The 72,089-nt window shown below is 41.7% G+C and overlaps 3 protein-coding genes across 4 annotated transcripts in view; 2 read left to right on the plus strand and 1 right to left on the minus strand.

Annotated features, from left to right (window-relative positions):
• The window catches only part of PRDX4 (peroxiredoxin 4), a 19,818-nt gene extending 11,867 nt beyond the window's left edge, over window positions 1-7,951 (plus strand). Inside the window, exons 5-8 of one of the 2 annotated variants that reach the window (XM_058535577.1) lie at window positions 2,633-2,763; window positions 3,797-3,831; window positions 7,554-7,600; window positions 7,839-7,951. In XM_058535577.1, coding sequence (XP_058391560.1) covers window positions 2,633-2,763; window positions 3,797-3,831; window positions 7,554-7,600; window positions 7,839-7,842 — 217 coding nt within the window. In that variant the 3' untranslated portion in view covers window positions 7,843-7,951. The remainder of the gene's footprint in view (window positions 1-2,632; window positions 2,764-3,796; window positions 3,832-7,553; window positions 7,601-7,838) is intronic. The other variant, XM_058535576.1, reaches the window with a different exon arrangement.
• An 8,956-nt stretch (window positions 7,952-16,907) lies between these two features.
• ACOT9 (acyl-CoA thioesterase 9) lies at window positions 16,908-40,587 on the minus strand. Its single transcript, XM_058535578.1, has 15 exons — window positions 40,405-40,587; window positions 35,398-35,495; window positions 33,682-33,727; window positions 31,672-31,842; window positions 31,376-31,413; window positions 27,669-27,752; window positions 26,969-27,072; window positions 22,540-22,613; window positions 19,462-19,529; window positions 18,828-18,939; window positions 18,575-18,665; window positions 18,339-18,424; window positions 17,832-17,919; window positions 17,530-17,680; window positions 16,908-17,174 (listed from the first exon to the last, which is right to left on the minus strand). Exons 1-15 carry the CDS (start codon window positions 40,422-40,424, stop codon window positions 17,086-17,088), a joined length of 1,320 nt encoding a protein of 439 aa, XP_058391561.1. The 5' UTR covers window positions 40,425-40,587; the 3' UTR covers window positions 16,908-17,085.
• A 29,141-nt stretch (window positions 40,588-69,728) lies between these two features.
• Window positions 69,729-72,089, plus strand: part of SAT1 (spermidine/spermine N1-acetyltransferase 1) — a 3,012-nt gene continuing 651 nt past the window's right edge. Inside the window, exons 1-5 of the mRNA XM_058535579.1 lie at window positions 69,729-69,982; window positions 70,252-70,303; window positions 70,394-70,477; window positions 71,866-71,967; window positions 72,058-72,089. The exon at window positions 72,058-72,089 is cut by the window's right edge and continues 9 nt beyond it. Of these exons, the coding sequence (XP_058391562.1) occupies window positions 69,917-69,982; window positions 70,252-70,303; window positions 70,394-70,477; window positions 71,866-71,967; window positions 72,058-72,089 (336 nt within the window). The 5' untranslated portion in view covers window positions 69,729-69,916. The remainder of the gene's footprint in view (window positions 69,983-70,251; window positions 70,304-70,393; window positions 70,478-71,865; window positions 71,968-72,057) is intronic.

Below are 72,089 nucleotides of genomic sequence, written 5' to 3' on the forward strand. Positions count from 1 at the left end.
TGTCTTAAGCAACAGTCCCCTCCCTACCTCTAGCCCTGCTTCTTGCAGGCAGCTACTCTCAACTCTTTAGCTACTGCTTTCACTATTTATCTCCATATTCCTAAATAAGATCTTATACTTTTCCTGTATTTATCAATTTTGACATTATTCATCATGGTAAATAAAACTTTATCTTTCTTTTTTTCTTTTAAAGAAGTCCTTTTATTTTTTTATTTTTATTTTTATTTATTTTTTTGGTGAGGAAGATCAGCCCTGCGCTAACATCCATTGCCAGTCTTCCTCTTTTTGCTGAGGAAGAGCAGCCCTGAGCTAACATCTGTGCCCATCTTCCTCTATTTTGTATATGGGATGCCGCCACAGCATGGCTTGATGAGTGGTGCATAGGTCGACGCCTGAGATCCGAACCTATGAACCCCAGGCCACTGAAGCAGAGCACACGAACTTAACCACTACGCCACCGGGCTGGCCCCAGACTATATCTTTCTTATGCCATCCCCAAATTTATTTTCCCAGTATAATATGTCACAATTTTGCATTAAGTCAATATTCAGTGTTTATATTATATAAATATTGTTCGCTGTTAAGCTCTTAAGTGTAGTGTGGTAAGAATTACATTCCCCTTCTGGTAAACTTTTTTATTTTCTTGTAGCTAATAAAGTACACTTTTTTCATTCCCTTCGTTTTCTGTATACCCATCACTAATTCTTCCTAAACTCCCCAGCTGAACTGTAACCCTTCTAAGTACTGCATTTTTCCTCTGTCAGTTGTTTTTTCTGGAAACCTCCATCCTCCTGTTTCAAATCAGGCTGACTGCTCTCTAGGTCTACTACATAGCCCTTGGTCCTAGCACCTTATGCACCAGCATCCTGGGACTTCCCTTCTCTGTTAGATGCCCAATTTTCTGGCTCCCGTGCCTGCCTTCTTTATTTAATCCTTTGTTTTGGTGAAGCACATCCTCATAGCTTTCTAATAAAAGGTCACTAGAAGGTAAAATGCTTGATGCCTTCCATGTCTGAAAATGTTTTATTCTGCTCTCATGCTTGATTAATAATTTGGCTGGGTGCAGAATTCTAGAGTGAAAGGCATTTTCCTGCAGACATTTGAAAGCATAGCCCTGCTACCTTTAGCTACTGGGATTGTTTTTGAGATGTCTGTTGCCATTTTAATTTCTGATTTTTTTGTAAGAATGACCTGTCTCTTCTCTGTGGAAGAGACTTATATACATGTTACACCAAGTCTGGCAAATGTCTTCGTCTCAAAGTTTACCAAAGAAGCAGTTACAAAATCAAAACAGAAAACAGAAGCTAGAATTTGCTACCAAAGAAAAGGCAGACTTCTTTTTGTGTGGTGTGTGTTGGTATGATGTATGTTATAAAGGCAAGCTCAAAATTTCAGAACAGATCTGTTCACCATTGACAAGAACCTTCAGCTGTAAAAGTAGCTACAGGAAAGAGTACCCAGATGAAGAGTAATTAACAGTTTTTCCCGAGTTTGGCCAAGGTGACCTTGTCCAAAGAGAGTGAGTCCTAGTTGATTTAGACTCAAGTTGCTCATTCAAAAACTGTATTCTAAGATAAGCAGAAACACTTTGGTAATGTTTAATGATTATGAAACAAGATTTCATGTAATAGATGTGAAATTCCATGTATTTCTATTAAAAATGTATCATCATTATTTATAATAATTTATAGTAATTTATTTATAAATTTATATGATTTATAATAACACAAGCAATTAGCCCCAGTACGTGGGATCTTTTTCTAATCCAAAATAAGTATTGGGTTGAAATCCATGTTGACTTAAATAAATAGACAGTAAAGTCCTTTGAAAATGTTTACCTGTAGTCTCCTTTGACTCTGGCAATGCCACCCCTATCTCAATAGCAGATCCTTTAGGTCAAACTACTTCATTATTCCTCAGGCCATAGAAGTGAATCACACAGAGAGATTTAGAGGAAAAGGTATTTCATTTACATTTGGTGACCTTTTTTTTTTTACCACCATTGAAAAAGGAAATACAAAGAATTCTAGGGCCGGCCCCGTGGCTTAGCGGTTAGGTGCACGTGCTCCGCTGCTGGCGGCCCGGGTTCGGATCCCTGGCGCGCACCGATGCACCGCTTCTCCGGCCACGCTGAGGCCGCGTCCCACATACAGCAACTAGAAGGATGTGCAGCAGTGACATACAACTATCTGCTGGAGCTTTGGGGGAAAAATAAATAAATAAATAAAATTATTTAAAAAAAAAGAATTCTAAACAGCCAGGGATAAGAAAGATGGGTCACTCCTTCACCCAGCAAAAAGGCATTGCTGTGTAGTTTCATCATTTTGTTTACAGTACAATAAAATCCCAAACCTAGTACGCATGAAGATTCAACTGTTTATACTACAGTGCATCTCATAGCCAAAATCAAATTTTTTAAAGCTACCATTTAACAGTGATAATCCCAAACTATACAGTAGATAAATGTGAATATCGGGGTGTGTGCGTGTGTGTACCAGTCAAGTAGGTAGGTAGTGTGTTGTTGGTTCTGTATAACCTCCTTCTGTATGGATGGTCCAGGGATTCACATTAACTAATATTTGTCTTAAGTGAGATGAAATGGCCTCACTTTTACCACTCTTGTATTTTACAGGGGTCTCTTCATTATTGATGACAAAGGAATCCTGAGACAGATTACTCTGAATGACCTTCCTGTGGGTAGATCGGTGGATGAGACACTACGTTTGGTTCAAGCATTCCAGTACACCGACAAACATGGAGAAGGTACACTTTCCTTCTAAACCTCAGAGCCTTTTGATTTTTTAGTTTGAGAGACAGCAGCATCATTAGTTTGGTTTAGTAATTAGTAATTTGGGTGGTGCCAAAGTCTTCTGATTGATTGTTTTCAAATTATTAGCAGAGCTTTTTAGCAGATCAAATTATTTTTAAAGTGCTTTTAACAAAATATTGCTAATATATTCTACTTACTGAATAAGATGCAAAAATATTCATTATTTGCATAGTCCTTTTGGATAAGCTCAAAGAGAAAAGTTTCTACTGCCGCAATTTTTCAAATTATGTTTCTGTAAACTTACAATGTGCCAATCTGGCAATATTTAGTAATGTAGATTTTATTTGCATGTTTACATATATTTGATTTAGCTTTTTTCCTCAGGGTAATTCAGTAATCCTCAAGGTTATTCAGTATCACACTAGTAATCTATCAGTTCATATTTTTACTTCAAGTTTTCGCAGTAGCTAAATGGAAAACGTCAGATTTTGCTAAAATACAACATACGTTATATAATCCTTTCAAAAGTGTAACTCAGTGCCAGGGTCAGGGTGCGTTCTAAATCAAGGGAAATCCTACTTTCTGAATAATTTTCAAGTCTCTTTTGATAAACAGCAAACTGTGGCATCAGTACAAAATACTGCAGGAAACAGCTGATAAGCTTACTGGAAGTTTACATATATTCAGAGGAATTTTTACTGTGCCCAGACCTTTCAGTTCACCGGATTCCCAAACTTTCCAACTGTATTAGAGGAACACTCGATTTGGTTTCTTATATTGCAAATGTAACTAAATATAATTGGCAAAAATGAAAATAGATTAGCTGCCTGCTGGTGAGCTCCGTGACTAAAATTCCTTGGTGCGAGCAGACAAACTAACAGAAGTCAAGTGTTCAGTGGCCTAGAAGTGTTCTCATTAACATAGGCTCTATTTTCAGTTTCATTTGGAAAAAGAAAAGACAAGAGTTGCTGAAGAGAACTGAACTCTGTTTTTAAACTGTCTTTTGCCAATTTTTTTTCCTTTCAGTCTGCCCTGCTGGTTGGAAACCTGGTAGTGAAACAGTAAGTCCAATTGATTTCTCTGTTAAGGGGCTAGCTGGGGCCAAAAAAACAATGCTAACCTTAGGATAGTCTTTCCTTGTAATGGAACTGTCTTGATTTTGTAAATGAAGTAAATATTGATAGGCAGAAATCATAAGCATACAGGCGTTTTTTGGACTGTAGGGAGAGTAATTGAAACTGGAGAAAGCCGAATATGGGCCTTAATGCTGTGTATTTTAAAGCCAAGTATCCAGAGAAATATACCGATAAAAAGGGGGAGGGGCACAGTGTAGACGTGGTAGAATAAATTCAGAGGTCTTGGAGATCACATATGGAATTTCTTCCTATATTGTGAGCGAAGAGAACAGTCAGAAGCAAAACCTTTATATGTATAGTAAAAAGCTTTTGAGAAAATCTGGCTTAATTAACATTGAAGCTAATGCTTCTCTCCTTGTCATTTGAAGGAAGAAAAGATTGAAACAGGTACATTCTTTCATTTAGGGAGGCTGTATAACTTTTAGACAATCCTTGAAGTAGTCTCTGGCCAAAATACAATTTGGAAACTTGCTTAAAGCTTTTTTCATGGGCCAGCCCCGTGGCTTAGCGGTTAAGTGCGCGCGCTCCACTACTGGCGGCCCGGGTTCGGATCCCGGGCGCACACCGACGCACCGCTTCTCTGGCCATGCTGAGGCCGCGTCCCACATACAGCAACTAGAAGGATGTGCAGCTATGACATACAGCTATCTACTGGGGCTTTGGGGGAAAAATAAATAAATAAAATTATTTTAAAAAAAACCTTTTTTCAATAACATTTTTATCTTCTAAAAATCAAGAGTTTTACACAAACTGTGGGTAGGAAATGAAAAACACTAGAGCATTGGAGGAAAATATCATTATCTTAGGATAAGAGAAAAATATAGACTCCTAAGACTTTCTCCCTTAGCAAACCAAAAAAAAAGTACCATTAGCCATAGACAATGAGAGGTAGAAATTCACTGTAACCTCACTCAGATTAGATAAAGTAACTTGATAGATTTGTAAAACAGCTTTGCCTCTGCAGGTCAAAGTTAATGTTAAAATACAAACTTACTCACCTCTACATAGATCTGATGGATCTCAGAGGGGATTTGAAGTTAGGCATTAAAAGTACTTTGAGCACTAGGTACTTTAAATTATAAATTAGTCATTAAGTTAGTTTACAGTTACTGATTGTGAGACTTAACAGATAGAAATATGAATCAGAAGCTGCAGGCATCACCTGAGAGAAGCCTTAAAAAGCATTTCTGGATAGGTCTTCAAGATAGGGGCACTTCCCCCCGGGAGCTGGAGTGGTACCAGCAGTGACGAACGAATAGCATCACCATCAGGCAAGGGCCCGTGCTAGGAGATCAGCAAGGGCTCCCAAGAAGGACAGATTAACACGACGGGTGTTATAGGATGGGGAGTAGACGTTTCAGACAACGTGTTGACTACCCACTTGATTAACTTTGGGGGGCCACAAACCCCTTTGAGAATCTGATGAAAACCATAGCTTCTCCCTCCATCAAAATGCACATGTGTTATCACATACTGTGTTTGGGCATTCTTTTTTTATTCCCAGCTTTCTTGAGTTTTAATTGACAAATAGAATTGTATATATTTAAGGAGTACAATGTAGTGATTTGATACATGTATACACTGTGAAATGATTACCACAATCAGATTAATTAACAAATCCATCACCTCACATGGTTACCTTTTTGTGTGTGGTGAGAAGGCTTAACATCTACTCTTTTGGCAAGTTTCAAGTATACAAAACAGTATTATTAACCACAGTCACCATGCTGTACATTAGATTCCCAGAACTGACTCATCTTAAAACTGAAGGCTTGTACCCTGTGACCAGCATCTCCCAATCTCCCCCACCCTCAGCCCCTGGCAGCCACCATTCTACTCCCTGTTTCTATGGGCGTTCTTTCAACAGACATTTTTTGAGCACGAGCTATATGGCAACTATTCAGACTGTTAGGATAGCCGGGTGGTATTTATCAGTGAACACCACAGCCAAGGTCCCTGCCCTCAGAGTTACATTCTAATTCTAGATTGTGATGAATGCTTTTAGAAACAGGTTGATGGGAGTTGATGGGATAGTGCCTGGGGTGAGCATAAAGTGGTCAGGAAAGACTTCTAAGATGACATTTGAGTTGGAACGTGAGTGAAGAGAGGGAGCCAGTCATGCATAGAGCAGTGCAGAAAGAACAGCAAAGACAGACGCCCTGAGGCAGGAACCAGCTGAGCGTGTTCAAGGAACAGAAAGGGCTTCCATGCGGTAGGATTAGAGTGGGCTACAAGGACTGGGAGAGGAATGCCAGTGTCCCGTGGTGTGGAGAGGTGGAGAACAGTGAACTGACTGAGCCGTGTGAAGTCATTGGTGACCACAGTGAGGGCAGCAGCTAGTGTGGAGTGGTTTGAGGATGGGGGCGAGGGCAGAATGAGGAGAAAGAGATGGAGTATGAACAACTAGTTCCAGAAATATTGCTGTGAAGGGGAGAAGGAAAGAAAGTAGCTGGAGAGGGGGGATGTAGGATCAAAAAAGGTTTTGTGCTGGTGTTTCTTTGAAGATAGGTGAATTTTTCTTCTCCGTCTCCCTCCATTCTCTCCTGTATATGCACAGGCCTCCCTGACCTCAGTTTCTCTCCTCTCCAATGCATGTTTTCTCCAGACGAGAACCTTTTGGAGGCTCTCCAGTACTCACAGGACAAAGGCCAGATACTTGGGCACAGCCTTCAAGCCTTTGCATTCTTTATTCCCACTGGGCTCTCCCAGGTCATCTTCCCTAGGATCCACGCACGCATGCTGTGCTCCCACCAAATCACAACTTATTTTTCCCCAAAATAATCCCTGCTTTTTCACACCTTTGTGCCTTTGCTCAGGTCTTTCTTTCTATAGCCTGGCATACCTGTCCCTTTCTCTAAATTCCACTCATCTTTCAAGATCAACTTAAATGCCACCTGCGCTCTGAGTTCTTCCCTGATGCCATCTCAGCCTCCATTGAGTCACACAGCCTATGTCACACAGAATCGTATTGTTCATTGCGTCGAAAACAGTTATGTACATGTACATCTTCCCCACGTGCTTGTCTGGCCTCACAGGCGGGGACTTGGGTAGTTCTCCTTGTATCCCCCACTGCCCAGCACACTATTGGCACATAGTAATTATTCCATAAGTACTTGCGAATTGAATTTAAATGCAGAGAGATTATAAGTTGGCAAAGACAGAATCTTTGAAGTGATGCCTGAAAAATTAGGGAACTTTTATGCTAAAGAAAAATTCTGAAGAAAACACCTATAGAACTATCGTAAGCTGATTACAGTAGGTTATTTTTTAATATAGGGATAGATGTACTTTACTCATAACTGTCAAGTAACATAGTTAGTGGGAGGACAAATTATATTGGAAATTTCAAAAAAAGTCTAGTAGGGTTCTAAGGCTGTGATACCCTAGGAGGGAGCGTTTTTCCTTTCAGAGTATTTGTTCATTCACTAAATAGTTATCGAAGGTAATGCTTTAGGGTGTATTTGAGTCTTTTTTTTTACTTTGCAGTTTGAGATTAAAAGGTTACATTCTGGACCTCCAAAAAATCCATTTGAACACACTGCCCCTTTTTCAGGTTGTTGTGGCATGCCAACATTTCATCAGCAGATGATTTTAAAAATACATTAACATCTGTAGCCATGCTCTCATAATGTGTTCGATTTAATTAGATCAAACCTGATGATGCCATGAAAGCCTGGTGGCCGAGAGAAGAGCTGTAAGTAAATTTTTGGGTGCTTGAGTACAGATGTTAATTTATTAACAAATGATTTGCCTTTTGGGATAGCAGAGATTAGTAGGTAGGACAAATCCAGTTTTTCTTATATATATATATGATATAATTTGGTACATAAAAAGAGTCTTTATCTTCTCTAGTCAAGAGATGGGCAACTAATGTCAGACTACTAATGATGTATGTCAGCTTTTAAAATGAATAATTTGTGTTTTTTTAACAGATAATCCCAGATCCAGCTGGAAAACTGAAGTATTTCGATAAACTGAACTGAGAAATACTTCCTCAAGTTACGATGGTTGAAAGTTCTCAATAAAGTTCACCGTTTTATTACCATATTGTGTTACAGTAGTAATTTCTTGGAGAATATAAAAATCCATGTCAAGGTCCAAAGATATATAGTGTTCAAGTTAGACACTGATGCCAAAAGATAGGCAGTTATTCTCTATCTTTCCGAAAAAAGAAATGTCCAGTTGAATCCAACTAGTAAAAACAGTGATAACTAACGTTTATGGAGTGCATGCCACGTGCCAGGCACTGTGTTAGGCAGGTGAGGCGTGTTCTTTCATTTAATCCTCACAGCAACTCTTTGAGTTCTTTATTTTACAGATGAGGAAACTGAAGCTCAAATAAATTACTTACCCAAAGTCACACAGCTAGCTAGCAAAGGTAGAATCAGACTTTGAACCCAAACAGGCTAATTCTAGTTTCTGGGCTCTTAACACTCCACTGTGGCTCACCTCTGTACCTTTGAGGATGGCAGGAGAATAGGTTGTGAGTCTAGTCACCTTCCATGGTATCTGGTACGGACAGCTGACCCCAGAGCTCACTGCTGTATACAACATAAAGCCCTTTGCCCCCCCGCCTTTTTCTCTAAATTCATGTTTTCAACTTGTACCAAATTTATAAGTAACAACTTATATGTTTACATTTAGTTTAACAAAAGTGGAATCCCTAAATATATGTAGCTAGCTCTTCACAGATAACCATATATAAAGCTCAAGTCCAGTGCTACTTCACCCCATTTACCACCCGAATATGGCAGTGACTTTATTGTAATTATCTATAGATGTGCCATGTAGTTAAGGGACCTGGTACTCAAGAGAATTTGCCTCAGCCTGTCTTCCATGCTAATCCCCTCTCATCACTCGCAAAAAGCCCCTAACCCTGGGGGAAGCCATTACTTGAACTGGGGGTATTAGTGGCCTGGCTGAAACTCTGAGTTCTGTCATAAATGGCAGATGATTAGCGACAGGCATTTGGACATGGGACTCCAACTGCAATTTATAACCCTTTGCTACAGCAAAGTAGGCTCTAAATGCTGGCTTACAGTTGAAATTTTAGAAGCCAACCAATTAGTAAAGTTGTAGACTGCTAGTACTTTGATGTTCAAATAGGCTTTGATAATCTTGTCAATCAATACTTCCAATACAATTAGAATCCTATTCTCAGGTTTCCTCTTTCCAATCTGAAAAGTACAGATTTTTCACTCATGGAATAAGCCTATATCTTCTTGATTAATAGTTTCCATTTTTTGAAGCTTTTCTAGCCTCATGTTCATTTTAGGTGTGTTACCAGGGAGGACAGCTATTTTTACATCCATTCAAAAAACCCAGTCAATGTTTCATTCAACATTCAGCAATTATTGATTCCCTACTCTAAACACTAGGCATATATCAGTAGCCAAAGACAAATTTCTGCCCTCAAGAAGCTTAGTATTTGATTACTGCAGCAGGTGCTGATAGTATAGTAATTTCTGGGTACCTACAAATAAGTGAAAATACATCCTGACTTACCACTTTCATATTAACCAGGTAATGTAAATAGCCTATGAATAAAATAGCATTAAATGCACTCGTTCTCAGTGCCTTTTATAAACTATCCCTTCAAACAGCTGACTTCTGCAAGTCCACAGGTCCAAAATTATATCCAAAGGTGATCTCATGGCCATTTACAGAAGACTGGAAAAAGTGTTCAGAAAGGATAGTCCCCGCCCTACTGGAGAGGATGGGCCCCAGGCCTGACCGGGATGTAGCTACAGGAGACCTAGTCCTGGAACATGCCTACCTACTGTAATCTACAGCTGTGCTTCTTGATCGGGGACAATTTGTCCTCAAGGGACATTGTAATGTCTGGAGATGTTTTGGTTGTCACAACTGTGGGACTGCTACTGGCATCTAGTGGGTAGAGGCCAGGGGTGCTGCTAAACCTCCTACATTGCACAGGACAGCCTCACAACAAAGAATTATCTGGCCCAAGATGTCAGTAGTGGTGAGGTTGAGAAACCCTTCTCTACAGACAGCTGCCAACAGATTGAGGGAAAGAGACCAGTATAGTTTAATAGCTGCCTGGACAGCAGGACAGATCATGACACGACAGTAGGAGCTTATCCAAAATAGGTCAAGATGTGACTTGAAATTTCTCTGCAATACACTAGACAACGTCTTTTCCATGGACTAATATATATGACATCTGTAATTCCCTGCTTCTCCCTCAAATTTCTGGTCTTCTTTTGAATATTTCCCAGTTAAGCCTTGCCAGTGTTCTGAGCGTTCCAGTGATTGAGGTGGACTGCTCTTTCAGGGATTTCTTAGTCGCCAGAATCTCATGCAAGGAATCATTCCCCACGCCCATCACTTCTCTGTCCAAGGGCATATCTAATCCTACATCCTAAACTTTCCATCTGTCAGTAGACTTCCAGGTTGTACATTTTGTTCTCAAACACATTAACCAGTATTTTATTATTTAATGACAGTTTTCGTACCCTAACACCTCCCCCTACTGACATCATGGAATGCATCCTTGTATTTTGTTACCCATGAAATTTCTGACAACACTATGTCACTGACATATCTTCAAATAGAGTTATTAATTTATGAATGTGATGAAATGTATATTTCAGGTAAATAGCTCCATAAAGGTCTCCATGTCAGGGGAGATTTTATATATATATATATATGCTTGTGGGTGAATATGTACATAGCCATACACATACATACACTTCTATAAACTCATTGAATTTTTTACCTAGCTTTTAAAAGGAAAGAAAATATGGTTACTATGTATTTAGTTTTAGGTAGCAAAGCAACTTTTACCACTTCCATTATTAACATACAATTTTGGCATAATGTTGTACACTTATGTAAAATCCTAAAAATATATTTTTAAAGATCCACCTTCCTGAGGCTTAAGCTTACAATTTTTTTAATTAAATTCAAAAGCCAAGTCAAACACCCAAATTCACCTAAATCGTGCCTTTGTTCATACAGAAAATATTTATTACCTACACGTGTGTAAGGTACTTTCCTAGGCAATGCGGATAAAAAGGGATGACACAATCCCTTCCCTCAAGAAGCCCAGAGTCTCCCACAGGAAAGCATGTAAAAAGAGCAATGCGGTGTAATAAATGCTAAAAACACTGACATCTGTGGTGGCTGCAAGGCAAGCATGAGCAACCAGAGGAAAGATGGGGATGAGGGAAGGTGCCACAGCGGAGGGGCGTGTAAGCCCATCTCCTGTTCCTCGGATGAAGGCCCTACCACCTATGAGTGTACTGTCCTTACATAAAAAGACAGTACTTGTGACTCAGCCTCAAGAGACGAAGCACTGACTGGTTTTCCTCTCTCATGATAATCTACTGGGAGATGGCACGGACTTTAGAGTTGATTGGCTAGGGTTGGGGTCCAGTGTGTGGCCAAGGTTAGAGGGAAGGTAATAATTGAACTGCAGGTGTGGTTTCTGTTAATTTCAAGCTCTGACACAGTCAGGACATCAGAACCAGGATCTGCAAGTTTTCTATTAAAGGGAGTATGCGGCACTGTAACCCAAAGGCCACGAGATGGCGCCCGGCACACCGAAATCCTACAGCGACTTGCCATGTCCTGAGGCCCACTTTCAGGCTACACTAAAAGAGCAACAACTATCTCTCAAATGGTTTTTTTTCTTTTCTGTTTTACAAATCTAATTTAGAGGAAAAAAGATGAAAAAAAACCTTAAAAATTCAGACCAATTCAAAACTAAGTACCACTCAAGTAGGCATGTTCATTTGTACTGAGTGTACTCCCTCCATCAATGACCATGACCCAGTTAGAAGTACATTTTTTACATGTGGCCTAGTACATGTGTAAATGGGTGTGTGCACCAGGCACACACATAACCAGTTTAACACAACCCACCCTTACTATGCATGATGCACTCTGATCTTATTTTTGCAATGTTGGTCACAACCCACTTAATTTCATGGCCCACTAATGGGTCATGACCCATAGTTTGAAAAATACATATATATATATATACACATACACACTTTTCTTACAAATATATACAAGATATAAATATATATATATATATAAATGAGGATACAGTAAATGCCTGGTATATCAGCACTTTGTCATGTGTAATTCTCCTCTTACTTCCATTATGGTTTCGTGCATTTGTTTTAGCCATACCGTTCCCTCTATTAAAGGTGCACAATTTCTGTGACACAGAATCCAAAATATCCCTTTCTTTAGTTACTATAATCTTTTCTCTACGGCATTAATTTCTCAATGTCTCTGGCTTACTGAATGGTTTTCAGAAGGGCCTGTTTTATTCTGAGGCTCCATTTTTTTCTTAGCATTCACATCTTAAATAAGACTTGATTTTTAAGTGGATATGCAATATATTCATTAAAAATATTTCACTAACCGAAGAGCTGAATCAAGCGAAGGAGTACAGGCCTAAATCAGGGAGCTGTGGCATGAGAAAAGTGCCCCTACTGTTACGGAGGAAGAAACGGAACCTGAAGAGATGAACCCCCCACCCTACCCCCTGCACCAGCTGGTTGCAGACGTAGGCCAGACCTCACGGGTGTGGACGTTCAGGCCAGCGCCGCTTCTCCCACATCACACTGCCTGCCAGGAAACCCCTGCTGGACCAAAGAACCCCAAATCCACCTCAGATTGATCCCCTTAGATCAAAATAATCTCATGACACAACAGTTTCATCTAGAAACAATGTGATTAATCAACCCTTAAATCCGTTTTGAACTTGCAAATCCCTATTCTTAACTCCTCTTTCCTGTTACCTATTCCATAGTAATTTTTTGTTGCCGAGGGGTAGAAAACATTCACAAGTCGTTAGTCAATCACAAATGCAGCAAAAGTTTTATTCTAAGAGGGAATTAAAACAAATGCCAAAAATACTTCAGTCATTTCATGTATTATGGTTGAGACTCGACTGTATTCTGATACATATACATATACAAAATCATTAGTTAATCCTTTAACAGCTAAGAAAATATGTATGCAGTGTGGCAAAGAGAGAAGATTCTAGACCTAGTCGGGGCCTACCCCACCTATATACAGTTACAGGGTGGGCTTTGGGAAGTTACTTTCCCTCTAAGTCTCACTTTCCTCATCTGCAAAATGTGGGTAATAATGTATTGACCTCAAAGGGTGACTGTAAGGTTAAATGAGAAAATACATTTTGACGTCATTAGCCCAGTGCCTCACACATAGTAAGAATCCAGTATGTGTTGGCCATATATAAAAATTCTTATTTTATGATGATTACATCTTGTAACTGATTTTGTGCCAAGTTTGTGCCACACTTCACTGACATACAAGTTGCCATGGGGTGCTACGAGTAAATGAAGACTCCCTAGTTACTTCCAATTGTTTTCATGTTAAAGCATTGATTTTGAGCTTGAGGCTCTTGCCCAGAAACAGAAATCGGTAACACAAACTTGTATTCTCTGTATCAAAATGGAGGCAAATAGCTTATAAACTAACCTTCACCAACCTCCTGCTGCACTTCCTTTCGCCTCCCCTTCTGTAAAGGGGCATAATGCTAAAAGATTATTATTCAGAATTTGTTGTCAAGTTAAACGCATTGTCACCAAGCTAACATTTTATAAAACATCAGCAGTGACAGCAAGCAATTATACTCCAAAGCAAGACTGCCAACCCCCGTAAGCTGGAAAGGTCAGTCAGATCTAAAATGTTATCCTAAATTTAGTTTTAAGAAACATAATACTAATATTTGATTCTTCATAGCAAAAGAGGGCATGACGACTTACTCCTTGGACAATATACTATACTGCCTTTTCACGTTACAAAATAGAATATAGAGTATGATCCTAGCTTTGTAAAAGTTATAAAAACTCCTAGTGTGTTCGATTGCTCATGGGTATTAACAACAACCAAAAAAAAGTCTGTGGACAAATAATTGTCACAAAAGCTGATTAAACAGGTGTTCTTATGGCCCTATTTTTCAGTCTTTTGTAAGCTAATATGCATTATAAAATGCCAGAGGAGGGGTATCCTATGCAGTGTTTCCCAATGTTACTTGTTGATGTTTATAAAAGAGCATCTCACTAGCACCAGTGTCTCAGGAATTCACCCAGGAAAGAGAGTTGGACCCTTGGAATAACTCAGCCCTTTGCCATCCAGCCCTAGGCACCATCGCTTTTGGAAACTTTTTCTTACCACTGACCTCTCAATCATCCTGCTCATCTTTGTCATCTTCCATGACACCACTGACCATTCCCTCCACAAAAATGGCTTTGAGAGGCAGGAGGATGACATAGTTGGGACCTGGGAATCCAGCTGGCTGCTCTTGGAGCCCTCAAGCCACCATTTAAGAAATCCAACCAGCCGTTAGAGCGGCCTGGCCAGCCCCCACCCATTCTAGCCACCCCAGCTGAGGTGCCTCCTGTGCCAGCCCCAGACGAGCTCCCAGCTGAACACAGCTGCCTGAGTGACTCCAGCCGATGCCATATGCAGCAAAACTTCCCAGGTGAGCCCAGCCATCCCACAGAATCAAATGTGTCTTTAGAAAGATAAAAGGTCTTTCTCTGCACAAACTTATTGAAAGGAAAAATAAAATGTTGAACTCCCTGGGGTGGTGGGGGGACTTCAGTTCTTCAGGAATCAAGCTCTGGGCTCTATTCAAAGAGATGAGGGAAAGCAGATCATATCATAGAGAATGCAGGGATCAAAGGGAACATGTAGACAGAGTATTTGGGTTACCACGAGAAACGATCCACAGTGTCACATGGGCACACGCAACACAGTGCAAAGCATACTAGCGTGAAGTGAACTCTTCCAAAGAAACCAATAATGAAGACACCATCCCCAAAGACTGCCCACGGAAGACATACCTAAGCAAAAACTAAGAATTTGGTAATAAATGCCTGAAGTAAAATTGGGATATCTAAGCATGGACTATTCAATACAAAACCATGTCCAACCCACATTAGGAAGTTCCATGCTAGACATGGAGCAGTGCTGGTACTGGCTGAAAGTTCACTATTCCTTAAAGAGAGACAGGACACTAATTATCTAGAACTTACTGTCTATCCTTCATAGTTTGCTTCATCTCATCTTCTTAAAGTCCTGTATTAAAAATTAAAACCTCTAGTTCTTATAATATAAAAAACTTTATTGGTAGATAACAGATTTTGAGTTAAGATCTTGAGATCCAAAATTACTCAAACAAGTAATTAAGACAATAATGAATTTTTTTAAGTTCAATCTCAGTAGTATTCAAAGAAAGGCAATTAACAAACATCATTTTTCACCTTTCAAAATGGCAAAGATGTTTTAAAAAGAAAAGGATAAAATCTGGCAAAGTTCAGGGAAATTGCTGATGAGTAAGTGAATGCGTGCAACTGTTCTAGAGAGTTACGCAAAATACATATTCAAAGCCTTCATCACGCGCATACTATTTTGACCTAGGTATCACTTCTCTACAATTTTCCTAAGGAAATAATTTAAAGCTTAAATGTTTTAGCTATTTAGGATATTTACTGCAACACTGCTTAAAATAGCAAGAAAAGTTCTAGAAAAAGCTTCAGTGTACAGCAATAAATGGATAAATGTTTGATGTATAATCTATACAACACGATGCAGTAGGTCTCTTAATTGAACTCCACTTAACACATTCAGACAACTCCCCAGGGCCCATCCCTTCCCGTTAACCACCTCAGGGTCCCCACTGGGTTATAGGTAGATATGCAAAACGCTGTCCTGAAGGGCCAGGAGCAGCTGAGGATGAGAGTAAGCACAGCGTGGGGAGACAAAGACTGACGGCAGCAGGCTACTACAGCGCAGCACAGGCCGGATCCCGTGAGGCAAACGGCACGCCTCGAGAGTAGCTGTTTGTTGCCACAACTATGTACGCCAGAAGTGCTTGTCCATATTAACTGTGATTTCAATAAATATTAACCTAATGTGATTTTTTTTTTAAAAAGCACTCCAGCTAATTCTAAGGCAGAGCCAAGTTTGTGACCACTGATCTAGAATCCACACTAAAGACTGCTCCCTTCCTGGGAGCACCGTTTCAGAGATGACTTTTTTCTTCTATGCAGCCTGGCTTTGGTCTCGTCTGAACTTGATCAACTGCCCGTTCCATCAAGGAAGAAACTGTGTCTTGGCCGCAGACTCCTGGGCATACTTCCCTTTGTGTTCCTAGGTGACACTGTGATACTGGGTATGGCCTCCCTTGCTATATTCCCAGAAAGCAGTACCATGTACTAGTCAAGAGTACCGAGGCCCCACACTGCCTGGTTCTGAATCCCAGCACCACCACTTACTAGCTGTGGGACCTTGAGCAAGTTACTTAACTTCTCTGTGCTTCAGTTTCCTGAGTGACCTAACCCTATGAAGGGGTTACGGAACCTACCTCATAATGTTGGTGGAAAAAATAAATGAGCTAATAGATGTCAAGTGCTTAGGATAGTGCCTTCCAAGCACATGGCAAGTGCCCCACAAACATAAGCAGCTGTTACTATTATTGTTCTTGCTTTTTAATCAGATATATCCTGCCCAGCCCCTAGCGGAGTGTGCCTACGAGCTCTCTGGTGAATGAAAGAATGAACACGTGGTCGTGTGTCTCCTCATCTAGATCATCTCCAAACACCTTCTCTTGGTATGGCTTTCAATCTAAAGCTTCCCACAAATCTCTCCAAATACCACATCTTTTGTCGAATCCCTTCACTCCAACTTTTCATCAACCCTCTGCTAACAAAAGCTGGGAAGTAGAGGGAGGCAAAATACAAAGGAATCATGTAGGGTTGATGAGATTTAGATGACACAGGGGAATTGCAGCAAAGGTCAGGCTTAAAGAATGCCTTCCAAATGCCTTGGCAGGAAATCGCATATATTGATCGTTTTCTATATGTGTAAGAAAACAATGTTTCCAACCGTATGAAAAAGCATTCTGCCCTAATTTCTTTAGCAGACAGAAGGCAACATGATAGGTTCACAATTTAAATTATTTTAAAAGTATTTATTGTTTAATAACTTTTTCTCCTTCTGCCCCACCCACCCGGCCACTCTCTCGTTCTGCATTTCTGATCATCCCAAAAGCTGAATACATTCTTCTTCTCTATGGAGGATGAGAATAAACACTAAAACCAAACACTGGATCAGGCCTTCATCAGGCACTACGTCACTGTGGAGTACTGGTCTTCAACAAGCATGGCTCTCCTAGGGCTCCACAAGGTAGTCCTTTCTCAAATTCACTGGTACACTCATGGAGTTGAAATGTCGCTGCCCATCTAAATACAGCATGGACTCTGAAACACAAGAGAGAGAACCATGCAGAAACTTGCAGCATCTTAGAAATCATGGTACAAACACAAGACCAAGGGGTGTGCCAAGTTCTCAAGGGAGGGGGCCTCGACTCCTGCCCCTTTCCTTTGGCTGGACCAGTCTGTGACCACCAGTGGCTGCGTGCAGCTGGCACCGGCCAGGCAACAGCCAGGTAGCTCAGAACAGCCCTCAGGGCTGCAGAACCTCAAAAGCACAATCTCCTCAAGATATGCTCTCAAACTAAAAGGCATTGGTATACTTCCTACAACAATTTAAAAAGGCAAAAATTTCTTTACAAGGCCTTGCCTTCATTAGGGACAAGCAGACACTGCTGCTTACCTCCATACGTTCTGGGAAAAACCAAGGGCACTTCTTTTTCCGACATGAACGTGAAATGAAAGACATTGGTGGTCGTATGCTCTCTATTCTGAAGAGAGGCCACTTCACTGTGTACTCTGACTTGCATGTAATTGTCCTGAGTAAAGCAAACCTAAGAGGTTATAGACACGATAGTCAGTCAATTGCATTAGGAAGAGGGGGGAAGGCAGTCATAAGAGAAACAGTGGCTTTAGAATATAAAAACTTCTCCTCTAGGCCCAAATGATTAAAAAATTGTATTTCATCTCTCATCGCACACCTACCTGCGAAGAAAGAAACAGCAGTGATCCAACCTCAACAGGTTTCTGAAACATGATATCATCCACTGCTATGACAAACGGTCGGGAACCACTGTTGGGGAGAGGCAGAACGTGGGGTCAGCTGCACAACTCAGACGATCTCTACTTTCTCCCTAACCATCAGCGGAAGCAAAATTTAAATGATCAAAGAATAAACCTAGAGAAGGGGGAAACAATCATACCAGTGAGGAATGGTAAGAGATGCCACTGTGAGCAGTGCCAAAATCACTGTATCTTTTCCCTTCTGCATATCATCACCTCCTTTTCTCAGGAGGTCTTGAATGTACTAACTTACCATGTCAGAGCAACAGCCTTCTAAAATGAAGATCAAACCCAGCTGGTATCAGTGTGGTATTTATTTAAAACCACAACATATTCCCCAGCACATCCAGAATGGTCCAAAATGTCTCATTTCGATGGGGTAGTATAAACTGCTTCTCAAAAGTTAAGATGACCTGAAATCCAACTCACCCGAAGTTACAAGCAGTCGCCCATCCAAGTTCATATGCCTTCCTCATAAGGAAACCGCCAAAGATACGATTAAAAATGTTCCGCTCCTTTGGACATAAAATAGATATTAACAAATACCAACAAAAGAATTAACAATGCCATGGAAACAGAGGTCAGCTTAAAAGTGTGTCAAATCTTAGATGAGTATCATGAATGCAAGTTATCCTATTTAGAAGATTTTCACTAAATTATGATACCTGAGGGTGGCAAACTTCCAAGCTCTTCAGTTTTGAGTTCTCCATCCACATTGCATTAGGGGGCAAAACTCGACTTCGAAAACTTATAGTCCTGTACAAATGGAGATTTAGTAAACCCTGTTAATGCCATGGTTTCGCTGCTGAAAAGTAAAATATTTGCAAATGGCTTCCAATATGTTCAGGCAGGCGTGGCTCAGGAGAAGGCCAAGGTTTAAATGCTTTCCCAACCTGGAATCTCAGCACCCTAACTTACTTTGGATCCAGCGTGTTAAGAAACATCTCATGTATGGTCGTCCTCTCCTCAGCACTGGGAGCCATTTTCAGTAAGGACGTGGAGGTGAAGGCAACCCTTCTCCCCTTGTTCACTGGAACACGGGACAATAAGGAGCTACAATCAGGAGGGTCACACTACAGCACTGGGGTTCCTGACCTGGGCTGCCCTGGACCCTACAAAGGCAATATTTCCAGATTTCAAAAGCCCACTGGAAATTGTACATATATCCCAGAGAAGGCTGCCAAGGCCACAAAAAAAACGTCTAGAGATTCTTGGCTTTCAGATGGAAATTATATCAGCTCAGTGTGAGACCACTTATAATCATCCCGACCTAGGTCCCCGACCAGCAGTTATTTCATTAAGAAACATTGCCCATTTCATTAAAAACGAGAAAACAAATTACTTCACTTAATGAATATTGTCTCATCAATAAAATTGTTCAAAGTATGGACTCTGGAACAAAAAATAAGGTATTTTTAATTTTAATAAATTCTTGGCATGAGTACGACACTTGACCGGTATGAGGAGTCCGTACATACTCTTAAATAATCTCCTCTGCAGTCTAGTTAACGTGCTTTTTAAATTGGATCTTATTATAAACAAATTAATATACATTCTCCTTGTCTAAAGAGCTCTTCTTCCTCTGGGCTTTCAGGGATGAGTGGATTTACAAATGCAGGCCTAAAGAGAAGAAAGGAATACAGTTTATGATGTGCCATTATCCAACAAAAATGGAAGATGAACAATTACCCACTAGTTTTAAAGTCTTTGCTGTTTGTTTTGGGTAACGCTTACTGACTGCTTCACACACGAACTCGGGAACAATTAGGCGAGCCTTCTGATTATAGACTTATCTGTACACTAGAAAGTTCACGTTATAAAAAGGATACTGCTGCTTGCCAAAATGTTTCACCTGATTCTAACAATGAGGACACAGTCAAAAATAGGTTGTAGAACATTCTACAAGACAATTGGCCTAGACTCTTCAAAAATACCATATCTTAAAAGACCAAAAATGGCAGGGGGACTATTTTAAAGAAACATGATAACCACATGCAATACATGATCCTTAATTGGATCCTGACTCGGGAAAAGGCTATAAAGGATATTTTAGGGACAACTGACAAAGTTTGAATATGGATCATATATTAGAGAATCTAATAGTATCACTGTTAAATTTCTTGGATATAATAAAAGCAGTGAGGTTATGTAGGGGAATTACCTTATTCTTAGGACATACATGCTGAACTATTTATGAGTGAAGTCTCAAACTCACTTTCAAAGGCTTCAGAGAAACAAATATGTATACATGTGTATTTATAGAGAGAGGGCGAGAGACTAAGGCTGGTAGTAAAATGTTAATTGGTGAATTCAGGTGAAGAGTATATGGGTGTTCATTGCATTATTCTACTTTTCTGTAGATGTCAAATTTTTCAAAATAAAAAACTGAGATAAAAGGGACAGTACTTCACTGTGATAGAATCCAAAGGTTTGATGAAACAACAACGGAAAGAAAAGAACTGAAATGGCACCTTGGAAAATGGAAATGCATCGGCTGGGAGAGAAACTTCAAGTAATGCCCCCCCAGCACTGGAAAAGGAGCCCCAGGCCAGCCAGTAGGAGCAGAAGGTCAGCTGGGGCTGGTGGGAGGAGCTAGAGTAGATGAGTGTATTCTTCGCTCAGATCAGAGTCATCAAGGTATTTTCTATCTTAATTCGGTTTTCCAAGTCAGCTTTCCATGCAGTGGAAAAGATTCTCACTGTCGACTCCTAACTCACGTTTCTAATACAAATTAGACCTCCCATAGGCCTCTAGACTCCGTCCTATACAAACAGCAATCCTGTAATATTCCCTTCTACCCCACTCCCACAGTCAGTTTTCTCAGTTGGAATGCCTTGGGTGTAACTGTTGTTAGGAACCAAGAATTCAATTTAAGAGAAAAAAGATAAAGTATAAAGCCAAATAAGTTCAAGTCTGTGTGGTTAAATCTGACTTCGAAATGACAGTAAAATTTATGAGGTTATTTGCTTGCTTTTTAACATACATCTTAGCTCTGTCCACTGAAAAGACCCCAAATCAATGACAAACTAGTAAAAATGTATAGTTCTGGTGCTCAGATTTGGCTCTCTAAATACCAGTCCCCACTAAAAGGAACCCCAGGACTCCTCAGAGAAATGGCTGACTCCAGGTTTGGGGCAGAAATGTATAAGATGAGCCAAAAATAATTTTTTGCACCAGAGAGCAGGAAGGTATCAGAGACTAAAGGGGAAACGTCAGAAGAGCTTATTACAGGAGCCAGCTTAAAGGAGCTCCCACTGACCAAAGACAGTAAACTCTGAGCATCAAGAAGAACAATGGCTGCAATTTATCGAAATATATGTACTATATTAAAATCCATGAATTCACAATGATACTTTTTTAAAAAGCCAAAAAAGTAGAAAAACCATGTCATCACTAGATAGTAAACCAACTTGTTATTCTGAAAATATGTACATAAAGGGCAAGAATGAAACATTAATCCTGACTTTCCTTTACAAACCAAATTCCCTATTGATAAGGGAAAGCTCTCCTTTACAGAACTCCAGCTAATAAATGTAGAAGGAATGACAGTATTTGAGAATCATTTTACACCCCCTAATGATTAGAGCAATGATCAGCAATCGACATTAAAAGCACTGGAGGAAGACTGATGGGGAACTAGCTATTCACAGGATGAAAAGTATACCTTGGATACACCCTGCACTGTACTACACCCTGTAGATTATTGCTGATCATAAGAGGATAAACTGAACTTTACAATGGAAAGATCAGTCTGTCACCACTTGAAGCCACACATCAATCTTAGCATCACTAAGAATGGGACAATCTGTACCTCCTAATAAGATGCAATACGAGATACAACAGTGCCACCTACGAACTGCTCTCACCAATTATGTTGAACCCCAATCTGATCAAGGCTTTAGCTCTAACTTCAGCTTACAGAAAATACTAAGGATAGAGAAACAATTCAAAAAGAAATACCATGAGGATGCGATGAGACAAATCCAGAAAGGTGGACATTGTACAGAAGAACCGATCTGGCCTTTCAAGGAGTTAATGATACGAACAATAAGGGGGCAGTGGAGAAACACATCTATTCTATTCTATTAAAACAGCCTTAAGAGATCACACAACTCAGTGAGTACACTAAAAGCCATTAAATTGCACACTTTCAATGGGTGAATTGTATAGTATGTGAATTATATCTCAATAAAGCTATTAAAAAAAATAGGCTTAGGAGACATAAAAATAGAATATAATATGTGGACCTTGTTTGGATCCTGATTTGAACAAATCATTAAAAATATATTTTGGGGAAACTGAATATGAACTGATTATTAGCATATATTAAAAACATACTATTATTTTTGTTAGGCATGCTAATAGTAATGTAGTTACTTAAGAAAATATCCTTATTTTTAAAGAGATGCTACACTAAAGTATTTAGAGGTAAAATGTCATTATGTCTGGGATTTAGAACATTATAAAGAAAATGATATACTTAAAAAAACAAATGAACCAAATACAGCAAAAATGTTTAATCTCTTAAGTCTAGGGGATGGGTATATGGAAATTGATTATAGTCTTTTCTCCAGTTTTATGTATCTTTGAAATTTTTCAAGATAAGGAATTAGGAAAAAATAGCAATTACCCTTTATTTTCAGAATCACGAGCCACCATTACAAATGTTGCATCCAAAACAGGACAAAATTCATCGCCATGTAACTAAAGAACAAAGGAAAGAAAACACAGATGTAAGAAACGCATTTACTGGGAAGACCTACTCCAGTTCTAACAGATATCCTGCATGCTTTGAGAAAGGCTGAAATTAGAAAAAGAGGAGAAGGGCATTCATTAACCACCATCTGCTGAGTTGCCCAGCCTGAGTTGCCAGGCACAGAACTAGGCTCTGGGTGGGAATGGCAGCATGGCCAAGGAGCCTGTGGTCTAGCAGAGGAGAAAGACACTCAAAAACCCAAACGGTGCACCATGCAAGAAGTGCTGGGACGAATATGAACTATGGGCTTTAAATCTGTGCATGACTGGGACGCAAGGGCCAGGGTCACAGAGGGACCTTCTTCCTCATCATCACTTAACTGTCCGCATCATGCAGAATTCCGGCCGTCTTCAGGCCCACCGGTCCTCATGATGGCCCACAGGGCCAAGTGGACCTCCCGCCGCTCTCGCTGACATTAGTAATTTCAGGGAGCTTCATTGTGGCGACTGCCAGCATATGTTTACGTCTCCCTAGCCAAGCACAAGGGCTCCCAAGAAGAGATAAGATCAGTGACAATTCTGTGGATTAAGCTAAATATTTACAATGCACAAGCCTTTGAGGTTTTAAGGTGCTTCTTTATCCTCTAGCAGCCTGTACTTCCAGAAGTCATATCATAGTCTTACCACAAGCTGAGGGTATATTCAGTTCCCTCCTCAACAAACCTCATCACTAGTCCTCACCACTACTGCCTGCTCAGGCCCTTATCGCCTTCCCCCTCGATTTTCTCCTGGCATCTGCTCTAAGCCTGTTGGCACTGTATATAAAGCCCTCCACAACAGAGCCCAGATTCCTCTCCAGTTGTTCACCAAACACTCCCCTCATACCTGCACCTTCTTCCCTAGCCACAGCTAACAACTTGCAGGCCCTGGAATGTACTATGCTGTTGAATGCCCGCCCCCCTCCACATCTTTGCCTGATGCCTTCCTCACAGCCGCATTCCTCAAGACACTCCTCCTCTCCCTGCCCCACCCCTACACCCCAGGCACGGCTCATCATTCCCTCCTTTGCCACCTAAATAGAAACAAAGTCCTTCCTTGACAGTGATTCTCAATGTAAGAGTGGTGGATACCACCCCAGTAGGGGGCATCTGGAAATGCATAGGGCTGGTTTTGGTTATCACATGACTTGGGGGACACTACCAACAGGGGCAGGGGTAACTAGGGAGCTAAATGCCTCAAAATGCAGGGGACAGTCTTGCAGAAAAAAGAACTTTCCCACATACAATGCCAACAGTGTCCCTGTTGAGAAATACTGCATAATACTTAATATACTATATCATAATCATTTATTTATATGGCTGTCTCCCTATTACACTGTGAGCTCCCTAAGGACAAATAGCATTTTTATTCACATTTGTATCCCTAGCACTTAGCACAAACACTGGCAGCTGGCAGATACCCGATCAATGACTGCCGATGAATGAACTGAGGCAGGTAATTATTGAGCACTACTAGAATGTAAATTCCAAGAGAATGGAACTTCTCTGTGTTGCTCACTGCTATACACCTAGCACAGAACAGGCACTCAAAAATAATTGCTAAGTGAATGCTAAATGAGTGAACGTCAGGGAGCAGGCTAGGGGACTCACACCCAGATCCTGTTACTAAGGAGTACGTAGTCTAGTGGAAGAGAAAAGACATGTGTGTATGCAGCTCTGTGGGGCAGAGATTAGCAGGTGCCAGGAGAGAGAGTCAGAGAAAAGGTACTGAGGAAGGAGTGATGGGGAAGGAACAGGTACCATGAGCTGGGAGGATCGGGGAAGGATTTGAGCATGAAGTGACCCAGAAGCACAGGTGGAATGTGGACACGCAGAGCCAGAGCACAAGGATTTCAGGTAAAGGAAAAAGCATAAGCAATGATACTCATCCACTGACTTACTGCTTAAATTATGGTTTATTATAATGAACATCTACTAGTGCCAAGCATCAGGAATGCAAAGATGAACAACTCCCTACTCTTGGGATGCTCAAAGTGCCCAGCGGTGAGCTCTATGAAGGTATATAAATGGTAAGTGGGAGGGAACATAGTTGAAAAGGTAGATTGGAGCCAGTTGACAGAGCACTTTGGATCCTAACTAGTCAAAAGAGTTTAGACTTTAATCCACAGATAATGGTCACTGAAGGCTTTTGACAAGGGAAGCGATGTGATTTAAGATCGGCTTTGGGAAGATCTATTTGGTAAAAATGTGTAAAATTAACAGAAAGAGAACAGACTAGAGGCAGGCAGGCTAATTAAAAGGCAGTTAAAGTACTCACACAAGAGGCAGTGAGGGCTTGAATGAAATACAGGGGCCAAGGGGACGGGGAAGAAAAGGACTCTGGTGAGTTACTGTGGGTGAATTCGCAAGACTTGGCAAAAGGCTGCATGGGAAAGGGAAAAATTAAAGTTATCACAAAGGTTTGGAGCTGGGGGAAACTGGAGGAGGATCAGGATTGGAAAGGAAGCTGATGCACTCAGTTTAGAACACACTGGACTTGAGGCAGCGAGAGCATATGTAGGGAGAGAGCTATAACAGGCACTCGGAAAGCTGAGTCTGAAGATCAAGCCTAGAAGAGAGATTTGGGACCATCTCAATAGTAATGATAATAAATTAACATACTGCCAACATTGACTAGTGGTTACTGTGTGACATGCACTGTACCAAGTATTTCACATGACTGGGTTGTTTCTTCATTTCACCCTAACCACACCATATAACGTGGTACTATTACTGTTTCCATGTTACACTGAGAAAACAGAGGCTCAGAGCAGATAAGTAATATACCCACAGTCACATGGCTAATAAGCAGCAGAGCTTGGATCTAAACTTACATGTACCCACACCAGAGGCAGGGCACTTATCGCCAAGCTCCCTCTCTGGAATAGGAAGGGTCACTCAAGTCATGAGTTATTAGTCAAAATGGCCAATGAGAAATGCAAATTTAAAACAAGAGTGTGTACTTGTCTGACAGTGATTTTCATTAACTCTCTCCTCCCAATAATTTCTGTATCTCTTTTTCAACCTGTTTGTCCGAGATTCAGAATGTCAAGATTCCCTAGAAAGTAGGTCCTGTGCCAGAAATCTGCTCTGCGTGGCACTGAACAGGCTAGGAATCAACCGTGAAGATTAAAAAAGAATGTGGACAAACCATAGCAGCGCCTCCAACAACTTTCTTATGTTTTGTTTTAAAAACAGTACTACTGTCAGTTACAGCAACAGTGGGAGTTAACTATTTTGACAAATAACTTTAATTACTGCAGAACAAGCTTCAGACTTTTCCCAAAAGGCAAAATGCTTCCTAATTCCCTAACAGAAAAAATGTATCTGAATAACAGACCTACTGAATACACTGGCATAACTGAATAAGTCATTCTTAAGAAGTTTTCACAATGAAATCTTGGACATACTCTGAATTATTTGATTTCTGTGCTAATATCTTCTTTGAGGTACTTTTTCTTTTCAAATTTCTTCAATATCTTTATAACAGCTATTCGGAGTTGTGCTCATTAGAGGGGCTGCTCCTAACTGCTATAATAGTCTAAGTGACTATTATGGGTTGAATTGTGTTGCCCAAAAAGATATGCTTAAGTCCTAACCCTCAGTACCTTTGAATGTGACTTTATGTATTTGGAAATAGGGTGGCTGCAGATATAATCAGTTAAGACGAGGTCATACTGGATTAGGGTAGGCCCTTGTCCAATATGACTGGTGTCCCTATAAGAAGAGGAGAAGAGACATGGAGACAAAGACACACAAGGGAAAATGCCATGTGATGATGGAGGCCGGAAACTCCAGTGCTGCAGCTACAAGCCAAGGAACACCAAGCCAGCGAACCAATAGATGCTAGGAAGAAGCAAGGGAGGATTCTCCCCTACAGGTTTCAGAGGGAGCATGGCCCTGCCCAGACCTTGATTTTGGACTTCTAGCCTCCAAACAGTGAGACAATTAATTTCTGTTGTTTTAAGCCACCCTGTTTGCGGCACTTTGTTATAGCAGCCCCAGGCAACTAACACAGTGACCAATCCCATTCATGCCTAACATAACTAAGACTTTTGTGAAATTCTCTGGGGCCAAACCACAAACAAGCACCTTAACATGGAGCTGTATATGATTTGAAAGTAATAAACACTAAACATAAACACCATATAACATGTCAGTCTTTGTCCAGGAGGAGAATATTAATAACCCACCATCTATGACATAAACTTTCAATTGTTTTTCTAGAAGTGATGAGCTATACACCTGTCTACGCATAGATAGGGAAATAAGCTTTTCTTTCTGGTTGTATTGGAACAACTGGGCAATCTTTGGGTACATACACACCTGGAACATTTTCATCTTTACTTCCATGGAAGTCTTCCCAACCCAGCTCACATGGCCACTGAACTTGATGTCGTGTTCTGGGCCTAAGCTCGTCTTACACAAATCTGCAAAACAGAAAATCAATCTGAGTCCAAACCATACCCAAAATTTTCTGTACTGTAAATGGACAATTTCATTTGAAATTTTGGCGAATTCCACTACATTTCTTTCTTGTCCTCAAAACTAAAGATAGGGGCCAGCTCGGTGGCATAGTGGTTAAGTTTGCATGCTCCACTTCGGTGGCCCGGGGTTCATGGGTTCGGATCCTGGGCGTGGACCTACACACCACTCATCAAGCCATGCTGTGGCAGCGTCCCATATACAAAATAGAGGAAGACTGGCAACAGATGTTAGCACAGGGCCAACCTTCCTCACCTAAATAAATAAATAAATAAATAAAATTTTTTGACATCCAAAAGAAATTTGTATGCCTTTTTGAAAAATGTAGACAATGCAAAGAATATAAAAAACAAAACTGGAATCATCCAAAACCCTTTCACCCAAAGAAAATTACAACAAATATCTTGGTATATAGCATTCTATATATTTTCATATGCATATTTACATAAAAATTCCCCAAAGGAGAATATTTCCTCTAATCTCAATAATATCTTGTAGTTACTAAGAATTCTAAGTATGCATAGAAAATAATATCACTTACCAATCTTGTCCACCAGGGCTGTAACTATTGATAAAGGAGACATCTTAGCTGAATGAATTTTGGTGTGCATGTAGCAAATAAGAACTGTAAAAAAAATAGAAGAGAACCAAATACAGGAAAAGCAAAATTATTTCTCAACATTTACAATTTACTCCCTGAAATCCACAAAAAGTCTTATCTTGTTTTGAAGACCCAACCCCCTATATCCCACTAGTGATCTCATCCAAGGACCAAAGACTTTTATACATTAGAGATTTAGAGATCCTCCAATCTGACTGCCTCCTCAATTTTAGATTTGGTAAGGAAACTGGAGCCCAAAGCCCCAGCCCACCAGAATGGCTTGTCACCACTCTGCAGAGACACAGTGCCTAAATCAGAAAAAGACCCCACCACAAGCCTGACAGCATCAAACAGCTTCAGAAAAGCGAAACAAATCACAAGGACTCAGCTACCTGTTTTCCTCCTTTTTCCTAATCATGAAGCAATTATTTTGCTCAGAGCTATCCTCCTTCCCCATAACACCCTCAGCTCCTATGCCACCCTGCGGTTGTCTCTATGTTACCATATTTTAACAAGCATTATTATATGCACCAAGCATGGTTCTAAGCACCTTACGAATATCACCTCATTTAAAATTCTATTATACTTTTGTGTTTAGTGGCCTCCCTACTGCCCCCAAGATTCTTTCAAATTTGTATCATCAACCCTCAGGATAGGATCTGTGCTCAATAAATATTTGTTGAATGACAATAAGTCCTTTCATCTATGCACCTGCTAAAGGATATACTAAGGGAATGAGAGGTTAAAGGCAATAAATTCCATTTAAAAGGCTCTGTGGTACCCAGAAAAGAAATCATATGCATCTGACCTATGGCAATGTTAGTGGAAATGAAGAGAAAAGATCCAAGAGCTAAGAAGAAGGTAGACTTGACAAGACTTGAATAAACCCAGGTTTCTAGCTTGCATGAGTGAAGATAGTGTACCATTCACTGAAAAAGAGAACACACGAAGGGCAGAATGAGCTGTTTTCAACATGTTGAATTCAAGAAGCCTATGGCACATCCAAATGAAGATGTCCAGTAGACAGGAGGACAAACTGGTCTGGAACTCAGAAAACCAGCTCAGGAAATGTGGGGCTTCATAAGTATTTCACATACTGATAGCAACTGAAGCACTGGGAATAGGCGGGATTATTCACGGAGAATGTACAGATAACTCCCCCAAAAAGAGCAAAAGACAAAACCCTAGGGATAACCGACACTTAAGGGATCAACAGAGAAAGAGGAACCTACAAAGGAGAGTGGGAAGGAGCAACCAGAGAGGCAGGAGGAAATGTCACCAAAGCCCGAGGATGAGCTGACAACATTAGGAACCGCAAAGGGGTCAGGAAAGCCCTGAGAAGTATCCATTACTTCATGCAATAGGGGGGCCAATGGTCAGCTTGACAAGAGCAGTTCAGTGGCATGGTGGAGCAGAACGGGAGACTGGGAACAACAGAAGGTCAAGATACAGAGGTGATGAGAGCAGATAAATTTTTCCAGTTCTTTCCAGAAAGTTAGCTCTGAAGTGAGGGAGAAAAACAGTTTGAGAATGTTATAAGAGCAGAGGATTTTACCTATTTTTCATTTTAAGATGGAGGAACCTTGAATAAGTTTACAAGTTGAGGGAAAAGTGAAATTGAGAAAAGGCTTGAGAAATGAGGGAGAAAACATATGTGATAAGGCAAGATCCTTAAAGAAACGGAAGGACTAGAATCAAGTGAACAGGTGACAGAGACTGACCATCAACAGGAGGTAGTGAGAAAAAAACAAGGTAGTGGCAGAGGAGTTTATGTATTCAGGGACACCTAAGTAAACCCAAGTCAAGTGTGTGGATGTGGGTGTGTATGCGCACGCAATCTCATGAAAAGCCAATAAGAATTTTTAACCAGGTTTATTTAATCTGGAGAAAAAGTAGCTAGGTGTCAGCCTAACAATGGAATTGTGTCTATATTTAAAAAGTTATTAGAGTCTTTCTTCAAACACTTTCCCAACTGTTTAGTCCAAAAGTCATTAGGTAGGAGCAAGCAAGGTAGCCTAGAATAGGGTGTTGGAGCCCAAGGGGTCAGGAGGACGTGCAGAGAGGGGACAACAGCGATGGCCCAGCATGTTGCAGCTTGAACACAATGAGAAGGGTGACCCTGCAGAATGGAACCTGGTATGGGGTAGAACCCCAGTGAGGTGAGGAAGTGTCCATGAGGGGTTAGGGGTGACAGCAATAGGAAATTGGCTACAAACAGGGGAACTGATCAGTAATAAGTAAATGTATTAAGGATAATGGAGCCAGCTGGAGAAGGGAATTACAAATATGAAAAGGGAGGAAATAAGAATGAACCCTGTGGTGTTGAACTAGAATTGGAGCTCTCAGTGTGAACCCAGGGTTTTCATAAATAGAGAAAGAGATGATAGGTAGATAGGTAGGGAGGAAGGGAGATAGATATAGAAATCAATATAGATGTAAATGTATGTGTATGTACATATATTCCCGTGTTCATCCACTGAGAGGGCATGGGAACAGTGATACCCCAGCAGCGATGACCACTCCCAGCACCTAGATCTTGGTTGCTAAATATCATTCTCCATTAAAAAGAACCAGGGCTCCTTGGAGATTCGGCTGATTCCAGGACCAGACAGTGAGGAAGTGCTCAGAGAATGACGGGGACACAAAAAAACACAGAAGCCAGACTGAAGGGCTGGGACAGTCCTGGGACAATCTGAACACCAAAATAGATGATAGGAACATATCATAACACATTCAGTAAAATAGGAATCCCTGAGTCCATGCTGATTTAAAAATAATAAGTTGAAAGTGTAATGAGGAATGGGATATTTACAAAGTCTCAAAGTACCTCCGTACAAGGGACTTATTAATTACAAAGGGGAAAAGAGTAACTTTACAGTGAAGAAGCCTAGCAGACACTATCTTCATCAAGTAATCCAAGTTAACAACATCAGTGATGGGACAAATTAAAATTATGTGCCACTTCATAAGATGCAAGAAGAACACAGCATCTCTTCTGTGACATTCCTGCCAAAGATGCATGTCCCGAATGTAATCATGGGGAAGCATCAAACAAACCCAAATTGAGGGACTTTCCATGAAAACACCAGCCTATAACATGCAAAAGTGTCAAGGCCATGAAAGTTAAGGAAAGATCAAGGAACTATTCCTGACACAACAACAAAATCCAACATATAATTCAGAATTGGATTCTTCTGCTATAAAGGACCATTGGTAAAAGTTGAATGAGGTCTGAGGATTACACAGTCTAACATACCAGTGTTAATTTCCTGATTTTGATGGTTGTATTGTGGTTATGTAGGAGAATGTCCTTGTTTGTAGGAAATACCCATGAAAACATTTGGAGGTGATATGCATCATGTCAGCAATATACTCACACACAATTAAGGAAGAACAATTCTTTGTACTATATTTGCAACTTTTCTGTAAGTTTAAGGCTGTTTTCAAAAAATTAATGGAAAGAAGGATTAATCAGATTATAACTCCATTAAATAGGAATCTACACTTTAGGTAAAAAAATTATAACAACAGAGGTAGTAGACGCCCTTCTTTTTTCTGATCTTTTAGAATATCCTCATCTGTGTAGCCATAGGATTCAATGTACAACTGTAAATATCTATTTAGAAATACAAAAATAATACCAGTACCTCCTAAGCTGTCAAGATCCTCAAGAATCCTTCCAAATCTGTGAAATAAATAAAACTGTAATTAAATGAAAATCATGATGATCTCGCTTTAAAAATAACACATTTTGAGGTGATGAAAATGTTCTAAAGTTGACTGTGGTGATGGCTGCACAACTCTGAATATACTAAACACCACAGAATTGCACACTTTAAGTAGGTGAATTGTATGGTGTGTGAATTATACCTCATAGTTGTTATTTTAAAAGGACATAAATGAAAACAAATAAATAACACAAATAAAAATAGTGCTGTGTTACCTTATGGTGTTTTGAACAGTCAAATATTTCTCTCGTAATTCAGGCTGACTGCCCAAAGGCAGGAGAACTTCAATGTAACTGTCTTTCATTCTCCTAGGTGGCAGTCCTTTCTGTGACTTAGCCAAAAAACTATGAAGTAATTTTCTTTCCTCCATTGCTTTCACATGGTCTCTGAGAAGAAAGGATGCAAGGTTCATGAAACACAGGAGCAGTGCTATCCCACAATCCCAGCGACATCCAGGCCAGTCAGACACCATCAAAGGAGGAAAGAGATGGTCTGGACCTACCTCATCTCCTCCTTCCCTCCCTTCCCACCTGCCACTTGGTGAAATTAAAAATTTCTGTTAAAATTTCTTAGGCTTCTAAATAAGAAAAACATACTTAAAAGTGATACAGATACACCCAAATGAACCACATATTCACCCCCATCAAAAAGTGTATTCAAAGAACAGAATAGTTGAAATCAAATTAAAAATACAGAGATAGATACAACAGTATATATATATGAGCTAAAGAACGACATGGCCACTGAACTCCAGATTCCCATTTCTCACCTTGATAATTCTCGTATTCTCTGTGCCTCAGCTCTCTCTCTCTGCCTTCAATTTCAGGAAAGAGAGACAGAGGAGGAAAAATGGAGTCTATCCAAAAGAAGTATGGAAGGCAGAGCAAAAGATAAAGAGGAAGAGAACATAAAAAGGAGACAGAAAGGGAAGAAAAAGAAGAGACGATTAAGGTGGAAGAGAAGAGAGAGACAAGGGGATAGGGAACTAAAATGTTGATAGTATTATTAATTAAGATGTCTTTCTAAGCTTCACTTATGAAGTATTATTGCCAAAAAGTATTATAGCCTACAAAAGATATACGGAATAGAGGAACAAGTTAAATGGCATCAGGTAAATCCAGAATGTGAAACATTCTACAAGACAACCTTGGCCTCTTTAAAGTCAAGCTCATGGGGAAAAGAAGGAGGAAGGGATATTATTCTGGATTAGGGGAGACTAAAGAGTCATAACCACTGAATGCAATACGCAATCCTTTATTGGATTCCGATGTTTTTTTAAAAAGCAATAAATGACATTTGGGGGACAGCTGAGGAATTCTGAATATGGATGAGTAATATACCATTAGGGAATCACTACCAATTTCATTATGTCAGAGAATGTCTTTGTTGGCAATACATGACTGCTGATTTTGTTACACAGGAGAATGTATTTATTTTATCAGAGATGTATGCTGAAGTGTCATGATACCTATAAGTTACCTAGAAATAGTTCAGCCAACATATGTATATTGGCAAATCTGGAAAAATGTTAATAAGTATCCAATCCAGATGGTGGGGACATAGGTATTCTTTTTTTCTACTTTTCAGTAAACTGAAATTTTTCATACAAAGAGTTAAAAAGTCATTAGATAATTTCTATACCAACAATAGATTATTGTAGTATGTCTAGTGATCACTTGTGCTTGTTCTCTTTATCTCATTTTAGCTTCAAATTGCTGTGCACCAAGAGGGATATTATCCTATATTACAGCAGGGAAACATTGAGAAAGAGAGAAAGGTTGTATGGGAGACCTGGTTAATTGTGAAGTGACAAGAAGCAATAAAGGAGTCAGGTTGCATGAAATAGAAAAACCAGGACACCTCGGTTCAAGTCCCAAACTCTGATACTTAATCGTTCAATCTTTCTGAGTTTCAGTTTCATCATATGTAAAAAAGGGATAGGAACACAGGCCACAAGCATGTCACAAGTTTGGCTGAGAATCAGTGAGGTAATATACCTGAATGCACTTTGAAAAATGTAGAGTACCTCAAATTATTTTATGACAATGCATCAACTGACGAGTATGTTGGAATGTTGATCTCCTCCCCCAAGTAAAAAACCTCTCAACCCATTTCCCAACACAGAGCCCCTCCCACCCCATGCCTACAACGGGACCATCAACTGAGCCTAAATATGGCCTAGCATACCACTTTAGGGATGAAAGAATGAACAGAAGAGCACCTACCTCCAGTCTGTGGATACTCCTACTATCTCCCGCAACTTATCTCGAACTGAAACAAAAATAAAGAGGTCATTCCATGAAAGAAAAAGATGTGAGAACCAGATTATGGCAACAAGCTCAAGAACTATGAAAAGCAGTTCATGCACTCAAAGGCTTTAAAGACCCATGAATTTCCATTTAATGCCACAACAGCTCAGGGAAGGGATCAGGCCTCTGCTTCCTGAAAACTTGAAACAACTATTGTCTCCTTAGTGCAGAAAAGAATACCCCCGTGCCAATCACTGGGGTTTATATAAACAAACAAAAATGGATAACTCCAATTATTCAACAGATGGGGCTGTATCAGTGTCAGGAGGAGTCCCTTTTTGATGGAGATACTATGAACAGAATCCTGCCTATCTTCTTATAGGCAGTAGTAGATCTACTTACTTAGTTCAGGGACTAACACTAATATCCAAATCTGAGTCTCATTCTAATTGATTTCTCATATATTTATACTATACGAATTGTTAGAAAAGTTTAAGCCAGAAAAATGAGGCAAAGACGTAAACCAAGGAAAGGCAAAGAACGCAATTTAATTTTAGTTAATGCTCACTGCCCAAAAGTGCAAGAAGGAATTAGTGCGAAAAAAAACTTAAGCACTTAAAAACAAAGTTGATACTAATTACCACACACACCATGATTCACATGTATAGGTGAACACGCTATATGGATAATGGGAAAATAAATTACACAAAGAGTACTAATTAAAAAGTAAAAACTAAATCTACAGGATTTCAAAAAATGAGTTCAGTTCATGTGTTTTTTCTAGTATTTTAAAATATATATTCCAGTTATAGGAAATTAACTATAGCAATCCTTGGTCCTTCAGTAACTAATTGATCAAAACCAAACATGGTTAGATTAACATGCACTTTGACTGTCATGAAAACATGGTTGATTTTTCTATCAAACAATTGTTATATACCATAAATTTGGTGCAAACTCTAATTATGATTAGATCATAGAGAACTGCAAAAAAATAACTATTAGTAGATAAGTCTTATTTCTGATTTTTTTTCCTCCTGAGTTTCCTGGATAAACGAATGGACAGAAAGTATCCTAAACAGTACACAGAATACTGATGCTCGCTGACATAAAAGGATTATTACTAGTTTTGTCAGTGTAAGAAGACATGCAGGTGCTGAGGGCCAGGAAGGAGAGTAGGATTTTAAATTATATATATATATATACACACATATATATTTATTTGGACCCTTTAAAGAAGCCACAATTTTAATTATAATGAATACTCCTAAATTGATAAAGACATCCATAGTTTGCATATCAGATTAGTAATTGAAATTAACTTCAATTAGGCATAGATTAACAGGGTCCCTCTAACAAAACTACAGACTAGGAGCATTTAGTTGGTACAACTGAAGGGCCCATCTCTCATTTATGCATTAGGTCTCTTTTTTCCATGTCTTCCCCTTTAGTACCTACACCCAGGAAATCATTTAATTAAAAGAGCTCCGTCCCCAAGACTCCCAGGCACCAAAGCTCAAATTCTGAATGTGACTTTTACCCAAAGCTGTCCTGGTCATTTTGTAAATGAGAAGTTTATGCAAGACCTACCTTGAGTATGCCTCATGTGCCCTACACTATCTATCTATACGCCTCCCAAATAAAACAGGGTATTTCACCACCTAGGTCTAAAAGGTCAACACCCATGCTTGCCTTCACGAATGTGGAAGACTCTCTGTTTCTCGGAATTCTGGGATCCTTGAGTCAGTCCTCTGCCAGGAGTAAGGAGCCCCTTGCTCAAGGTACAAAGCCTACAAAACAAAATAAAACACACTTAGCGTAGGTTCATGGCTTCTTCCTCAGCAACCCCAAAGACCTGTGCCTCCTCTCAGAGCACCTGGCTGTCCCCCCTCCCAGAGCACCTGGCTGTCCCCCATCCTTAGTACATATTGTCTTGTAGGAGTCTGAACCTGTTTCTCAAGTGTATGTATATTTGCATATGAGGCTACTCCATAAATCATCTAGCTACAGTAATCATTTCTTAAGAGCAGAGATCAATTAGGTAACTATCTACAAAATCAATAAAAAATATAAACCAGGATTAATGGATTTATTCTTGCTCTTTTTATTTTATTAGCTTCAGAAGCCTAGAATCGATTTGGAAAACAGCTGAGTAAACTAATTATGAACATTTATTTTGTTCTTTGTTATCACACCATATTCCCTCAATAAATAAGCTAAACCCAATTATAAGTTAATCAACTTTGAAAATAGAATTAACCCTTTCTAGACTCAAAGAGAGTATTTATTGGACTTAGGGAGAAATTTCCTACTCCCTAATGGAATAAAATAAAAGCTATTTACCCAAATGTGCCTAATCTATTCTCCCAAAATAAGCTGTTGAAGTTGATTTTGGTTCACTATTGCTTAAGTGTTGACTCCTAACCACACACCATCCTAGTGGGGATAACACATATAGTATCAGGGACAAATGGACCTGTTGAGAGCACAGTTGAAGAATGAAGAGGGCAGGAACCCCAAACACTATTACTCATTCTAGCTCAAGCTACCAGTAAATTCTTACTAGCTAACGCTGGGACAAGTGATGACTAACCTCTCCGCCAAAAAGTATACTTTTAATTTTCTTTAGAGCCCAAGTTTACTATAGATTTCTCTTCTGAAGTACAACATTCGGGAAAAGCCTCTCAGTAAAAATAGTTGGTGAAATCTACATGTAGTCTTGACACTTGTGCTGCTAGAACAAATCCTTGTCATTTCACCAATCAACTAATCTAACTACAAAGAACACACAAATATAAGCACACGCTCCCCGGTCAATGTAGCTCCTTAGCCATCCAGTCATCACACTGGCTATGATGCAGTCCCTGCTGGTCCACTAAGGCCAGAATGCTTGCTGGACCGTTGGGGTTTTGGGTTTTGTGTTTATTCTTCAATCACATAGCTAACAAGCCTCTATCTTACATATTTTGGATTTATTTTTTCACAATAAATTTTCCATTTCTGTATTTTTAAATTTTTTTTTTTTTTTTTTTGTGAGGAGATCAGCCCTGTGCTAACATCCGCCAATCCTCCTCTTTTTTTTTTTTTGCTGAGGAAGACGGCCCTGGGCTAACATCTGTGCCCATCTTCCTCCACTTTATATGGGACGCCGCCACAGCATGGCCTGCCAAGCAGTGCGTCGGTGCACGCCCGGGATCCGAACCAGCGAACCCCGGGCCGCCGCAGCGGAGCGCGCGCACTTAACCGCTTGTGCCACCGGGCCGGCCCCTCCATTTCTGTATTTTTATATGCAGATATTTCAGTCTTCTTGTTCTTGACCTTCTAATTTGCATTTTCTCAGAATGTGATTTGAATTTGTTTTCCCTATTTCATTTGAAGTATTTTCTGTAGGTTCAAATCCCTTACTGAAGGAAACAGAGTATGTAGTCCTTCATTCTGCCATCTCAGAAACTAGCATTCTGCAACTGACCATATCAGGTTTTAAAAAGCACACTGGAAAAAGTGAGTATCTTCCATTGCTACTATGAGCTGAAAGAGCAAAAAAATCATGCCCTCAATACATTACTTAGCAATTATAATAGATGCAGTAGATCTACCCAATGTAAGAAATGGGATCTAACTCTGAGTGGCTAAATACTTTGAATACTCCTCACAAACTAACAGGAGCTATATAACCAATCTCAAATATTTGGGGTAAATACACATATAACAAGTATTTTGTTATTACCCCAAGAAGCAGCACTTTCCAAAGAGTGATAAAACCATTCCATCCTGCCTGTGTGAGAGGCAGTACAGTACAGAGGTTAAGAGCCTGACCATGCTGCTTGTTAGCTCAGTGACCTTGGGCAAGTTACCTAACCTCTCTGAGCCTGTTTTCTCATCTGTAAAATGGGGAGAATTATAGAATTGTCATAAGGATAAAGAAGTTAACAAACGTTAAACCCTTAGAAGTGTGCCTAGTACACTGGCAAGTCCTCAAAAAACTTTAGCTATTATTATTCCAGAAAGTCATGCTTCTCCAAAGTCTCCCCTAAAGGTCAAACAGTAAGGACCAGAAACTTAGAAAGCAGAAGCCAGGCTCCATGATGGACCACTTCTGAATGGAGAATCAAATGGAGATAGGAAAGGAAGGAGTTAATGAGTACTAGAGAGAAACACTTGGGTCAATTTATTTGGAAAACTGTGGTCCTGCAGCCCTGCTCTTTGCATGCTGCCTTAAGAAATTTGGAAAATATCCCTGTAGCACAACAAAGGCGTAATTTGCACATTTAAAAAAAAAATTGTTGGGCCGGCCCCGTGGCTTAGCGGTTAGGTGCGCACGCTCCGCTGCTGGCGGCCCGGGTTCAGATCCCAGGCGCGCACCGACGCACCGCTTCTCTGGCCATGCTGAGGCCGTGTCCCACATACAGCAACTAGAAGGATGCGCAGCTATGACATGCAACTATCTAGTGGGGCTTAGGGGAGAAAAGGGGGAAAAAAAAAAGGGAGGAGGATTGGCAACAGATGTTAGCTCAGAGCCAGTCTTCCTCAGCAAAAAGAGGAGGATTAGCACGGACATTAGCTCAGGGCTGATCTTCCTCACAAAAAAAAAAATTGCTGATTATACTTATCATGTATCAGTATAATAAGTTTCTATCATACTGTGAACATTCAGCTTATGGTAACTCTTCACTACAATTTGGTATCCTATCTACTGATAATCTGATGAAAACTGTGGACCCTCATGCCAAGGGGGAAATACATTTTCACTGACACAAAATGGTATATACTATTTCAGAAGTTCACAGACCATGCCATTTTGACATCACCATGGGCCCCTATATTAAAGAAATTCTGATTCAGACCAACCTCCTGAAGAAACTGAGGTCCAAAGAAATTAGGTGACTTTTCCCCAGTGCCAGTCAACTGGCACACTGGATAGAGCCCGGTTCTACTGATCCCCTCCCCATACATACCATACACACACACACACACACACACACGCATGTGCAGGCAAGCTGCTCTTTTCATAACCTCAGGCTTCTTCCCTTTAATGCAGCACTGAGGTGGAGGAGGTGGGATAATGGTTTAATCACTACCCAACACCTCAGTACCTCAGGGTTACTGACTTATCCTCTGATGATTCCATGATTGAACCTTTCCAATTAAAGGAGACCAAGGAGCACAACCTCTCCACGGCTTGCCTAGGGAGTCACAGAAGTCACCTGAACATGGGAACACAAGTGTCTTGGCTCTGTCCTGGGACCCAAGCTTAGTGTGAGTGTCCAGGAAGGTTTCAGTGCAATAACAGGCAATGCAAGTCATATGCCCTACACTCTGGAGAAATGCCTCAATTTAGAGACTAAACAAATTCAGGTGACTCTTTTGTGAGTCGGGGGGATAAAAAAAGAAGCTATAAAGATTGCCCACCAGTCAAATAACCTAGTCATCTCAGACAGTCTGTATCCATTTATGAACTCTCTCTCACTAGACACTGACGGAGTACCTGCTTAAGGTTCAATAGGACTCACAAGAAAGGAACGCAGGCATATGGGAGTTCAGTGCAAAGAAAGAGGACTTCCAAACAGGGAAGAGGAGATCAAGGTTTCCTGGAAGAAGGCACATGGGCAAGACCATGGAGCTTGTAGAAGGCCTTTCGCATCACTTCCAATGAAAGCTCAAGCCAACTGCGGCCCTTCTCATAACGACTTTCAACCTGTCTTCAAATACTGTAAGGAAGCTTTTATTTTTTAAGCGCTATAAACAAGAGAAAGAGAACCCTTTTCAACTAACAGCCAAGTCCGCTGGGACAGTGAGAGAGGCTCAGGATCCCCAAGAGAACTGATGGGATCCGGGTCAGGCAGAATTACATTACTGCGGGCCACACGGGGGGTGGGGGTGCAGGCGCACCTGTAGCGGGGTGACTCCAGGAGCTGGAACACGGGTGAGCCGGCTGGGACCCAGCCAGGCAGAAGGAACTTAGAACAGCTGGAGTGCTCCAATGAAGCGGGGTTGGGGAGAGCCAGGCACGCCCTGGACCCTAAGGCCGAGGCCTTAACTGGACAAACGGGGATGAGGACATATACAAAAAGGCAGCCTCTTTGTCCAAGTGGTCCCATGAAAGCCCCTGCTCCACCTCGCCTTACAGGGCCTTGCTCCTCATTGAAGGTCAAGTTCCAATCAGCACCAGGGGCCCTAGTCACACAGTCCTGAGAGCCCAAGAGGCACCCTGCAATCTCTGCCCACGTTACAAAACACTTAAGTCAGAGTCCAAGTAGGTCAAGCAGTTAACCCAAAATCCTCTCCAAATGAGGGGAAAGGGCTGGAAAAGTATTGTGGCACTCTAAACACTAGTTTTCTGACAAGGGGCTACCCCAAAACCACACCCTTGAGGAGCAAAGAGAAAGGAATTTCAGGGAACAGCCAACTTCCTCCCTTCGAGTGCCGCTTCGCTGCTATAGCTGCTGCTATAGCTAGCTCCGTGCCAGCAGACGCTAGGGAGGGGGATGCGGTGCCCCACCCTAGGCCGGCGGGCTCCGTCCGGGCGGGGTCGCAGTAGGCGGGCGCCCTTTCCCACCGGGGCCCACTTTCTGCGCAGATGCCCACGGCAACAGTCCCCCGCGACGGCGGCCCACTCCTTCCGCCCGGGCCCGCTAGCAGCGCAGAGGGCGGGCATGGGCGGCCCTCGGCCCGCGCCCCGCCAGGCCGCCGGCTACCTACCGCAGCGCCGCCTGCCTCATCACGCTCTGCTGCCCCGCACGCGACAAGAGACCAGGGCCCAGTGCGCCGCTCAGCACAGAGAGGTGGAGGCAATGGAAAGTGCGAGTGGGAGTGCGAGAGCGAGCGCGACAGCCAGCGCGCGGGACCAGACCTCCCTCCCCACGACCGCACCCTCGCGGAGAAACCGCCGGGAGGCTAGGGGCCTCCGCACCGCCCAGGGGCGGGGCCGCGCTGCCCGGGGGCGGGACCACGAGCCTGCAGCCCCGCTCATTGGCGGGAAGCTGCAGTCCGCCTCTGTGGTGCTTCCCACTTAATCAGCAGCGCGGGCTGTGCGGCTAACTGGAGGACCGGCCTATCCCCGCCATTGTTGATTAAGTGCCCCGCGCCGCACCGACTGGGTGTGACGTGGAGGCCAAGTGCGGCCGGGTATTTAGAGCTTGACTCGTCATCCCTCTTCGCTGAAGGCCGCGCGACCTTGACCGCCACGCCTCGGCTCCCGGTCTGTGGTCTTGCCCTTAGCTGCAAGTTGGAATCTTCTGCGCAGCTTTCCAAAATACTGATGCATGGGCCCCACCCTCTGGAGATTCTGATTTAGTTACTCAGGGGTGCGGCCTGGTCTTCAGGATGTCTGAAGGCGTCCCAGGTGATGCTAGCGTAAGCAAAGGTTGAGAACCACTGACCGAAAGGGAAAAATTGTTCCACTTCTAATCTCGGCCTGCCCTCTAGTGTCGGACAGTTGGAGATCTTGGCCGGCCCAGAGAAATTCAAGGCCAGAGAGTTAAGATGATTTTACCCTATGACGTGATTCTCCATTTCATTCAATGAATTCTTATTAAGCTGTTTGCAGTGTGCCAGGCGCAGTTGTAGGCGCTGAGCATGCAGCAAAAGAGACAAAGATCCCTGCCCTGAAGGGGGCTTACCTTATAGGGAAAGAAAAGTCAGCAAGCAAGTTAGCAAATAACATAAAGCGGTCTAAAGAGGAAATAAAACAAGGTGATGAGAGGAGATCTTTCGAGAATATAGACGTCTTGATTTTCCCCTGCAGGTGGTAATTTCCTAGGAGATAAGGTCCATATTGTATGCGTTTTCCAAAACCTCATGCTTAGTAAAAATTTGTAGATTTTTTGTGTGTGTGAGATCAGCCCTGTGCTAACATCTGCCAATCCTCCTTTTTTTTTTTTTTTTGCTGAGGAAGACTGGCCCTGGGCTAACATCCGTGCCCATCTTCCTCCACTTTATATGGGACGCCGCCACAGCACGGCTTGCCAAGCAGTGCGTCGGTGCCCGCCGGGATCCGAACCGGCGAACCCCGGGCCGCTGCAGAGGAGCTCGGCGCTTAACCGCTTGCTCCACCGGCCGGCCCCTGTAGATTTTAATTAAGCTGGCTTTTTAAAAATGACTTCATAAATTATAAATGGAACACGGTCTTTGGCTTTCTGTTTCCTCTCTGCCTAACTTTCCCTGCTTTTATCAGTCCCACATCCAGAAGACTCCTTTTGGCCTGCAAGGATCTCTCCTTCATTTTTGTTCATATTGTCTGTACCTTTTCAGTGATGGTTTTATGTCAGCTATACTTCTTTATACTCTACCACACCTAACAGTACAATAAATATTTTATCAAATTATACTATTTTTTTTTCTTGTTTTTACTTGAACTTTTGGTTGAGGCAATGGTAGGCTCAGGGAGAAAACTTAAGTTCAAGAGAATTTTTTGGGTTACATAGATGGTATAATAATTGGTGGGGACAGCTTATAATTTTTGTGCAATTAAGTCAGCTTCCAGCCAGACACATTCTCATCCATGTATAAACAGTGTCGATTTGGACCGAACCAGCTGAAACCAGGGACTCAATGCCATGAAGATGTCATCTCTGCATCACTTATCTTTGCTTTCCTTTGCACACTGGCTTCATTCTTTTTTCTCTGTAGAAGGGCTTTCTCCACATGGCAAAAGAAGCTCCTGAACTTGACATCCTACAAGCACAGCCACATGCATAGAGACTGACCCAAATCTCTGCATCCCAAGTACAAAAAGTGCTGAGAAGAGATTCATTGGCCCAATTGGGATCAGGTCCACACCCTGGACTGCTCGACTGTGGCAGCAGGGCGAGGTCATATGATCGGCCCACTTGACTTACGAGGAACCCCCTCACCCAGACCCATGGCCAGGTGCTAGGTCATGATCTATTAACATGGCTATCTCCAAAAGTGACCACACAGATGGGGATATGGAGCACTCCTCAGAAAAAGAGTACCAAAGTAAGCAACCCCACAGATGTCCACTATAGATGCTATTTAAAGAGGAGAAACAATGATCTCATCACTTAACCCACTTACCTTAGTTCTAACCTCAGGGAAACCCTGCTAAACCCAGCCAGCCCGGCATTCATCCACATGTCTATGATTATCTCAATTGGCAGAATGCATAAAATTCTTAAAACAGCTTAGCAACCCTGATTTCTGTGTGTTTTGTTATTGTTGTTCTAAAGCATATATGCTATACCAATTTTGGGTAGCAGAGAGAGAAGGCAGTGGTCACAAAATCAGACCAGAAAACACGCCACAGTTGTACAGCGGTGAGAATCACTGTCCTTGAGTAACAGATTCTCCACCCCACCTTTTTGTTTCCTGTTATGTTCCATTAGTTCTATTTTGATTTGGTCTCAGGGTAACAGAGATGGTATCAAATGTGTCATTAAAATAAAAGGGACCTGGGGGGCCGGCCCAGTGGCATAGTGGTTAAGTTTGTGTGGGCTGCTTCAGCAGCCTGGGGTTCGCAGTTTCAAATCCTGGGTGTGGACCTATGCATTGCTCATCAAGCCATGCTGAGGCAGCCTCCCACATACAAAATAGAGGAAGATGGGCGCAGAAGTTAGCTCAGAGCCAATCTTCCTCACAAAAAATAAATAAATAAATAAATAAATAAATAAATAAATAAATAAATAAATAAAATAAGGCACCTAACGATGCATTGACAGATATATAAGATGTTATCAATGTCATCAATACAAGTAGAAGAATAAAATCAAATAACAAAACTGAAGAATACGTTGCCAGTTCAATCTCGTATTAGGAGTGAAAAGGATCTAGTAACCATCTTTCCTTGGGCTGCTGAACTATATACACTTTTAGATATATAATTTAGATAGAAAATGTTCTTGGGAAACTATGTCATCAACTTTCAAACCAATTGATTCATGCTATGATTTCGTTAGGATAGAGAAACTACTTTTTAAAAATTAGCTTATTTCCTGGATTAGAGAGATTATACAAAAGGATCCAGAATAAAGTTGGGAGGGGGAGGATGAAACAATGGAAAAGTGTTTTTTTCCCTAAACATTAAAGAAAAAATTGGAAAGACTAGTGAGCTGTTACCTGAAAGTGCTTAGTATTATACCCACTTGCTCCAACAGAAGGAAAACCCAGGCTAGGTGATTTCAAAACAGTGGTGAATCTTATCACTGTCCCTGCCTTTCCTCAGCTCCACTTTTGACTGCTCATCAAATCCAAGTGTTGAAAGGCTCATGTCTTTAGCAATGCTCTTTTTTCCCTAACAATTCCCTCTTGCTTAAAAATAGCAAACATTTAAAACATGTCATACTATTACTGACATGGGACCAGAGGGCCTCTTTAGGATAGGACATCTTCTTTTCAGGGTGTCATCTTCAATAAAGATGTCTCTTTCAATAAAATAGGGCTTAAACGGTAAAATTTTAATGGGCGTCTCCCCTACCCATGCCTAACCTTCCCATCGTTCTTCGCCCTGTCATGTCCACCCTCCCTCCCACTTAATCCACTTTCTCTCACAAATTCAGTTCTCCTTCCTCCATTCATTCCTCACTCTGCATCCTATTTCTCTCCATTCTCTTGCCCACCCACTTTCCATCATTTTTTTTACACCACCCCAACTGCTACCATCCCACATGGGAAACAGAGCCTCCCTTCAGACCCCAGGGCAGCCTGTTCAGCTAGGCCAGTGTACCAGCCAACCCTGCTGTTCCTCAGCCCAAGGAAAACCAAGAAGTACCGACCGATACAATTACAGCTGCACCAGGGATGCATAACCAGGGAGGGAATAGAGCTGTAGACATACTTCACCATCTCTGCAAAAGTTCATGCTTCAGAGTGCACGCAAGCTTTTGAAACCTACTTTACACTGAGGATTTGTATATTTCATAGACGCCAAAATAAGGCTGGTTGTTTGAATTTATATAACACGCTTTCGGGTTTAAATTTGTTTTTTGTGCTATTTGGAGATGGGGCCACACAAAAACAGGGTGGTGCCATTAGTATTCGTTAACTTTATCCTCAGAAACACTGACGTTATTCTAGCTGGTTCATCTTTAGGTGTGATACTCATGGGATTGTTGACTGCTTCGTTTGGTTTATAGTACAGACAACTCATCAGCACATTGCGCAGGACACCGCATATGGCTTCTGTTTGGCCTTATCTGTGGAGATGCAGAAACCAAACCTGGAGGGAGGAAAGATCTTTGTTTTACTCCTAAAAAGTCTCTGCAAAGTGGCCGTTTCTTCCTTGACTCCAGTTCCTACTATTACCCACAATTCCTCACTCCCTGTGGCTATAGATAGAGATGCAAACAGACATACTGAGAGCAATCTGCTCTAATGTACTGGAATAAATGTCTCAGACCAAGCCCGCTAGAACTTGGGTTTGCTATTAAATTGCACATTCAGGGTCCTTCAAGGAACTGGGGTCTGGTGTTGGGAAACTAGAGAAACAGCGTCACTCGCGGGAAGCCCAAATGGAACACCTGAGTGATTGGAGCTGCTCCCTTTCTAACTGAAGTCTGTGGCTTCCAGTCTGGGACTATAAGGGTTGAGAAACATTCTGGGTGGCAGGTGAGGGAGAGGGTGGGAGGGAATTCGAGAGGGGTTCACTGGTGGTGGGCATAACCAGGAGGCTCAGAATTCTGTTGAATCCTTCCTGGATCAAGAGCCCCACGGAGAGCAGGCTGCTCGCGGCGCTGCCTCCCCATGCCTGCAGCTGACCTGCAGATTCTCGGCATTCCAAACCCGGCCAGCCCACACCGTAGAGAACTAACCTCAGCCGTCAGCCGTCAGCCAGATTCAGTCCCCACCGGTTCTTGGGCTTCCCCTCCCTAATGCTGACGCCACCACCATTGCGTCTCCTCCCCACGTGCCTCCGCACTTCCTCCTTCATCACCATAGACACGCACAGAGATTCAGTGACATTTGAGAGACTAAGAATACAGAGATGAATAAGGCACAGTCCTGGACCAGGAAAAGCAAACGGCCTGAGAGAGGAACGTGGAAACAAATCACTATAATTTAATGACATTAACTCTAATAGAGGAATATGCAAATTACCCCTGATACAGCAAGAGTGAATTGTTTCTGGACAATGTGATTTGGACAGTTTTTCCCTCACCCACTATATTAATTTCCTATTGCTGCTGTAAAAAACTACTACAAATTTAGTGGCTTAAAACAACACGAATTTATTATCTTACAGGTCTGGAGGTCAGAAGTCTGACATGGGTCTCACTGGGCTAAAACCAAGGTGTTGGGGGGCTTGTCTTCTTTCCTCAAGGCTCTAGGAGAGAATCCATTTCCTTGCTCTTTCCAGCTTCCAGAGGCCACCTGCATCCCTTGGCTCATGGTCCCCTTCCATCATCTTCAAAGCCAGCAACGTCACATCTCTCTGTGCCTTTCTTCCCCAGTCACATCTTCCTCTGACTCTCTGACTCTCTCTCTTCCACTTTTAATGACCCTTGTAATTACATTGGGCCCGCCAGGATAATCCAGGATAATCTCTCTATCTTAAAGTCAGCTGATTAGCAATTTTATTTCCATCTGCAACCTGAATTCCTCTTTGCCAGGTAACCTAAGATATTGACAGGTTCCTGGGGTTAGAATGGGGATATCTTTGAGAGGACTTTATTCTGCCTATCACACCCACCAAAAAAAATCTATAAATATATAAAGACACACGCACGCCTCAACCTGAGTTCCACACTTGTTCCTCCCTGCCCCACTGTGTAGCAGCAACCTTACCTCCTCCTGCTGATTGAGGGCAGTCACCCCTGCCAAGATGGTGACTCCTTAGCCACAGGAGTCCAAAGCCCTGGCAGCAGCCATACTTATGGTTCAACGGGATCCCTTCTGTGTCCATTGGCAAGAGTGTGACCCTTTGTGGAAGAGAACCTCAAACTCTGCAGAGCACAGAGTTGCAGATTTGGGAAGCATCAAGTCCCCCAGTGGGTCATTGGGTGGGGGGTCAGTAACTGGGTCCACTCCTGCTTCCACCCTTTGGTTCCCAGACCCATCTGTTTTTCCTGATGAAGGCACAGTGCCATTTAGAGGTCTCTGATACAGTGCTTGTGGTAGGCAGAAAGCTAAGATGGCTCCCTTGATTCCCACTCTCTGGTATCCATGTCCTGTATCCATATCCCTCTTCTTCAGTGTGGGTAGGACCTGTGAATATGACGGATATCACTCCCATAATTGGGTTATGGTATATGGGAAAATGTGAAGGCATTTTTGTAGAGGTAATTAAGGCCCCTAATCAGTTTGACTTTCAGTTCACCAAAAGAGAGAGTATCCTGCGTGGGCCTGACCTAATCAGGTTAGCCCTTAAAAGAGGGACTGGGCCCTCCTTGCAGATAGTCTCCAGCCAGCCTTGAAGAAGCAAGACAACAGGAGCTCTACAGCTGCAAGAAAATGAATTCTGCCAACAACCACTTGAGCTTAGTAGAGGACCCAGAGCCTCAGGTGAGGTCCCGGCCCTGGCTGACACCTTGATTGCAGCCCCATGAGACCCTGAACAGAGGCTCCAGCTAAGCCATGCCTAGACTCTTGACCATGGAAACTGTGAGGTAATAAACGTGTGTTGTTTAAGCTGCTAAATTTGCGGTAATTTGTTACCCAGCAATAGAATATTGTATCTTGGGTTTTTATACCTAAATTTTCCTCAGGCTTATGATTCTATGCCTGATCTTATTGGAAGTCAGTCAAATTTGTCTTTAATTCTCCACTTTCTCTTTGAATTCGGGTCCTATTCCACAAGGAGTTTGCTTGCTCCCGCATCCCTCTTCTCTCAGCCTCTTTTCAGAATCACCTGCAAACCAGTTCCGGGGATGGCTTTTATTTGGCCAAGAGGCTCTTATAATCTGAGCTAGAGAAAGTAAAGATAATGAATCTGAGGAATTTTTCTGATGAACTCTATCTTTGATTCTTTAAAAATAATCAATAGAAAAAGAAAATAAAAATAATCAATAGAGCCAATATATTAATTTAATTTAATTCATTTATTGAGCACCTACTATATGCCAAGTGCTGTGCTGGGTGCTGAGGCTACAAAGAGCAAACAGGGAAAGTTCCTGACCTCCAGGAATTCACCACCCAGAGAGAAAAAACGGAAATGTGATCAAAGGCACTGTGATAACTGCTCCAATGAATAATGTGCCACAAGGTCTCAGAGGAAGTACTAAATAACGCATTCTGCTGGGATGGAGTGTGCAATCTTGGTGAGCAAAAAGGATAGTGGCTTGGAAAGCCACAGAGAGGAGGTGACATTTGAGAGAGTTCTTCCCTTAGAGGAAAAGAGATCAAATTATCCAAAGTGAGTTTTCCAGTTTCATAACTAAACCCTTTATAAAGGGGCTAAGAAAGTTTTCCAAAAAATTAAGGAGGAACATGTTTAGTTGTCCTTCTGTCTCACATTATCATACATACCTGGCTAATTAAAATATGTCATTTTAATTAAAGGCACCCATGGATGCTGGCCAGGTGCCACTCTATCAATGGCCCAGTAGCTCATTTCCCGGCAGGAGAGTTCCCTGAGTGACCTAGCAGTGTCACCATGACTAGCAACCCAGATGACTCTTGTGTTGGAGGCAATCAGGGCTTTGTGTCCTCAGCAGAAGTGAGTTGCTGAAGCAAGACATCCCTTTTTGCTGCATTCTCAGAGGACTTAGTTCCACCCCCTGGGAGAAGTAACATGCCTTCCTCAGAATAGTTCTGAGAGGAGCCCCAGCTCACTAGGGGAGATTCACTGCTTGCTAACATGAACTTTGTCCCTGGGCAGACAAATCTCCAAACCATCTCCTCCGTATGTCATGTTTGTTCAAGTCAAGACACACATATCCAGTGCCTACTCTGTGAGAGAAACTCTGATGTGGGAGCCACAAACTGAAAACAACAGTTCCTGCCTCAGAGGGGCCCATGTCTGGCTTCCTGACTCATTTCACAGATGAGGAAACTGAGGCTCTGAACTTTCTGGTTTCTTTCTCTGGTCTGTTCACGCTATACTCCCTTCATTGAGTACCATCCTCCCTTCATGGGTTTGCAGGGCCTAACTGAAGTTCTACTTCTTCTAAGAGGATTTCCTGACTCCTGTAATCATTATTAATTTTTACTTTCTCTAAATTTCTATTTCACTAAGTCTACATCTGACAATTTATCACTTAATTATACTTTGCCTTGTATCAATTCTTTAATTATTTGAAGTGTCCATTGTGGTATTCCAATGATATTGTAAGCTGCTTAAAGGCAAGAGTATCTTTTAAATTTCAAGTCTGGGTACATAGTTCATTCTCAATATCTAGTTAAGATTTAATTGACTGGATAATGGAAACCAGCTCTTGAGCAAGCTAGTAATGGAGGGAAAGGAATGGTAAGCAATGCTCCCACCTTGAAAGGCTAGTTTGGCCCTAACCCAGCCTTCAAAAACCAGCTGGACTGGGTTTAAAGAACCTTCCATGGGCCGGCCCCATAGCTTAGTGGTTAAGTTCAGCATGCTCCGCTTCAGTGGCCCAGGTTCAGTTCCCAGGTGTGAACCTACACCACTTGTCAGCGACCATGCTGTGGTGGCGACCCACATACAAAATAGAGAAAGATTGGCACAGATGTTAGCTCAGGGCGAATCTTCCTCACCAAATAAATGCACATATTCACAATCCATCCAATTAAAGATTGGGTTCATCTCAGTGAAAAAATGATGATTTATTATATGGGAGAACAACATAATCTGTGATAATTGTCAATCTCAAAAGCTACCCTTCACAGCATCCTAAATTTAATTTAATCTATTATCCATGCATTAATTTAAACGCTTTGAGATGTTTTTAAATTTAAAAAAAACTTTTTTTGTCATAAAGGGTTTTTTTTCCTTCCCCTCCCACTCTTATTCCTGGGGTCTGGCACCTTGTATGAAAGCCTGATTAACAGAAGAGGGCATTTAGTAGGGAAAGAAGCAGCAACTCTTTGTAGCATTATAATGCATGAGAGCATGTGAATGTTGGCAGCGGGAAAGGCCTGAGTTTTTGTAGCTTATCCTCTCTGAGGGAGGACCATAATAAGGGCCTCTTTCTTTTCCTCCCTCTTCTACTTACTTGCAGTATTCAAGCCCAAAGAAATCCTCAATCCTTTTCTACCCCCTAGCCTGTCTCATCCAGAAGGAACTGGATGACTGACATCCCGCTGAATGCTAAGGAGAGGAAGAAGTCCAAAGGGCTGGGCTTTCCCTACAGACTGGGAAAAGAGAAGTCCCCTACTTTCTTCTGGTCTCTTGTGGGAAGGCTGGAGTGGACATTTTGGTTTGTGTTGCTTTGTGTTCATATTCTTTTCTCCTGTTACAGCAGAATTTTTTCCCCTAGTACTTCAGCAGAACTCTTTCCCTGGTACACTAGGTTCTTCTGGAAAGGAAAGGAAAAGTGAAGCAAAAGCTCCCATTGCGGGAAGCTTATCTCCTACCTGCCTATATGGGGCAAAGGCTTTTCACATTTTTATGCTCCCCTTCCATCCTATAGTAAGCCAGAACTTGGTACATTGTAGGAAGGCATCTGACAGTGATCTCTTTCCTTGAAGAGATGATATCATGGAAGTCCAAAGAACTCATAAGGGAGAAGAGAGTCCCGTTGGTAGAACCAGAAAAGCTTATCCACAGTCGTGAAAGTTCTGTCTTATTTACCGCTGTGGCTCCTATACCTGGCACAGTGCCTGATACACTGTAATTATATAATAATATGGATTAACCAAATGTCTAAACAGCAGTATGATAGCTACCATGTATCGAGTACTTATCTCCGTGCCCAACATGTTGAAAATACATAATAAATATCTGTTGAACAAACAAGGGAGTGGTAGTACGGATAGTATTATTCACTGAGCACTTATTGCTCAATTATCTTATTTAATTCTCACAACAACCATAGGAGATGGGTATTCCCATTATTCCCATTTTATACATAAGGAAATCGGGGATTAGGGACATGAACTTTTCCAAAAATCAAAATGGCTAGCAAGCAACGGCTAGCAAGCATTTCCCAAACAGCTATTACCAGACGTCAGTGAGTGGGTCCTTCTCCACCAGAGGGCATAGTCTTATACCCCAGACTTGCCCTGAAAAACTGATGAGGTGGCGAGATCTGGGGAAGTAGGCTCATGCTCCCAGCCATGTACAACAGCAATCACTGCTGGAATCAGGGGATTCTGAAGAGTCAGGGGAATCAAACTGGGAAATGAGAAATCATCTGGAAACCCAGATGATCACAGGGCCTCAAATCATAATCCTCAAGTCCCCCTCTCATGTGCGTATTCGGCATTTTCTAGGCCTTCAGCCAATATTCCTCTGTTTCTGGTTTGTTTCCCCATGTGGACAAATGTTTTCTTTTTTTGTGTGTGTGAGGAAGATCAGCCCTGAGCTAACATCCAATGCCAATCCTCCTCTTTTTTGCTGAGGAAGATTGGCCCTGGGCTAACATCCGTGCCCATCTTCCTCTACTTTATATGGGGCGCTGCCACAGCATGGCCTGACAAGCGGTGCATCACTGCGCGCCCGGGAGCTGAACCTGCGAACCCCGGGGCCTCTGCTGCAGAGCACACGCACTTAACCACTGCACCACCAGGCCGGCCCTGACAAATGTTTTCTATGGTTATTTTTACTTTGGTAAATTACAAAGCAGTGACACATGGTTCTAGCTTCACTGATGGGTTATCATCAAATGGCTCCCCAACATTTTGCAAACAAAATGTCTTGAAATTTGTTGTTTCAGAATTCTGTCTCTGAATGTTAATCTTCCTAATCTAGGACACTTTTCTATCTCAAACCAGTAAATAAGGAAACTCTATTTCTACTTCTTTCTGTTGTGTTTTGGCAAAAATAGATTCAGAACTTATTACTATTTCATTGGATCCTTTCAGGTGGATCTGACTCTGTCTCATTTATTGGCTAGATCCTTACATACAGATCATCCTTATCCACCCCTTGATCCTGTCCACCATGGAAGCAGTAAGTGATGAGGGGACAGAAGGAAGCATGAAATTCAAAACCAGAATGGTAAGCATGTAAGCTGGTACCAGGGCTACAAGGCCCTTAATTTCTGCAACTGGGGTAGACTACTCCTACTGGTCGGTTCTTGGTATGACACTAACATAATGATACAGTAAGGCTGAAAGTCAAGATTATGAGAAGAGACATATCAGGCAAATACTTACAAAAATAAAGCTGTATTAGCTGTATTTATTTCATTAAAAAATGGACTTTAAAAACCACTATAAAGATAAAGAAGCATAAACATGAGAATACGAAAAATTCACCATGAAAATATAAAAATTCTGAACTTGCTTCTACCCAATAATATAGTCAGTTCAAAATGGATTGATAAATTTGGCTACTTTAAGTTGAAAAACTTCCATATGATCAAAGACACTATTAACAACAAAAAAAATATCCTAGCCACAGATTTGCTACATGTCTAAAATAAAAATAACAACAAAGAGTGGTGGGGGGGGCCAGCCCCATGGCGTAGAGGTTAAGTGCGCGCGCTCCGCTGCTGGCGGCCTGGGTTCGGATCCTGGGCGGGCACCGACGCACCGCTTGTCAGGCCATGTTGTGGCGGCGTCCCATATAAAGTGGAGGAAGATATGCACAGATGTTAGCCCAGGGCCAGTCTTCGTCAGCAGAAAGAGGAGGATTGGCATGGATGTTAGCTCAGGGCTGATCTTCCTCACAAAAAAAAAAAAAGAGTGGTGGGGAATTAGAATAATAAATTATGTAAAAGGGTTACTACAAACGAATAATAAAATAAAGAAGCCAATCAAAAATGGACAAAAGTCATGAATTGGCAATTCAAGTGGAAGAAAACAATAAATGGCCAATAAACGTATGAAAAGATCAACATCACATTAATCAAATTCAAACCACAATAAGATACCATTTCATACCTATCAGATAAGCAAAAACCAAAAAGTCTGAAAACACCAACTGTTGGTGAGGACAGAGAGTACCGAGAATTCTCATTCACTGCTAGTGGAAGTTGTGACTTGGCATAATCACTTTGGAGAGCAATTTGGCTCTATTTCATAAAGTTGAACACACATATACCTTTTGACCCAAGATTCCAGTCCTAGGCAAATACCCTATAAATTATTCCTCCTTTACTCAAGGACATATACAAGAATATTCATAACAGCATTGTTTGAAATGGCAGGGAAAAAAAAGGAAACAACCTAAATGTCCATCAATAGGAAATTTTTTTTAACCTTGAATCCTCTGAGGATGAATTTTAATCCAATTAGTTCATAATACATTGCACAAATCACAGTTTCAAGGTCCTTTTTTCAGATAGATTTAAATGCTTATAATTTAATATTTCCTTCTTGTATCCCTTTCACAGATATGAATAAGTTTAAACACTCCAAATAGGGGAAACATGCACTATTGGGGTATTAACTAGAGAGAGCTGTGTGGCTCTCTGTCTCCCATGACGGCTCACAGGGTTGAAAGGCCTTGCTGAATTGACCGTGGTTCAGGTACTGACCCTCAGATATGCAGGTCAGAAACTTGATTTGTCACTTCACTAAAGGTGAACCTGTGTCCCTAGGAGGACTCCCATCAACCAAGAGACTGACATATGAAATAAGAATATCCATTTCTTACTTCATAATGAGATGTGGGACTGGTTAGGGGCCAAGAGAAACCCAATTATAATCAGAAAATTTACTGATGAGCATGGAATCAGTTGCATTCAGCTAAGATACATTCACTAGAACGTAAGCTCCATTGGGGCAAAGATTTTTGTCTGATTTTTCCACTGCTACAATTCCAGAGACTATAACAACACAAGATACAACAAAAGTCTGTTAAATAAATAAATGAATAAGGAGAGACTGATGTATCCGTCTCCACAATAGCAAACACTCATCTCAAGATTCAACTACTGGAGTTCCTGAATCAGGGTATTGTGGTTCCAGTGCAGTGCCAGATTGAGCAGCGCCAGTTTTGGCCTCTGAATTTCTTCTTTTCCCACGCTTCCAGAGCTGATTCTACTAGACACCTTTAGTTGCCTACCCTATATCCATTCCCTTCTAATTCCTGGCTAACAGAATCCCAGTTTTGTTCTGGGCAGCAATATGCCCAATCTCAAAGAAAAAATCACAGTTCGTCTTGGCCAAACATAGCACCTCTGTTCCCCTTTGCCAGACACTCACTGTCCCAGCCACCCTTGCGGCCATGGGTAGCCATATTACCCAGTACTGTCTGATAAGACATGAAGAGAAGACTTCTGGAGTATTCTGGGAAAGATGTTGCTTCCCAGATAAAAAGACAGAGCCTCATTAGGCAAAAGATTTTTGCTCCTGACCTTTCCTCCCCCTTGGGATGCTGATGTAAGGACATGACACTGGGAGCTATTGCAGCCCTGTTATGTTCATGAGATGAGTTGAGGATGACTGGCACAGTAAAAGAATTTTAAAAGCCCAGGTCCTTGATAACATAGTTAATTGCTGAACTAGCCCTGGAAGTGGCTAGTTTAAAAAAAACTCTGAGTTTTTTTCAAGTTTTTATGGCTTAAGCTAGTTAAGTAGGTTATTCTGTTAGCTGTAGTCAAAAGCATTTCTAGAGTCAGCCCCAATGGCCTAGTGGTTCAAGTTCGGCACTCGCACTGCTTTGGTGGCCCAGGTTTGCTTCCCGGTCACAGAACCACACCACTTGTCTGTCAGTTGCCATGCTGCAGCAGCGGCTCACATAGAAGAAGTAGAATGAATTACAACTAGCATATACAAGCTTGTACTGGGGCTTTGGGGAGCAAAAAAAAAAAGAGGAAGATTGGCAACAGATGTTAGCTCAGGGCGAATCTTTCCCTGCAAAAATAAAGCATTTCTAACTGATACAATGATCAAGTTTGTTGTAAGATATACCTTCTCTCTTTAGGTATGTTAATACATTCCATCAGTTTACAGTCAAATATTAACTGGTCTGGGATACAGTTTGAATATCTCTGCTTGATTGTAAGTTTCACTTTCAGAGACTATACTAATTTCACTGATTTCTAATTCCACTGCCCAAATCTACCATTACCACCCGAACTGAGACAGCACTAAGTACCTCAGGTCTCCTTTCCCAACACTCCTTTGTCTGATCTGCTACTTCATTCAAATCTTCCCAAGTGGTGCCAGGTTTCAGGCATTTCTGAACCAAAATAATCTCTTATCGTGATAAACAAAACTGATTTCTATGCTGAATGAATCAGAATGTAGCTGATGTTATCATCAACAAAAGCTATTGAATTCCATGTGGGAGTCTGGATATCATGTTTATTTCCTTATTCTTTATCTCATTCCAATTTTGAGAGGTAAAGACAAGATGTTTTAGGTTCTTCCTTGGGTGATTTTTTTACCTGATAGGTATAAGATATCAGAAACAACAACAGTTCTACACTTCTGTTTGCCCATCTGTCCTTTGTTCCTTTTTTCTGCTTTTCCTGTCTTCCCTTGGATTATTTTTTATGAATCCATTTTATGGCTTCTATTGACATATTAGCTATATCTTTTTAATATTTTTAGTGATTGCTCTAAGCTTTACAATATGCATCTTTAATTTATCACAGTCTGTCTTTAAATGTTATAGCATTTAACATATAATGTAAGAATCCTATAACAATAGACTTCCATCCCTCTCCTCCATTCTTTATGGCTGTTATGCTCATATTCTACTTCTAAAAATGTTATAAATCCCATAACATACTGTTATTATTCTCACTTTAAGCAGTTGATTATCTTTTAAAGACATTAAAAATAAGAAAAATGTCTTTTATACTTACCCACATATTTACCATTTCTGGTACTCTTCATTCCTTTGCATAAATTCCTGTGTCCATCTGGTATAATTTTCCTTTCCTTTAGCATTTCTTGTAGTACAAGCTCACTAGTGATGCATTCTCAGCTTTGGCTTATCTCAAATATCTTTATTTTGCCTTCATCTTTGAAGGACATTTTCACTAGAGATAAAATTCTAGGTTGAGGGGCCAGCCCTATGGCCTAGTGGTTAAGTTTGGTGTACTCCACTTCGGCAGCCCGGGTTTGGTTCCCAGGCGCAGACCTATACCACTCATTGGCAGCCATGCTGTGGCAGTGACCCACATACAAAATAGAGGAAGATTGGCACAGATGTTAGCTTTGGGCAAATCTTCCTCAGAAAAAAAAAGTTCTAGCTTGACAGTGTTTTTCTTTCAATGCTTTAAAGATGTTGCTCCACCACCCTCTGATTTGCATTGTTTTTGATGAGAAACCAGTGATCAGTCTCATCTTTAAGATTTTTCTCTTTATCACTGGTTTTCAGAAATTTCATTCTGCAGTGCCTTGGTGTGGTTTTCTTTGTGTTTATGCTCCTTGGGTTTCCCTGGGATTCTTGGATATGTTGATTTACAGTTTTCAATGAATTTGGAACATTCTGAAAGTTGAGTAACAGAATTACAAAATTGTAAATTGTGTTTCACCGTTATACATTGCTGAAGGTAAATGAAGAGTGCTTAACCACTATTCACAGCTCTTTAGCAGCTTTTTGTTTTTTGTTTGTTTTTTTGTTCTGTTTTGTTTTGTTTTTTGGTGAGGAAGATTGTCCCTGAGCTAACATCTGTGCCAATCTCCCTCTATTTTATATGTGGGACGCTGCCACAGCATGGCTTGATGAGCAGTGTGTAGGTCCACACCTGGGATCTGAACCCACGAACCCCAGGCCGCCAGAGTGGAGTGTGAGCACTTAACCACTACACCACCGGGCTGGCCCCAGCTTTTTGTTTTTAACCATGGCTTCAGAGACTTGGTACTGAAAGAAAGTTTGGGAAATTGTTCTGTGTGCTATCATGCCCAGATTCTAAGCACTGTAACTGCATAATTTCCCTCTATTTGGTATAACTGTAAAATATCTGTAAAAAGGAGAAGAGAAAAAAGTTGTGTGAATTAATATGTTCTGCATAACAGCCTTTTCAACATTTTCTCCTACTTTCCCTAAGCCTGCTTCTTTAAAAAAAAAACAAGTCCCAGGTGTGGTTTATAGTTGAATGTTAATCAGGTCACAGATGAGGTCCACTTCTAAACTGAGACAGGGTTATAAATAACTTATCCCAGGTAACATGTTCTGGATTGGACCTTACTCACACGATGTCTAGATAGGCAGAGAAAATGCTCCAGGCAGAGTGCAATAGGGATTACAAAACTGATTACCCAGCCTCTGTGAGGATTCCTGATTCTATGACCATTGGGGCTGGCCTCATTGGTTGGCAAACGTTAACAGAATCATTGCACATCTATTATTCATCAGGAAGGTCAAAGCTTCATGACAAAGGTCAATGAATAAGAGAATGATCCTGTGTAAGGCAGGATAAAAATAGGTTTAGGGACAAATCCTTCTCTCTCTCCATTGGACCATTCACAATTATTCTTCCTAATCCAAAAATTGTTATAATCCTTACATTACTGGGTAGACAGAAAGGAATAAACATTTAGAGGGTACCTTCTTATATTCTAAGCACTCTACAAAGGGCTTTACAACAGCATTTAATATTCACAGCTCTAGGATGAGGAAACTATTATTATTAACTCCACTTTACAGATAAGCATACTGAGATTCAACAACCTTGTCCAAACCCACACAGCTAGTAACTGAGATTTGCATCTAGGTCTGCTTGGCCTCAAAAATTCCTGCTTTTTCTGCCACACAAGTACACTTAGCTCCACCTTCCAAAAAGCATTTACAGAGTCAACTACCCTTTGGCTTCATGCCAACAGGTTGGCATTCTCTAAGTCACATGCTTGGATGGGAAAACCCACTCTTCCTGTCAGATGATGAGTGTGTATTCTATCTATGAGGGAAGAACATAAATGAAGAGCTGTGGATCATTTTCAAAGCATCGGGACAGCACTCATCTCAGAAACAATGATAGTATGGTGATGCCCCAGATTCACTGCCTAGATGTTCAGAGAGGAATCCTCCATGAGCAGAAAGTCCTATGGCCTCTGGAATTCTCCTTCTGTGAAGGAGTCTAGATGGGGGCAGCTTTCTGCAGCCTCTTAGGGTGGTGGGGATCTCCTAGCTGGGTTGACTGTTTACTTGTCTCAGGCCGTAGGCATTCCTGATCCATATTGCAGAGTCCCACTTATCAGTCCCATTCTTGGGACAGGGTCAGGGCTGCAAGGCAGAGAAAAGAAGGAAGGTTTAGGAAGAGGAATAAACTGGGGAGACTGGAACTGTCAAGAGCAAGCATTATTTGTTGTAATTAAAACAAGGCAAGTGCTGGGCCGGCCCCGTGGCTTGGCGGTTGGGTGCGCGCGCTCCGCTGCTGGCGGCCCTGGTTCGGTCCTGGGCGCGCACCGACGCACTGCTTCTCCGGCCGCGTCCCACATGCAGCAACTGGAAGGATGTGCGGCTATGACATACAACTATCTACTGGGGCTTTGGGGGAAAAATAAATAAATAAAAAATTATAAAAAAAATTATAAAACAAGGCAAGTGCTAGTGAAACTTAATTTGTGAGAAGTGGACCAAATGTGTTGAATCTTTACAGTTTTTTGCCCGAGCTCCAGCCTTAGGACAGTATTTGATAAACGCCTGTTCTTAAATTTTCCATTTTTGCCAGAAGATCTATGAGGGCTATAATTATACAGTGGTGTAGTAAAAGATCTCTTGAGAGTCAGGAGACCTCAGTTGTATTTCTGACTCTGCCACTTTCTAGCTGTGTGACCTTGGACAAGCACTTTACCCTCTCTGGGCTTCAGATTTCTTAGCTATTAGATGAGGAATTTGGACTAAAGAATCACTAATATTCTATGCCCCTATGATGACAGAAATCTCAACAATAGAGGTTGGAGGGCTTTGAAGAAAAAAAAAAAACATTCTTCCAGATTATATTCATCCAGTCCAGCTTTATTTAAATGGCTGATTTCATTCTCACTTTTCCCTGAAGCTCTGGAATGGAAATGTAAAATTAACCCTTTTTTTAAATATAACAACAAATATCTTTTTAGTTTAATAGAATCTAGATGACACAGGACATATATAAAAAATAGGTAATAAAACATGGTAATTAAGACTAAATGAAATCACATCTGTAAAATGCCAAGCAAGGCATGCCGCTCATAGTAGGCACTAAGAAATGCTAGTGGCATATCTCGTTTCTTACTCTCCCATAGCACCCTCCTATAATTAACCTTTTAAGGAGACTTTAAAATGTATTACAATTCTCTTAATCCTATGGGCCTGGGTCCCCTTTTCATCTTCTTGCACCCTTCTCCTACTTCCATCATCCCTCCAAAAGGAATGACTCATCCCCATATCCTCTACTTCCAGGATGAGTTCTCAGTTAAAAACCTCTGTTGTCTCCAGCAGAAAATGCCCAACATCTGCTCCCCCCACGGCCAGGACATGGGTCTGTTCCTTGTTCCTCAGGTCAAACAGAGGCTGCTTGGATGGCGTTCACTCCCTTGCATTTCCTTCTTTGAAGTATCCTCTATTTTCCTGGATTCACTGTTAACATTTAATTGCCAGTTTATGAATGGTACAAAAATCAGTAAGCTGGATTCTGAACTTTAAAATCTATTGCATGTACCCAGGGGCCATAGGGAAAAGAGGGAGTGGCTTATACTTTGTGCACTAACAGGCAATTATTTCCTATGATCTTCTTATTGAGTAACCTCCATACCCAGATTCAAAGAGCTAATACTTTAGGAGCCCTAAGGATGGCTGATGGCACTTTTTAGATTTCCTAAGTATTTATGAAGAGTTAGAGCCTTAATCCCTGAGTTGAGTGGTGGGCACTAGTCTTCCCTTTGGACATGACTTCAGAAGGGGAGAGAGGGAGGGCTCCCTGGAAGAGGTAGGTCACACTGAATGGGTGACAAACTGTGTATCTGCCTCTCAGTTCTGACTGTCCCTGTCCTTTTTCTCCAGGAGGCTGGATCCCTTCCAACCATAGCTAGAACCATAGGATCTGTAATGTTGAACCGTTGTCCTCAGAGGGCAGGGAATACACCATATTTATTTCACCATTCCCCAAGTGCAATGCTTGGCAGGAAACAGACCTTAATAAATGTTAAATGTTGAAGAAGAAGTAGGCTTTCACCTCCCTTTAAATGCAGACAGATCCAAGGTGGCCCCCATGATCCTGCCTCCTGGTGTTTATGCCTTTGCGTGACCCTCTCCACTTGAGTATGGGCAGGACCTGTGACTTGCTTCTAACCAATAGACTATGGTAAGGGTGATAGGGTGCCACTCCCATGATTATGTGGCATTATGTAAAACTCTCTCTTGCCAGGCAACAAAAGCAAAAAATAGACAAATGAGACTATATCAAACTTAAAAACCTCTGCACATCAAAGGAAACAATCAACAGAGTGAAAAGGCAAACTACTGAATGGGAGAAAATATTTGCAAACCATATATCAGATACGAGGTTAATGTCCAGAATATAAAAAGAACTCCTACAGCTCAACAACAAAAAAACGAATAACCTGATTTTAAAATGGGCAAAGGATATGAATAGACATTTCTCCAAAGAAGACATACAAATGGCCAACAAGCCTATGAAAAGATGCTCAACATCACTAATCAGCAGAGAAGTACAAATCAAAATCACAATGAGATATCACCTCACACCTGTTAGGATGATCACCATCCAAAAAAAAAACAACAGAAAATAACAAGTGCTGGTGCAGATGTGGAGAAAAGGGAACCCTTGTACACTGTTGGTGGTGTAGGGGAGGAAGACAATTCCTCTACCCTCTAGGTTCTTCTGGCTGGTCTAAGAATTAAATTGACATGTGACAGACTAACAGGAGAAAACCAAAGTTTAATAATATGTATACACGGGAGAAACCCAGGAAAACTGAGTAACTCACCAAAATGGCTGAAGCCACCATCTTAAATATCATCTTTAGCTAAAGACAAAGGAGGATGTTGGGGGTAGTGGTTTGGGACTTCAGAGGGGAGGAAGGCAATTTACATGGAGATGGGAATGCAAATATTTGTTAAACAAGTGTTTGCTGGGCCACCTATAGACAGTGTGACCCAAAAGACAGAACTTTGATAAAAATGGGCTTGTTGGTGCCTTTCTATCACACCTATTTCACATTATACTGTAGTTATCTTATGGTATTAGCTCCTTCCTGGAACAGGCCTTCTATCTTAAATTCTTTCAGGCAGTTAGGAGGAAGGTCAAAGTTTCTTTCACAGTCTTTTGTTCTTAAAAATAATCAAGGCAGGGGCTGGCCCAGTAGCATAGCGGTTAAGTTCACACTCTCCACTTCAGCAGTCCCAGGTTTGCAGGTTCAGATCCCGGGCATGGACGTACACACCACTTGTCAAGCCATGCTGTGGAGGCATCCCATATAAAGCAGAGGAAGATGGGCACAGATGTTAGCCTAGGGCCAATATTCCTCAGGAAAAAAGAAGAGGATTGGCAACAGATGTTAGCTCAGGGCTAATCTTCCTAAAAAAATTTAAAAAAAATAATAATCAAGGCAAAGAGGTACATTTCGGGTGGCAAATTCTGATCCCCCACAGTAGGAATGTAAAATGGTGCAGCCACTATGGGAAATATGGAAACACTATAGAAAATAGAGATTCCTCAAAAAATTTAAAATAGAACTACTATATGATCCAGCAATCCTACTTCTGGGTATATATCCAAAAGAACTGAAAACAGAATCTTGAAGAGATATTTGCAGACCTATCTTCATTGTACCATTATTCATAATAGCCAAAAAGTAGAAGCAACCTAAATGTCCATTAATGGATGAATGGATAAAGAAACATGGTATATACATACAATGGAGTATTATTCAGCCTTGAGAAAGAAAGGGAATTTTGTCACAGGCTACAACATGGATAAACCTTGAGGACATTATGCTAAGTGAAATAAACCAGTCACAAAAAGACACTGTATGATTCCACTTATATGAGGTATCTAAAGTAGTCAAATTCATAGAGACAGAAAATAGAATGGTGGTTACCAGGGGCTAGGGGGAGGAGGAAATGGGGAGTTGTTCAATGGGTATAGAGTTTCAGTTTTATGAGATGAAAAAGTTCTAGAGATCTGTTACACAACAATATGCATATACAGACAGTCCCCAACTTACGATGGTTCCACTTACAATTTTTCAACTTTACAATGGTGCAAAAGAAACTGTACATTCACTAGAAACTTCGAATTTTGAATTTTGATCCTTTCCCGGGCTAACAATATGCAGTATGATCCTCTCTCGTGATGCTGGGCAGCCGCAGCTCCTAGCCAGCCCCACGATCACCAGGGTAAACAACCGATACGCTCACAACCATTCTGTACCCACACACCCACTCTGTTTTTCACTTTTGGTACAGTATTCAATAAATAATATGAGATATTCAACACTTTGTTATAAAATAGGATTTGTTTTAGATGATTTTGCCCAACTGTAGGCTAAAAGTGTTCTGAGCACATTTGGTAGGCTAGGCTAAGCTATGATGTTTGGTGCGTTAGGTGTACTAAATGCATTTTCGACATAAAATATTTTTAACTTAAGATGGGTTTATCGGGACGTAACCCCATCGTAAGTTGAGGAAGATCTGTAGTTAACACTACTGTACTATACACTTAAAAATGATTAAGATGCCAAATTTTATGTTATGTGGGGTTTTTTTCACAGTAAAAAAAAGACTCTGTGGGGCCGGCCCAGTGGTGCAAGTGGTTAAGTGCGCGCACTCCGCTGCGGCGGCCCGGGGTTCACCGGTTCGGATCCCGGGCCCGCACCGACGCACCGCTTGGCAAGCCATGGTGTGGCGGCGTCCCATATAAAGTGAAGGAAGATGGGCATGGATGTTAGCCCAGGGCCAGTCTTCCTCGGCAAAAAGAGGAGGATTGGCAGATGTTAGCTCAGGGCCGATCTTCCTCACACACACACACACACACACACACACACACACACACACACAAAAAGACTCTATCTTGCTAGCAGACTACTCTAAAGACTCTCCTTGCTGGCTTGATGAAGTAAATGGCTATATTGGGTAAGCCCATGTGACAAGAAACTGCAGGCAGCTTCTAGAAACCACAGGCAGCCTCAACCGACAGCCAGTAAGAAGCCAAGACCTCCAGTCAAGGACATGAATTCTGCCAATGAGAACAACTTGAGCTCGCAAGTGGATTCTTACTTGGCCACACTCCCGCATGAGAATGCAGCCTGGCTGACACCTTGAGCAGAGGGCCTAGCTAAGCCATGCCGAGACTCCTGACCTAGAGAAACCACCATAATAAATGTATATAATTTAAGCCACTAAGTTTGTGGTAATTTATGTGGCAATAGATAACTAATACAAAAGGGACGGTATGAGACAACTTGCTTTCAAGTAACTGTCTTGCTGTTGTGGAACGTTGAAATAAAAAATTAGAAAACCTTGTTCATGGTGGAGAGCAATGGCCAGTCTTGAGTCATAAACATTCATAGCCTTGGAATATGTCCATGTCTTTGCCTAAAAGTCACTCAGCCTCTACATGTGGTTTCCAGGGAGCAATCTCTGCGGATTTAGTACAATGGCCAATGTGCTGGCCTCCTCACAAAGAACACCAGACAGGAACAAAAAGAGGTATGATCCCATCTCTTAAACTTTAACCAAAGGGTCTCCATGGTCTCTCTCTGCCATATTTTTTTATGATCCTCAGGAAGAACCCCACGGAATGCAAAAGTAACAGCCTGGGATGGATTCAGGCTAGGAAGGCAAATCCATTCATCTTATAAATAGACAGGGACAGTTTGGGATGACTCCTTACAACAGGGGAATGTCTCTGCCCCAGTCTATCAATACAGCTTTTCATTCTTTGGTTTGCTGTAGGCATTCCTTGTGGTGAGGGTCAGAAATGAGCAGAGATGGGCACGTCCATGGGAATTCAAGTAGGATCGCTCCCAGGTCTGTATGTTCCCAAACGGTATTTACCACCCCAACATCCCTCTCTGGCCAAGGAGCTTCTTATCTCCACTTCTTTCTGTGGTGAGTGGAATGGAGACTTTCTGACCATTTGGCTCCCTTTTTCCTTATAAGTGTGTGTAGTGGGGTGGGTAGGGGGAGGGATGATGTGAGATGGTCAAAAGCAGGCAACAATGGTAGTTGGGAGGATGCAGGCCATCCCAGCTATGGCTATGCAGAGCCAGAAACAAATGTGGTCAGCCTTCTCTGGCAGGTCAAAGTCATTGTCTGAGACCTCCACAGCTTCCCAGATGTGCTAGCAGAAAGGAAAGTATTTTCTTGAGTGCCAATAAGAAAAGACTCTGAAGGGCATGGCTTGGGTCACAATATTGACCAAGGGGGTGGTATGCTCTGATTGGCAGCCCTCCCATCAAGGGGAACCATCTAATTGGGTGTAGGGGGAAAATAATTTTTCAAAAGCAGAAAACACTGTTCTAGGAAATGAATAGCTGTCTATCCATTACAAGCCCTGATCTTTTCTCTCGCTCAATATGTATTTCAGACTATACCATAAGGTCCTGGTTCCTGTCATTCCTGTGCTTCTGACATTGAGCAGTGAATTCCCCTTTTGCCTAAGCTAGTTAGAGTTGGTTACCATCACCTGCAAACGAGAGTCCTGATTAATACCTTATTTATTACTGACTAGCCTCTCTCTCTCTCTCTTTTTTTTTTTGTGAGGAAGATCAGCCCTGAGCTAACATCCATGCTAATCCTCCTCTTTTTGCTGAGGAAGACCGGCTCTGACCTAACATCTATTACCAATCCTCCTCCTTTTTTTCCCCCCAAAGCCCCAGTAGATAGTTGTATGTCATAGTTGCACATCCTTCTAGTTGCTGTATGTGGGACGCGGCCTCAGCATGGCCGGACAAGCGGTGCGTCGGTGCGCAACTGGGGTCCGAACCCGGGCCGCCAGCAGCGGAGCACATGCACTTAACCGCTAAGCCACGGGGCTGGCCCTGACTGGCCTCTTTTAATTGCAGCCTAAAGTAATGTAATACTTTACATTTACAAAGAGAAGTCTTACACTTTTGATGGTCTACCCCTAAAGATGAAACAGCTTTCCCTGTCCTAAAGTATAATTTCTCAAAAAAGAAAAGAAAAGAAAATCTTGGCCCAAAACAGTGTTTTCTTGGGGTTGGTTCTTTTTTTTTTTTTAATAATTTTATTTATTTTCCCCCCGAAAGCCCCAGTAGATAGTTGTATGTCATAGCTGCACATCCTTCTAGTTGCTGTATGTGGGACGCGGCCTCAGCATGGCCAGAGAAGCAGTGTGTCGGTGCGCGCCCGGGATCCGAACACAGGCCGCCAGCAGCGGAGCACGCACACTTAACCGCTAAGCCACGGGGCTGGCCCAGGGTTGGTTCTTTCTATTGATCATTCTCACAGGTTGTCACCCACATGTAGCAAGAAAACCACCCTCTGAGAAACAGCCAACTTCCGGTTCATCCCAAGTATTGCAACCTGTGGGACACAGATGTCATCAGAATTTAGATAATTCAAGCTAGAGTGAGCACATCTGGAGAGTCATTCATATCTATATTTTCATGTAATGAGGATCTGAATTTAGAGTGTTTCTCTGGCTCCAGATCAACAAAATTTCACCTCTGCTTACCTAGCAATTTCCCTTCTAGGAATCTACCTAAGGAAACAATCAGAAACCCGGGCCAAAACTTGGGTGGAAAGATGTCCATCAAAGAATTATTTATCATTGGAAAAAACCTAAATCTTCAACAACAGAATGGCAAAATAAATTGCACACAATGGAACTCTAAAGAGCCATTACATTTTTTTAATGTAAATATACGTAATGACACGGGAAACTATACTATAATGTTAATAGTAATAATGCTAACAATTATGTCAGGTGCTGTGCTGAGCACTTTACATATATTACCTCATTTAATCCTCAGAACGACTAACCATGTGAAAGATATCATTATTATTTACTTGTTACAGATGAAGAAATGGTGACTTAACAAGGTTAAGTAACTTGACACAATCACATAGATGGGGTGTGGCTAATTCCAAAGCTGTAGCACCTAAGAAGCCACTACACTATTCTGCAGGATACAATTTATAGATATATATGATACCAATTTGTTGTTACTACACACACACACACACACAGGTGACTTTAAAAATATTTTAAAACGAGTACAGCAAAGCACAGACCAGTCAGAAGGGACACTACAACCACTCAGAATGGAAGCCAGGTGTAAATAACCAAAATGGCCATCTAGTTTCAGTTAACCTTTGCTGTGTAACAAACCACCCCAAAATTGAGCAACTTAAAACAACCATTTTATTGGCTCATGATTCTGTGGATTGATAACATGCGCTGGGATCAACAAGGTGGTTCTTCTGTTAGTCTTTCCTAGAGTCACTTGTGTGTCTGCAATCATCTGACAGCTCAACTAGGATTGGATGGTCCAAGATGACCTCACTTACGCACGTGGCTTTTGGTGCTGGCTGTCAGCTGGACCTTTCTCTTCATGAGGTTTTTCATCCTCAAGGAGACTAGCTCAAGTATCTTCACATGGCAGCAGCAGTGTTCCAAGAGGGCATGAGCAGAAGCTTTACAATCTCTTGACGTCTTGCTTAGAAGTTGTATACCATCACTTCTACTGCATTCTGTTGGTCAAGGCAAGTCACGAAGCCAGTCCAGATTCAAGGAGTGGGGAAATAGACTCTACCTCTTGATGGGAGGAGCTGCAATGAATCTGTGCCATTTTTAATCCACTACACTGTATATACCAACTGAATATCAGCCCTGCATGTATATGTACATAAAAAAAAGACTGGAAGGAAACCAACCTGTTAACAGGGATTATTTTTATCTTTTTATATTCCCGCACTTCTCCAATTTTCTTAATCAGTAAGCATTACTTTCATAAACATAAAAAAAATTTGACATCTTTCATAATAGTTTAATAGGGCAGGTTGGACAGCTTCACTTTGGCACCGAAATCAGCCGAATTCCTTCTCCCCCAGCTCTACCACTTCCCGGCTTTGGCAATTTTGTAACCCCTCTGAGCCTCTGGTTTTCTCAGTCATAAAGACGGAGCTAACATTACCTATTTCACAAGACAGTTGTAAGGATCAAATGCGACAATGAATATAAAGCACCCACACCCACCACGTGCCTTGGCAGAGACATGCCTTGGCGATTTCCCTTCCTCCTCTCCCCCTACTCAGACCTCCTCAGTTATAGGAATTCTCTTTCTCACAAAGATTAAATTCTGTTTAGTAAACTACACACACTCTCTAAAAGTAAACTGTATGCCCTGAGGGCTGGTTTCAAAACTTAGTCCTCCTTTATAACCCCCAAGTACCCAGCACAAGACTCAATAAATATTTGTTGATTTGTTGACTCATTAACCAAATAAAAGTTTTCCAAATGCAAGGCAGTTAATCCCTTTTTATGCAGTTTTAAATCTAAATTCCAGTATCAAGAGGGGGTAATGTTGCTTATCCATTGCATCTATCTATTCATGACAATGGAAAAGCCTAACTTGATTCACTGCCATGAAGAAAACTCAACTTTCTGAGGGTTCTAAGCTTCTACATGTGCACAAACACAATCACAATGAGCTTTCGTCAGCCATATGTTTTTCAGAATAGGCTCTTCCTTGTCATAATGGCAAAGTTGAACATAAGAGCATGAAACTTAAACTGGAAAAACAGGATAAACAGAAAAAAAATTATAATGCATTTTAATGAAACAATCATTATTCTAAAAAACTAAGCAACCCAAATTGAAAATGGTCTTGTTTTTGCTTCAATGAGGCAGCTATCATTAGTCACAGAGGTCTAATTTACTGTTATCAGTAAATTTGTAACAAGCTCTCCTTCCGCCTCCCACAAGTAAGACCAAAGCAGAGGAGGGAAGGGCCTATGAATGGTCATCAGTGTGTCATGGTGTCAGGAAAGACACTACCTGGATTAGGTAGATGAGAATCAATGCTATTTTTAAAGATCTTTGAGAAAGACACTGCTTAAACTCCCACCGGACGGTGACTCACTATGCATGACAGCCCCAGAGGGTGGGAAGGGTAAGAGAGAACCCACTTTTGCTTTCTTTTTTACATACAGGATATTGCTAACAAAGGCAGAGAATCACTTGTTGAATGTTGGGGGAGGGGGGTGGGAGTGGTCATTTGGTGATAGTCCAATCTCTCATTCCACAGAAAGAGAACGCTGCAGGCCCCTTTTATGCTTTCTCTTTGACTCACTCCGGAAACCAGGCAGGACCCTAAGGAAGGTCTGTCTGGAAAGGTGGGTTGTAAAAGAAAACTATATCTGTCAGAGGCTTGAATACTTGTTCCAGTGGGTACAATCCAGGAATAGCTTTACCTAATCCAACTCTTCTCAAACATTTTGCTCCCAGGACATTTAAAAACTATTGAAGAATCCAAAATGCATACCTTCAAAAATTCCAGAAAACATTAGAATACATAAGCACACATTCCTTTAGTCACTAAAGCAATGATGTCATCACACATCCCGTAAATTTATAATTATTTCAAAACAGAAAGTTAAAAAAAAGGGAATAAAAAGAAGCACAGAGGATGGAGCAAGTAGGGATTACAACAGCAGCAACGGAAGCCAGAAGATAGTCAGATATCATCAATATGCTGAAAGAAAATAACTTCCAATCTCAAATTCTGTCAGCAGTAAAATAAATCCTTCAAGAATTTTAAGATGAATTAAAGATATATTTAGACAAGCAAAACAGAAAATTTTACAAAAGCAGACCTTCACTAAAGGAAATTATGGAGAGTGTAACTCAGGCAGAAGGAAAGTGTTTCCACAAGGAAGGTCAGAGATTTAAGAAAGAATAAGAAGGGACAAAAGTAAGAAATAAAACCTTGTGTTAATTCTAAAAATTATAAGTACAGGAGTCCCCCCTTATCTGCGGTTTCACTTTCTGCAGTTTCAGTTACGGTCAACAGCAGTCTGAAAATATTAAATGGAAAATTCCAGAAATAAACAATTCATAAGTTTTAAATTGTGCGCTGTTGCGGGTAGCGTGACGAAATCTTGAGCCTTCCCACTCTGTCCCGCCCAGGATGTGAATTATCCCTTTGTCCAGTGTATCCACGCTATTTATGCTACCGGTACCCACCCCTTAGTTACTTAGCAGCCATCTCAGTTATCACATGACTATCCCGGTATCACAGTGCTCGTGTTCAACTCACCCTTATTTTACTTAATAATGGCCCCAAAGCTCAAGAGAGAGCAGTGATGCTGGCACTTCGGATATGCCCAAGAGAAATTGTTGTTAATTTCTTACTGTGTCTAATTTATAAATTAAACTTTATCATAGTTATGTATGTATAGGAAAAAACATAGTATATACAGGGTTCAGTACTATACCCAGTTCTAGGCATCCACTGTGGGTCCTGGACTGTATCCCTTGCGGATAAGGTGGGACTACTCTACAGGCGGAAAACTTATTGAGGAATCCAAATAACTTACCTTAGGAAATTCTGTAAAACACAAGAGTACACAAGCACGCATTCCTTTAGACATCAGAGCAATGACTTCATGACACAACAGGTCGCCTCTGGAAAATTCCAGCGAGAGTGAAAAAGGCAAAGGACATCTTACTATTATTATGGAAGTACTTTTGACACAGACTCCCTGAAATGATCTTGGGACCCACAGGGCCCCCGGATCACAATTTGAGAATCGCCTCTCTATTCCCTTCATCACCCAAGGCCAGGTCTGAGTTTCCTTTCCTGACGGGTCAAGGAAGAAACAGCAAGGTCACTGGTCGGGGGCCACCAGGGGAATTGCTCTCTCCCTTTCGCAAAGGTTACTGGAGGACACGTAGGCTCCGAGGTCGGGCTTCCGGGAAGGCTCCACGAGGCGCCACTAGAGGGCGCCGCTAGAGAACCCCGCCGCGCACCCCGCCCACCCCACCCGCTGGCCGGGTTCACACGGACGCCCGGAGGAGAGGGCGGCGCCAGGAATGGGGGGAGGCGGGCGCGGCCTCATTGGACGAGGACCGTCCGCCTCACGGCCGGGGGCGGGGCTTCTCCGCGCTAAAAAGCAGAGCCGAGCGGCGGCTCGAACGCGCAGCTCTGGTGGCAGTCAGCTGGAGGTTTTTCGTCGCTCACCGAGGTTCGCCGGGTCATGGTGCCAGCCTGACTGAGAAGAGGACGCTCCCGGGAGACGAATGAGGAACCACCTCCTCCTGCTGTTCAAGTACAGGGGCTTGGTCCGCAAAGGGAAGAAAAGCAAAAGACGAAAATGGCTAAATTCGTGATCCGCCCGGCCACCGCCGCCGACTGCAGTGACATCCTGCGGCTGATCAAGGTAGCCGAGGCCCGGGCTCCTCCCGGGGCGGGGTGGGAGGTGGGCGGCGGCTCCATTTCCGGGAAAGTCCGCGTCTTGCGCAGGTTCCCCTTTCTCCCCCGCCTCCCCAGCCCCAGCCGGGCTGGGCAGGGCCGCGCCGCTCAGCTCCGGCCAGACTCAGGGAATGAATCGCCACCCCGCCCCGCCCCCTCCTTCCCTCTGAGTTATCCGGGCCGGGGCCTCACTTAGTTTTCTGCTTCTCTCCCTGTCTCCTGTGTGCATCGCCCCAGGAACTGGCTAAATATGAATACATGGAAGAGCAAGTAATATTAACTGAAAAAGGTAATGTATCAGTGGGGGGCGAGGGACGAGCGTCCAGTACCTGTCACCTTTACCGAGGCCAACACTGTCTGTCCCTGCTGCCCCTTGCAGATCTGCTAGAGGATGGTTTTGGAGAGCACCCCTTCTACCACTGCCTGGTTGCAGAAGTGCCCAAGGAGCACGGGACTCCGGAAGGTAACCGTCCTCCCGTTTCAGAAGCCAAAGAAACCAAGTGTTGTGTAAATCGTAGTGTCTGCTGTGTAGAGAACCACTTACAACACAGGCCGAAGTTACTAAGAAGTTGGCCAGAAATAATAGCCAACCAGTGTTCAGACTACTGAGGAAAAAAAATAGATGTGCGGCACTTAATAATAGGGCGGGTTAAAAGAGCTGTTTAAGTAAGTATCAGAGTGCTGTGGAGACCCGGAAGAGTTAGGTATAATGTCATTTGTTGTAGTTCAGTTTCATAAATGGTTCTTGTTTGACCCTAACGTAACCTTTTTTGTAATTGTTAAATCACATTTTTTTCTTTAATTTGTCCCAATCTTCAGGTTACAGTCTCTAGCTTCGCCATGTACATGGCCCTTCCGTGTACATGGATGGGCGGGGAGGTAACTAAAAGATCCTTTACACAATAAAGTAGATGATCATGATAAATGAGGTAAGGTCCTATTATCACACACTTAAAACACGGTAGATCAGAAACTCCATTGTACTCGCTTCCTGTCTGTGTTTGCAAAGGACTATAAAATGGCTAGAAAGTTTAATTTGAAACCTTTGCCTCCAGTTGGAATTACAGACACCCATAAGAGGATGTCACATTTTGTTTTGTTTTGCTGGTCCCTGTTGACTGGTCAGAAGATAGCGCTAAAAGGGGAAGTTGTTGGGGTGGGTGCTTAAGTTTTTTTCTGACATCTGTTCCCCAAGCTAGAAGAAATGAGCAGAAAACGTAAGGGGTGAGGTGCTTTTTAGAGGGATGTGGATGTTACATAATACCTGTTTCTGGGTATCTCTGCTTCTTCTGGCTTAAAAACTGGGGAGAGCAAATTGAAAATGTGTGAATTGGAAGGCAAGTTCTGAAATTAAACGTTGCGTTTTTTGGCCTGATGTCCTGACCTTAAGGAAGCAGAGTTTCTAAACTACAAATATTTACTATTCTGAACTGCCGTGTAAACCTGACTTATTCCCAAGTCAACATACCAGTATATCAATAGGATGTGAATAATGTGTGTGTTTAGTTTAAGACCATAGCAGTTTCGCTCTGGCAAATAATGAAAGCATTCTCGCTTCCTGAGTATGAGATCCAGCAGATTGCAGAGTGGCCAGTCCACAATTTAAGCCTGGCTTCAGCTAGCTCTAATGTGTGCTTTTTGCAAATACATGTTTTGAGAACAGTGAGATCATCCAGCAGTGGCCTGGACTGCACTAGCATAAAAGTCAAGAGACAGTCTGGTTCAGTGGCTACTTATTTTTATAATACATGCATGTGTATTTTTTAAAACCTATGATAGGCCTCTGATTTTGCAGCTACAACTTTTATGGATTACTTTTCATTCACATCTCATGTGATACTCTTATTACAGGACACAGCATTGTTGGTTTCGCCATGTACTATTTTACCTATGACCCATGGATTGGCAAACTATTGTATCTTGAGGACTTCTTCGTGATGAGTGATTATAGAGGTATGGTTGAGTTCAGGGGGAAGCTCTAAAGAGAATCAGGTCTTGAAGTCTTTAAGATGATTTTTTAAATGGTACTTCTCTTTCTTTTAGGCTTTGGCATAGGATCAGAAATTCTGAAGAAC

Source organism: Diceros bicornis, chromosome X, assembly GCF_020826845.1.
Source record: "Diceros bicornis minor isolate mBicDic1 chromosome X, mDicBic1.mat.cur, whole genome shotgun sequence".
Taxonomy (NCBI): Eukaryota; Metazoa; Chordata; class Mammalia; order Perissodactyla; family Rhinocerotidae; genus Diceros; species Diceros bicornis.

What these genes read in the sequence shown, in the direction of transcription:
- ACOT9 (XM_058535578.1), bottom strand. Translation starts at nt 40,424, where the DNA reads ATGAGGCAGGCGGCGCTGCG. An exon ending in AGCCCTGGTGGACAAGATTG is followed by an intron (nt 27,073 to 27,668) that starts GTAAGTGATATT and finishes TCTGTTTTGCAG; the next exon opens with ATTTGTGTAAGACGAGCTTA. An exon ending in TAAAGATGAAAATGTTCCAG is followed by an intron (nt 22,614 to 26,968) that starts GTGTGTATGTAC and finishes TTTGTTCTTTAG; the next exon opens with TTACATGGCGATGAATTTTG.